Raw genomic sequence first — 70,522 nt, forward strand, 5'->3', positions numbered from 1 at the left:
AGAGGGGTGAAAGTGAGACTTAGTTTTATGCTGCCTTTCGCTTAGGCTTGCGGAAAACATATAAAACAATTGTGTGGCAAGCATTAATCTTCTTGTCGAGCTTGAAAGACAAAACTCTTTTAAAAAAATAAAAATAAAAAAAAACGATAAAATTTGAGTTAAGCTTGAATGTCGGATAAAACTAAAATAATTTTGTCCGCCTATAGTTTAACAGTAATTGAAAAGCATAAAGCTGCAAAGGAGCCAGAAATTTTGCGTATTTTTCAACAGACATATGAGTGTAACTTAAAAAACTTTTGATGTTTTGTGTGAATTTTTAGTGTATAGGGAGAGGAGAGCGAGGGGGCTGGACTACAGTAGCTCTATATACTCAGATATTTATGTTTATTAGATAAATTTAGTAATGTTTTTTTTTAAAATACAACACATTCAATTTGTTTTACAAGTGCTTTGATTTTTAATGACACATTTATTGGAGGATTTATAGCATTTCATGAAATTGAAACATGTAGGGCCGGTTTCCCACACTAGATGAGAAACTGACCATTAGTAGTTTTGTGGCTAGACTGCTGTTCTGTTTTTTCTTTTTTTTTAATTCCATTAATCCGTTGACATTCTAAGATATAATTAGTATACTTAGTTTTAAATTACTCTTTAATTACAAAAAAATTGATTTGATTCAATTATAATAGTATTGTAGTATTTCTCTTGTTTTTTTTTTTACTACGCTTTGACTTATGTAATTTTATATTCGTATATAAATATATGTATGTATATAAATACATATATATTTATATGCACATATATTTATATACATATATATATTTAAATATATATTTGTTAATTTATATATGCCTTACTTAAGTTCTTTTTGTATTGTTTTTTTGTTTTTAAGTTTATATTCAGTGCAAAAAGTTATGAAACTCTTTGCTAAACGGCGGCATTTTCGTAAGTGCGTTTTGTTTTTGTTTTTAAGTTTAAATTTCCAACAAACTTGTTTTTATCATTAGGTGTATGGCTGTTCGTAACAAAAACGAACGTTACATTTCTTATTTATAAATATATTATACATAGAAAATGGTTTGCAAATTATCAAATTATTCTCTCTGTCTGTCTGTTTTTCTTATCTTCTTTTTCTATTATTTTTTATATACATATACATTTGTTGTTGTTGTTGACTCCACTTGTCGATTGTTTACAACTAGATTTCCTGTTATTTACCTTATAAGACTTAAGCCTAGACACATTATAACAAAATAATAATAATAAGTATGTTTCTTTAACCAACCAGTATATACATATAGTATGTATACGTATTGTTAACAAAGTTAACTCTCATATCATAGCTCCAAATGCTACAAAATTAAAATAAAACTTTAATAAATAGTTTGCTTTCATTAGTGACGCTAATATTTTCCTTTACTCTCTTAGCGCTGTATATATTTAAGATTTTATTTTTATTCACAAATCAACTGTACAACTCCATGGATGTTGATCGACTTGTTATCAACTTTCGCATCACAAGCTCCACATGACATGACTTTCTTTCAAAAAAAAAAAAAAAAAAAAAAACAAATACATGCAAAATACAATACATTGTTTCTTCAACTTGCTGGACATTGTTTGATTTGAATATCGAAGTGTTGTGCTAATTAAGGAACCCTTGCAGGAGCGATATAATCATATGATTATCGTGTGTGTGTTTGTTTCAATTTATGTATATGTATGTATATATATATATGTATATTCAAATTTGTATTAAGCTCAGAAATGTATGTCATATGTGCCATGCGACATCACATCTTGCAACACTCACTTAAACGCTAGTTTCAGGGTTCATATATAAATTAATATTTAATAGTAATAGTACTTATTGTTTAATGTTGGTATTCCTTTATCTTTCTTGCTTTTTTTCTTTTCGTTTTTATTTTCCTTTCCTTCTTTTTTGTAACTAGCTAATTAGCTTACAAGCGTTTTGTTATAGCAAAATTAAATGGCCAGCACAAGTTGTTTGCATAGAGAAAAAATTCAAATAGAAATAATGATAGTAACTAAATCAAATAAAAATATATATAAATTGTTAAATGAATCGATGAATTTTGTTAAATAATAACACAGCATCTCCAAGCTGTTGGTGTGTGTGTGTGTGTGTGTATGATTGTGTGTAACGTGTGTTAATAATATAATGCTGCAAACAAACTCCGACGCTCTCAGGCTCAGCACAAAACGACGAGGATAGTGCTCAAATTTATTTCCATTACACAGTAGTAGAGTCCTATTATGTTCCTTGGACACGGACCTTAAGTTTGCTGATCCTGTTCGCTGTAAAACGTCACATACTTGCTCTGGATTATAGCATTCCATGCTGTGAACAGAGAGAGAGAGAGAGAGATTAATGACATATTTAGCAATCATTTGTCATTACTATTAGAAAATATTATCGAATAAGTCGGAGGAAAATTGCGAATATGACACCCATGTTTCAATGAAAAGTATGCCTCTACGCTTACAACTGTAATTGCTACGATAAAACGTTCTTTGGCGTGAATTTTCAATCATATTTACTTATTTTTAGATCCGAGAAGTATTTGAAAAGTGCTGTTGTGTTAATAAATATAAAACCAATCATAATCAAAAGACTTTGGGTTTATTTTTTTCGAAAATTTACTAATTTAATGGAATATTCTTTAAAAACCAAAGTGTACTCAAACTTTTTTTGTCCACTGTATCTATGACTGCATGTAAATGGGTAAAAATTTCAAGAATTACGGAAGCTTCATAGCTTCACTACACAAACTTGATCTGCCGAGAGTCTAGGGGAATAAGAATACGAGGTGGAGCCGGGTATGTGTCCAATACGAAGGCGCCCAAACGCATTCCATTTTCGGAAGATTACATTGGATGGATATCATCAAGCTCTGTAATCTCTGTAGATCCCCCAATCATGAGTATCAATAAGTAATCCTGGAATTAATACGAGAAGCAGCAAGAACTGTGGTTTGGCTTCCTGCATGTCTCAATATAATACTAAAAGAAATCACAATTGTTTTGTAGAATGCAAAACCCTTCTAAATTCTACGCCTATACGTATATATGGTACCCGTCAATGTAAAGTGCAATAATATACATATATAATTGTGAATCTAGAAATCTGGATGATTCAGTTATCAAAACAGGAATACTCACTGCTAGCTATGTACTCCACAATTAACTCCGTGTTAGACATCAATGATTGGCGCTGCAGGCTTGCTTCGGATTGTACATCGGACAAATAATCGCAGTCATTAGTTGCGTTGGCAATTTCTAATGGCTTGAGATCAACTATGGGGCCGTCAACAGCGGGTGTACTAATATTATTGTTATTGTTGTTATTATTGTTGTACATAAAGTATGAGTGCAAGGGCTTGAAATTTCGCTTTGATTGCTCCACAGAGCTGCTGCGGCTTCGGGTGCGTTCCACATTATTATTGTTGTTGCTGTGGAAATTAGCAGCTTTACTGTCATTTTCCTGATGTTGTCGTGGCTGTTGTTGTTGTTGTTGTTGTTGTTGTTGTTTCAGTTGCTGCTGCTGTAACTGCTCCTTTTCGGCTGCAGCTGCACGTGCGGCAGCAATAATGGCCATCTCAATATCGTTGCAAGTCTCGAGCTGTTGCTTAGCGACGGGTTCATCACATTCATTGGTGTTGTTGTTGTTGTTGCTGATTGTGCTGCTGCTGTTGGTGGTGGTTTTGGCCTGGTTAAGAAAACTGTTCACCTCCTCCTTAACGGCGTTGGGCGATGTGTTTACTGCACCACCATAGATGCCGCTATCACTGGACTGATTTGCCACATTCGCCACACTGCTACTTAAAGTAGACGAGGACGATGAGGTTGACGAGGATGCGGTTGAAGATAATGCCGCCGATTCGGTGGATGTTGATGCCGGATGCGAGGAGGAGCTGACGCATGTCACCAATCCATCTGTTATTAAGTGTGATGTCTCGGCTGTTAGTGACGGCTGACTAGCATCGATGGCTGATGTATTTGGCGAGGATTGGGCAACCTCGCCGCCAGAGATCAATAGCATGTCCATGCACGCTGAGCTATTTACCACATCCGATGCGGCACCGGAATCATTAAGTAGCATCTGTGAGTTGCCATCACTGACAGCATTATTGTTGCTGTTGACATCCGTCACACTACTGTTGTTCGCATCTTTGGCATCTTTTGTTGCCTTCTTGCTGTCCTCATCTTTGCCGGCTTCCTTCTCGGGCTGTATGGCCTCGTCATCAAACAATTTCAGCTCATCCTCGTTGAAGTCGCCGAATATGAATTCATTATTCAAGCTATCCAGCTCGGCATCACGATCATCATTGAGTATAATGACGGCTGGACGACCCGCCGCACTGCCACCGATGATGTTGGCACCGCCATTGCCGCTACCGCTTCCGCTGCCAGCGCTACCAGAAGCTAAGCTCTGCTTGCCTGGCAATTTGTGTATGCCACTGGTCATCTTTTTGCCATCGGTTTGGGTGGCTGTGGTGCTCTTAAGCGTAACCACTGAGGCAGTGCCTGTTGCCAAGGCAACCGTAAAGCTGACAACGCCTTCTGTTTGACTCTGCTTGCCCGATTTATCCTTATCCTTTTTACTGTTGTTACTGCTGCTTGTGGGCGATTGCTCTTTTGGTTTCGACTTGGTCTTGCCTGAGGTAGACGGTGTTGCTGTTGCTGTTGTTATTGAAGTTGCGGATGCGGATGTGGCTGTGGCTGCTGTTGTCGCTTCCGCTATTGTTGTTGCATTGCTGCTGGACAATTTATTGTCCGCTTGTTGCTGCAACTGCTGCTTGGCCGCAGCTGCAAAATTAAAGGGCAGCACAGTACTAGGAGAGGCGGTCGCTGTTGCTGCTGTTAGCGATACATTGTTGACACTATGCCGCTTCACCGTCTTCTCCAATGCCGGATATTGTTGGTCCAGGTTGCTACTATTAAAGCTATAGCTGGCATCGTGCTCCACGCTCTTGGACTTTTGCAAGGACGGCGGCGTTGAGGACGACGGCGAGACGGCTGCTGAGGCAAATGTTGGTGGTGTGACCACCGCTGTGGGTCCCTCTTCTGGCGACGATGTTAATGTACTTTCCAATGCATCACTCTGGCAACTGTTATTATTGTTGCTGTTGTTGTTATTGCTGCTAAAGGGTGGCGTTGAATTTAAGCTTTGCGAATAGCTAATGGCGGCCGTTGTGCCAGCATTTATTAACGTTGGTGCGCTGCTGCTGGTATTATTGTTGTTGCTGCTATTTCCATGAGCATAGCTGGGCATTAGCTCGGGGAAATCAGGTCGCAGTTTAGACTTGACCTTAGTTTTGGACAACATTGTGGTTTGTGTGCCTGCCGCCACCTGAGACTGTGGCTCGACCTGTGTAGCAATACTGGCCATTGTTGTTGCCCCTGTTGTCGTTGTTGCTGCCAATGTGGGGGCGTTTGTTTCGTTCGCTTCCGTTGCATCATCGTTGGTGCCTGTAGCAGCAGCGGCAGCTTCCTGTTTATTGCGCGCAATATCCGCATAGGAAATTGGCGCAGCAGGTGATGTGTTGTTGTTGTTGTTGCTGTGGTTCTTGCTGCTGACGCCGCTGCCTCCACTGCTGTTATTTCTGTGCTTGGCCTGACGCTGTGCCGCCCCTTGAGCGACACGCTGCTTATTGCCCTTCTTCTTGCCCGTCTGTATGGGTAGCGAGTGTACAGAGTCGAGATCACTGGATTCGGATTTCTCCGAGGGCGGCATCGACGATGTCGACTTGCGTCTGGAGCTATCCTGTGCTGTGGTGGTTGCAGAGGCGCCACCACCACCAGCACTACTATTCACTTGATGCTGCTGATGCTGTTGATGGTGTTGCTGATCTTGCTGGCGACTGCTGATGTTGCCTCCACCATGTGCTGCTGCATAGTGGTTGCCATAATTGTAGTTGGCGTAGTAATCGTTGTTGCCGCCATGCGTCAAACCGCGCATGCCACGATGCGACATCATATTGGAGGAGGCCGATTTGGTAATCTGTTGCATGCGTTGCAAATTGCCGCCAGTGTGGGCGGCAGCAGCCACCGCTGCATCATCCATGGTGACGGCACGCTGCTTCTTTGGTTTCTTCTTTTTGGTGACCACATGAAACTCGGCTGTTTCAGAGATCACCATGTTGATCTGCTCCGTTTCGGACATGCCCCGACTTATCAACTGATCCTCCTGTGACGGCGCTGACATCGCCGCTGTCGACTGCATTGGTGGTTGGAGCGTTGGGGTCGCTGTTGTGATACTGCTGCTGCTGTTACTGCTGCTCAGCAGCGCCTTTGGCGCTTGCTGCTGCTCGCCCAGGTATTGCAATTCCTCTGTGCCCCAGGAGCGGCGTTCTCCTTTGCGTGGTGGCTGCTGTTGTGGTTGTTGGTTTTGTTGTTGCTGCTCCTTGCAGTTTTTATTGATATCCGCCACAGAGGCCGAGCTGTGCTTGCTCTGAGCGCCCTTCTTTTGCCGCATCATTGCATCCGTAGTAGCCGCCTGATCCTTTAGCTCGTCCACCTCCATTTTGGCACAGCTACGCAGCTCCTCCAACGAATTGCATTTCTTCAATTTGTTTTGCTTCTTGCGCTCCTTCTTCTTCTGTTGCTGCGCAGCGTTCATTTTCTCATCGTTCTCGATATACTTGACGAGTTGCTCGACAGGATCCATGCCACGATAGCCGGCCACAGACTTTACATCGACGGTGGTGGTGTTGCGTTCCTGCTGTGATTTCTTCTTGGCCTTTATTTTAGCGGGTTGCGCCGAGGCGGTGCTACCGAGACTGCCCAAGCCAGCGGCAACTGCAGCAGCAGCCATTGCCGTTGTAGTGGTTGAGGTGCCTGTTGAGAGTATGGTGGAGACGCTGTTCTGACGCTGTGCCACCACAGCCGATGATGAGCTCTGTGTGGTGGCACCACCACCGCCGACTGTGGTTATGAGTGCGGTGAATTGATTGTTGCCGCCACCACCACCGCTGTTGTTATTACTGGTTGAGCTGCCATTTCCTGCACCAGCGTATCCATCACTTAATGCGTTCCCATTCTCATCCAGTTGGCGCTGAATCAAATGAAGAGAGAAAGAAGACAAATGGTTATTAATTTGAACTACAGTTAAATGGGGACAACAACTCCAAATCTTCCCAGGACCGGTTGAGTAATGTTTTTTGCCATCAAATTAATGATCTTGTAAAACACTCCTGTGGTAGAGTGGATTACCTGACCACAAAGGACATGCAATGAAACGCCCATCGAACATCACTGAACCTTTCAGTCAACAACTTATTTAAGGGGCCATAAATTGAGTTTAGGAAATGGCGGAGAAAATATACAAATAAACAAGCATAATACCACTACACCTTCTCAGGCACAAGTAAGAACTGTAACATGACATCTTGCAGTTTTCTGAATCCTTAAGAACGTAAGAAGATGAAGCTTTTCGTAACGAAATATTCATCGAAATCCTAATTATGTCTACGACTGCAGCAACAGTAGACAGAGACTTAAGATGATGATAATGAGAACACAATTTTTCGTAAATAAATATGTATGTATGTAGGGGTTCTCTTCTATTATTATTCAGCACTCACCGTAGTGGCCTTGGCACCTTGTGCCGATGTTGTTGTGCCCGATATGCGACTAAGCTTTAGGACTTCGGTGCCGCTGCTATTACCAGCAGTAGCCTGTTGACTGTTTGAAGATTTGTAGCTATCAATGGTTACATCGCCGCCGCTAGCACCGCTAGCAGAGCTACAGGCAGCGGCAGCACCCATTCCGCCACCACCATAGACCGAGGAACAGGCCGTGTAGCTGTCATTGAGCGAAACGTATCCGGTTTCCAGTTTCCGATTCGGCTCAATATTGAGGGCAGAGGCCAGAACAAATGGAACCGGAAGCATTTGATGTTGGGTCTTGGCAGCCCGCTCCAAGACAGAGAATTGGAGCGGGTCATCAATTAGGAACTTTTTAATAACGGGGCCACCATCTTTGTTTAGGCCTTGCGCTTGTTGTTGTTGCTGTTGCTGCTGATGTTGTTGTTGCTGTTGTTGTACAGGCTGCTGTTGATTGTGAAAACTATCAAATATTTTTGAGCACGGGTTTGAAGTTATATTTGTCGTGCGCAGCTCCTCCATTGGCTAAAAACAATGGAAATGGGAATAACAGGTTAATCACTATGGAAGAAGAAATAATTGATGATATCGTCATAATTGTGTTATTTAAATGGAGAATCTACCGACGATCCCTTATATTTTTCTTTTCTTTTTTTTTTTTTAGCCCACTAAAGAAGTCCAGAGTCTGATTTATATATGTATATACATGGAAAGTAACATAGTGCTATTAAATGTAAATGTAAAACTTAGAACCCATTAGGACCCGCTCTTACAAATCCAACTAATTTACCAATTCTCAAAATGACAAATCTATCGTTAACCATGAAGAGTGTTAGTGACAACGTTAACGTGTATTACCAAGACTTTAAAGGGCTATTTCTGCTAATATCTTTAGAGAGTACATTTTTGCGGTGTTCTACGAGAAGAGAATTTCAATATGATTTTCTATAAATGCGAGAATGGTTGGGAGTATTGAATATTGATGTAATGTGTTGTGTTTTGTGTAAATAGAAGAAATATTAAGCGGATATGTATAAATGAAATTATTCCTAAAGGTTCAACGGACTCTTTTTCCAAAACAAATCTTGCAATGAAATATTAAAAAAAAAAGTCATTTTTTAGGCTGGGGAGTAGTTGGTATGTAATTCATTAGTTGATCTTTTTTTTTTTTTTTGTCGACGCATAAATCATAAAATTGTTAATATTGTGTGTGTTTTTGTCTGTTTTGGGGGGATAGGATCTGTGGGCACGGGTGCCGATAGAATCAAGTTGTTTTCTTCATTTAAAACTTGAAGATATGCCGGCTTTGCCACTTGGGCGCCTTACCACCAAATCCCAGGGTTCATTATCCTTTGCTATCATCTCCAACGGTGTGTCGCACAAATTCAGTATCAGTGACCGCGATTGGCCATCGCTTACCTCCATCGCCGATTGATCCTGTTGGAATATAGTCAGGGCAACGCAAGCATCATCATCGTCCATATCGAATTGTGTGGCGCCCACCTCACTACTCAGCTGGCTGGGCAGACTGCTGCAGCTGCCGACGCTGCTGCGATTACTCTTCGCTCCACTTCCACCACCACCGGCAGTAGTTGAACCAGCCGGTGCCGTTGCCGCTGTTGATGTTGATGGCTGCTGATCGGTGAGGACAGCTTTCAGTTTAGCATCCGAAGCGGTAGATGCTTCAGAAGAGAAATTAACACTGGAGGGCAGACTGCCGCCCTCACGCTGTCGTGCCGATACTGATGAGTTCTTGATCTTTTTGCCGGTCATGCCGGCGTTTTGGTTGTGCTGTTGTTGCTGCTGGCGACGATTGCCTCGGACGTTGCTGCTCCCGGCGCCCAATTGATGATCCCAGTTTAAGTGTTGTCTTGCAGCCGCGGCTGCCGCCGAAGTTGTGGCGCGCTCGCTACGATGCACCGCCTCAACAAGATCCTGCAATGAGCCGCCCTGTTTGTGACGCTGCGAGGCTGCCGAGCGATGATTCATATGATAGGTGTTGCTGTTGCTAATGTGCGCTGTGATCGTGTTGCCAAAGTTACTGCTGCTGTTATGACTGTAGTAGCCACTGGACGTTGATGATATGGACGTGTTGCGTGTTAATGAGGTCTTAAGGGCACGATAAGAGTTCTCTTCGTCGTACTCAGCCTTTTCGAGCATTTGCTGTAATTATCAATGCATTTGTAAAGTTAGGATATATGTATATGCATATACAAGTATACTTGGAACTTACCAGAAACCGCGGGCTTTTGTTTTTTTTGTCACCAGGATTGCGATACCAATAGGCCTCCTCAAGTAGTTTTTTCAATGAAGCATCATCGAGATCATTAAAATCACTATCTTCCCAAGCATCGTACTTTGTCTGTAAGATTTATTAGGATGTTTGTTGCATGAAATGACTGCCGGACAAGTCGTCCACCAAAAAGAAATCCATGCAGACGTATACATATGTACATATAAGCGCACACATACTTACACACACCAACGATTCGTACTTAACCTCACAAATATATAACAAACAATATCGTCCGTCCCTACACGTCCTGCGTTTTTCTAAAAAAAATTCTTTATGCACCAATGAGTGTCTTGCGTTCGTTATGGCAGTGCCTTCTTTACTAAATGTTTAATTTAAAGAAAGTCTATACACAAGCATGTAAAAAAACAGTAGCCACCAAAAACAATAACAATACTGATAAACTACATAAATGCGGTTTGGTTTTTGCGGCAAGTAAACGAAAATAAAAGTGTAAAAAAAAGAAGCCCGAAAATGCTATTCAAAAAGCATGCGTTCAAAATTTAGCTGCTGATGCGTGCAGTACAAAGCTTCTATCGACTCCCACTAACTCTGCAAACTTTAGTTTAATTTTTCGATCCGTTAGTTTAGTTAATATTTCTGCACACTCTTTTTGTTGGTTTCACTTTCTGGGTCTCCAACATTTCTAGCGCGGCAGGCCTTTCTCAGAAAATATAAACTGCAATGACTCTGTGTTTGGCATCTTTTTTTTTGCAATAGCAATTTAACGGCACTTTTCCGGAGAGCCAATAGATCAGAGAGAGAAACAGGGAAGAGAGAATAACGATACGTAACGAATGGCACGCATATTTGTGTCGATGTCACAAAAGGCGTGAACAAGTACAGATGACACCCCTCCGACCGATAGACCCGCCACCGACACCTTCTCTACAGCTGACGAACAAAGCGATCAAGCTATTCGGCATTTATTGAAGCTGTTGTTGTTCTTTAGAGATGAGCAACAACAGCCTGAGGATTGCGATATTTGTGTCACGTTCTCAACAACTCTCCATATTTGCAATTCTTTTTTTCCACGCAACAAGCGCAATAAAAACCACAATCGTTCTAGAATATTTTAAATATTCAGAAAAAAATAATTGCGGTCGCAAGGCAATTGATAAGAATTACACGTGATATTATTTATATACATACTTACATATGTATGTATATTATGTTTTGTTGGATAATAATGCAGATAAGTAACAACGGCCTGATTTGCAATTATATGAAAAATTGACGCATACTTCATAAATTCATAAAGGTATCGACAGGCATAGAGCATGTTTTTATTATGAAACTATTTGATGAGTTAATATATAAAAGAAAAATAGAAATGCAAACATATCCGAGCAAAGTAAAAAAAATATCAACTAAAAACACTTTTTTTTTGTATTATATAAATACTAATACTAATCTTTCTTATAAAAATTATAGTATTTAAAGATTATTGAATATATTAAAAATTTTAAACCCTTTAAATCAGCGTTGCCAACTCTCGGAACATGAGTACTTTCCACTCCAGACAAAAGGGTGTACTAGAATGTTTGTAAATTAATAAGTACGTTGGTAAAACAATATAAAACAAAACTAAAGCGGGTTAAACTTTAAACTCTTGCCACCTCGACTCTTGTTAACCCTGTACCTTCCCTCCCCCCTCTCTCTATTCTCTATCACCAGTCGTTGAAGCAAAAACGTTGTTGCACGAATCGTTTTTATGGCTTATACATATATGGTTTATTGCACCGATTATGGTGCGGCACCATAGCAAACAAATAAATAAATTTTTTTGTTACGCTATCGTAATAGAGAAACAAGTTTTCCAACGATCGTTCCTATGTCAGCTATATATACTATACCACCGACATCAAGAAAACTTCATAAATATAAAAGTAATTATACTAAGATTAAAGTTGAACCCGATGGGTCCTATGGCACTATATAAAAAGATGAGGTTTGTAATAAACTTGGTTTGGGTATCGATATCCCTAGCAGTTAGGGTTTTCAAAAATTCTCGGTGTTTGTACGGTCGGACGACTGACGTCTATATCGATTCGTTTCGTCATGCTGATCATATAAATATGTACATGTACCTATATAAGATGGGGTCTGCCACGCCTTCTTCTGCCTATTATATAGACTTGGTGGCTCGACATTCTAGTATACATTTGCGCCCTTCTGGTACAGAGTATAATAAATAAACTTAAAAAACAGATTAGAGATCTACATACATATGTACATATGTATGTAGATAGAGATAGTCTTTGCAGTGAGTTTTCATCATTAAATGTCATAATCAGCTTTTATGGACTGGAATAGGTACATACATACATATGTCTATTTACATACATACATACATACATATGTATTTACATATGTACATATGTACAAATGTGCATGCACGTTTGTATGAATATGTCCATTTATTTTCATATAACTGCAACAAGCACATTATATGGAACAAATTCATACCCATATACATATGTATGTATGTAATTACAAGCAAACATACAGATGTATGTATATAAGTGCGTGCGTGAATGTGTGCGAGTATACAAACACCAAAGTCCTAATGCATGACTTGAAAGCGATAAGTTCGAACAGAAAGGAAAAATGTACAATAATTGTTCAAAACTACAACCTATATGCGTGGGTGTCCCTAAAAATATGTGCAAATATGTGCGTGTAAACATCTATATTGTGCATTATATGCATTATGTTTGATCAAAATATAATTACATATATACATACATATGTATGTATGTAATTATGTATAAATACTATAAGCTATTACATGTAAAACCAATAAAGCCCATTGTAAAAGAAAAATTAGGTGGAGATATGAATTAGAATGACAAAATGAACTACATTACAAGTAATCGGCATATGTACATGCTTATGTATAAGCGCATGCATAATCTAATAAGTGGCTAACCACAATTTGAAATCATTCGATGAAGGCCAGGTATTGTCTGAAAGGTATAGTCTCTAAAAGCTCAATAGTTGTCGTTTTTTTAGTTCTCATTATCGTAGGTTTTCGTCTGGATTTTCTCGTATAGGTTCAATAGTTGGGACATGCAATGGTCTTAGGTCGCTTCTACTCACCTTTTTCTTCTTCTGACGCTTGCCCACATTCTGGTCATCTTGGGTTTTACCTTTTGTGGTTGCACCTCGACACAGCGTCGTTGAGGAGGAAAAGGAGGGCGCTGGCACTTGTTTCTCCATCTCCATCGCTAACAATCTGATGTCATGATCTGTGAGGCTCGGCTTCGATGTGCATGTCGCGGTTGTAGTGGTGATGGAGGAGGAGGATGATGATGTAGTTGTTGGCTCAGACGAGCTCTTTGCGGCCAGCGCAACTGCCGATGTTGTGGGCTTGTCATCGTTCGAATGTCCAGCATTATTGCTATCAACTTTCGTATCACAAGCTACATGGTTTTGGTTAACACCTGATGCTGGGCAATTGGTCAGTTCAATGTTTATTGTTGTGTGCGTCGCAGTTGTTGTTGCCGTTGCCGCAGTCTCATCAGCTTGAGCTGAATTGGCGGCACTTGACATTATAGTCGTCGCGTTGGACTTGGCAGGTTCTGTTGTAGGTAGCTGCTGTTTTTGTTGCTGCTGTTGTTGCTGCTGCTTCTGTTGCCACTTCACCACATGCGACATTAAAGTGGTGCGCAGCTCCTGCGAATAGGGCGTCGGAGTGGTCTTGGTTGATGTTGTTGTGGTGGTGCTCTCGCTAAGAGTACCAGCAGCTATTGAAACTATGGGCGTATCGGGTATGATGGGTGGTATTTTTGTTGTTGTCAATATGCCAGAAGCGTTTAAGCTTGTCGATATAGCTTTTATGCGCTGTTGTTGTTGTTGCCCAGCCGTCGCGTCCCCAGCTGTTGGTGCTGCTGCTGCTGCTGCTGACGTCGATGCAGATGCAGTATTATTGCTGATGATGGTGGTTGCGGATGACAAAGATGGTGTATCAATCTGTTCATTGTTCATCTTTTGTGGCATGTAACAAACAACAACAATAATAAACAAATGCCATTCAAATTACACAAGCGTCGCTGGCCGGCGCGCGCTGATTGTGTAGCGATGACGATATTGTTGCTGACGATGATGCTGATGGTGATGCTAGTTGTTTCTTGATTCAGTTACAGTTGAAAACCTGTGAAAAATGTTCAAATGGCTATATTTAGGATGGGTTGTACGAACGAACAGACGCACGTGTCCCAATATGAATGAAGTGTTTATGCTCACCACACAATCAATAGCCAGCTCCCTATTGCCGTCCTCCTCGTCCTCGTCGTCGTCCTGGCCGCCGCCAGACGCACGAACGGCACCCACCTAGCTCTCGTGGAATTTGTGGATGTCGTGGATTTTCGTTGGGTAGTTACCGTTGATAGACTCCGTCCCCACAATTTGAAAGCTGGACGACGCGCTGCCAGGCAACAAACAAAAAATGTATTGCGTATTGCTTTGCCTTGCCCTCTTGTTGCGCCACTCCTTTTGATTTTTGCTTTCTTTACGGCGACCGCTCTTTTCGCCTTCACTCACTAACTGTTGTTTGGTCTGGCAGAATTTTACATATGTATATACATATATATGTTCATATATATATATAAAGGTAATGAATATCCATATATACCTTCTATACACTAACACAGAAGCGAGTTTACACGGGCAAACGGTTGCGGACACGGGCTTTGCTTTTTGTTTATTTTTGCGTTTTAGCTGCTTTCATATATAAATGAATAATTACTGTTGCCCGTATTGATGGCTGCATAAGATGCCTAATGCTGTCACCGCAATTAATGCCAACAAAAATGTGCGTGCTGCGAAAATTGTGTTGCCATTGCCCACATTTCTGTACGCGATAGTTTTAGTTGTTGCTTTTGCTGTTGGTGTCACTTCTGCTACACTTGTAGTTGTTGATTTTTCGCCAATGCACTTTTTCCATATACGATACGATCGTTTTAAATGCACAACTAAGTGATACGTTAGTTTCAGCTGCTAAATGGTTAGCACTTGTCTAGGCAGTTTAAGTTGTTAAATTGTTTTTTATGGCCGTTGTGCAAAGCACATCTTATTTCATTCTACGAAAGTATAATTTTTTTTTTGCTTTTACCATATCAAGTAGTGCTGCCACTGCACTGCAAATTGACTATGCTAAAGGCATAGCGTTGCCAGTTGGCGCCTTCATTTATATTGGTGTGATGTCATTTTAAAGTGCATCCAGTTGATGGCTGTATAGCCAAGGAAAATTGTGGCATTTTGGCAAATAGCACTAATAATGATTACAGCAGCTAGGTAATTAGCTAATTTCATTAGTGGCGCACGCACAACAAACAGACTTAAATTCACTAATTAATGCAGACGAGTTGGCACCGCTGCTATTAGTGGCAACTCTATAGCACACACGTCATTTCGCTATACTTTTCTTGTTGTAATTCTGTGATACACGGCATATATGCGCCAATACATGTATACGTATAAGCTTTTAGCTATACATATGTATGTAATAATAAAGCTTACTATGCAGTTTTCATTTGTTTTTCATTATGCCCGAGTTTAGCCATAGTCGCGTAGGTTCAACCAAACGTGCACTCACACACGTACATACATACATGTTCACGAATCGCGTACATATGTATGTATATATATGCGTACATACTATGTTGCTACATACATTTAAATTGTGTACATTTTTCTGACCTTCTCTTACACATTAAAATGAACACATACACTGACACATATGAGTGTATGCGCACATCACATTAGCACTAGCTTTTCCTGTTGTTTTAATCACTTAAATTAGTATATCGCTACCGCTGATATTATTAATGCATAAATGTTATTATTGCACTATAGTATTGTTTATTTAATTACGAATTCCGCAATGTACATATGAAAAATCCGAGTTATATACTTGCGGTGTCAATTAGGGATGTAAGAACAGCATGCCCCGATGTCCTGCACAATCGATTCTTAAAAGTCAAGTCCCAAATCGATATCAATGCAAGCCCTAAAAATTATCGATAAGACCAATGCATCCCTTGTGTTCACGTAAATTCTAAAAACTAGCCAAGTTACAATATAAACAAATGAAAATTAACCACAAATATGAGTTCGACGATGATGTTGCATCGATATGTGAATCAACAGTAAGTACGAATTTGATGCGCAATGTAAACAATAGCTGTTGGCGCCTCTTTCGGAGATATGGCACATTGAGGTACATGGAGCGCCAAAGCTGGCAGCACGTTGCCCATAGCGAGCCTCGTTTTAATACGAAGTTTTAGTTTAGCTTTTAGCAGCTCAAAGATTATGTACAGCTTTAAACTAACTTCAATTTTTCAGGGTGCATTGACCGAGGGATGCCGCTTGTCCGTGCGTATGCACAAGACCGATGACTGGCCACTAGCGGAGATTGTCAGCATCAAGGAATTGGATGGCAGGCGGCAGTTTTATGTGCACTATGTGGACTGTAAGTGGATGTGCTCCTTTCATGCCAATCCGTTGCAACTGAAATATCTTCTGTCTTACAGTTAACAAACGACTTGATGAATGGGTCAACGAGGAGGACCTGGACACACGCAAAGTACAATTCCCGCGCCGTGACGGTCCACAAACAGGCACCAGTACAGGCGTGACTACACCGAAGCGCCATCATTCGCTAGCCGGCAGTGTTTCTCGGCCAACGTCGCCTCAGCACACTGGAAGCGGTGGTGGCGGTGGCGGCTCCAACGCTGGTGGTAATAGCGTCGGTGGCGGTATTGTTGTTGGCGGTGAACTCGTAAACGGCAACAATGTGCTCGCTGCGGCGCTGCAAAAGCGCATCAATCGAAAACGCAAGGTTCATAACGCTTCCAATACTCATCATCTGCATCAGCAACAGCAGCCCCAGCAACAGCATCAGCAAGGAGCTACTGTGCACGTGACAGGTGATGGCATACTTACATCTGTAACTGCGAACGAGGATGGCTCCCAGGATGGTAAGATACCAACGCCACGGCAATCGGGCAGCATGGTCACACATCAGGATGATGTGGTGACTCGTATGAAGAATGTCGAGATGATCGAATTGGGCCGACACCGCATTAAGCCTTGGTACTTCTCACCGTATCCACAAGTAAGCAATCCGATATCCCTTCAAGCACACTGTATTAATCCACTTAATTACATTTTAGGAGCTATGCCAAATGCCTTGTATTTACATTTGTGAGTTCTGCCTCAAGTATCGTAAGAGTCGCAAGTGCCTGGAACGTCATTTGTCGAAATGTAATTTACGCCATCCGCCCGGCAATGAGATCTATCGCAAGCACACCATATCCTTCTTTGAAATTGACGGACGTAAGAACAAGGTGTATGCGCAGAACTTGTGCCTACTGGCTAAGTTATTTCTCGATCATAAGACGCTATATTATGACACAGATCCGTTTCTGTTCTACGTGATGACCGAATTTGATTCCCGTGGCTTTCACATTGTTGGTTACTTTTCAAAGGAGAAAGAAAGCACCGAGGACTACAATGTAGCCTGTATATTGACTATGCCGCCTTATCAGCGCAAGGGCTATGGCAAACTACTCATCGAGTTTAGCTATGAGTTGTCCAAGTTTGAGGGAAAGACGGGCTCGCCAGAGAAGCCATTATCTGATTTGGGCTTGCTTTCGTATCGCTCATATTGGGCACAAACCATACTCGAGATATTCATCAGTCAGAATCCCAACACTGATGGCGAGAAGCCCACCATAACCATCAAGTAAGTTGTGCTTACTTCCCAAGAATTCGACACAAAGTTAATTCTTGAGATGGTCTTATCTAATTATCTAAATTTAAATTTAACGCCCTTTGACATGAATTTTGCTTTATTTTTGCAGCGATATATGCGAATGCACGTCGATTAAGAAAGAGGATGTGATCTCAACATTGCAAAATCTAAACCTCATCAATTACTACAAAGGCCAATATATAGTCTGCATCAATCGTGATACTATCGAGCAGCATAGACGCGCCATGGATAAACGCAAGATTCGTATAGACTCCAAATGCTTGCATTGGACGCCAAAAGACTGGTCCAAACGCTCCAAGTGGTAATTTGTTGATGCTCCCGAAAATACGCCACCGATTTTTTTATATTTAATATTAATGCAAATTTGACTCAAATCTTTTTACTAATTTTAACATTTTTCTCTGGTCGTGTCCGTAGAACTTTTGAACCGCTGCGGCGCTGTTGCTAATTAACCATCAACGAATGCACAATAATCGAATGTGGCTAGGCGATGCCTCCAGCAAAGCAGCCACAGCTGGCTCCTAACACGCTTAGCCCGCTTTTACCACGTCCTGACCACAGCGCCAAAATGGAGGCGATCTTTAAGTTGCCGTTACCTGTTCACGTTCGAATCAAATAACCAATTTCCGCGCCTCCTAACTCTAATGTAAGATTTTTAGGATATCAATTATTAAGGATGTACATAACATATATTTTAGTTTAATTATAAGCCATTTAATAATGTTAAAAAATATTCTGTAACAATAAATATGCGATAGGGAACAAAGATCCATAATTTCTCCTTAAGCCTGATCGTGGTCCGGAGTTGCTGGCGGCTGGAACTCGCCAACAAACTGTTCTATGCCCTGCATTGTGGCAGTCTCCAGAACATTTTCGACGCTTTCCAATTTACCTTGCACACTCCTCAATGTCTCCCGGTTCTTGGACAAGTTACACTGCTCTTTGGTGAGCAAAGTGCGGGCTCTATGATCCAGCAACAACTGCTCTTTACAGTCCTCCAAAACCCGTTCGTCTAACATTGTTGGACATTTCTCAGTGGAGATCTTGCTACTTATCGCTTCTATGTGGGAGGAAGTACTCAACGCTTGTTCTGTATCAATGATGCCTTTGGCATCAAGGGCGCGACGAGTAGCGCAATGCTTTAGCAAAGAGCTGAGACGTGCATACTCTTTTTCGTACTCCATTTTTTTGTCAATCCATTTCTGTGCATGCTGCTGCACCTGACGCTGAACATTTTTTATTTCGTCCTGGTAGCGCACACGCGCCTCCAAGTACATCAGACGTTCTATATCATCCATATTATGGTTTGGTTCGGCCATCAGGCTTGGTATTGTTTTCTCCTTCAAAGATTTGAATGAGCTTTACGGAAATGGCGCGATTACAGTTGTCCCACAATCGACAACAATCGATTGATTTTCGTAAGTCGATGAATAATAAAAGACCATTAGTGCTACCATATTTCGTGAGTTGTTGGCCAGAGTTTGTGCAACACCTGGGTCTTTAATAAAGTACAAGACATTGGTGTTTGACACAATCGATGTATTGCCAAGCGCAATCGATGGTGTGCCGATATTTTGCGACAAAACATCGATTTTATCAAAGTACAAATTTTTTTGTATTTCTGAGAGTATGTTCAATACAATATACTTATTTGCAATAAGTAAAGAATACTTTTGCCATTTTTATATTTTGTATATTGATAAATTAAATTTCAAATTTTATAGTAAGGCCATCACCATTCAATTGCAGTCAGTTTACTTTTGAATTGCATTGAAAAATTAGAGATCATAAGCTTTCGATATTTTTGCCTGAGGATTGATAATTGCCGACGTTCATAGAAATCGATGTTTTTTACAGCCCTAGCAAACACGTGTTGCCGGCTGTTTTGTTGCGTCGCGCCGTTCTGTGAAGTAAAAAGGGTTTCAACATTATTCATATCCACTTTCCTCATAAGTGGGCGGCCAAATCATACCACAATACTCGACGGTATCGTCGTAACCGAAAGAAAAACACGTTTTCAACTTAACTTCCATAGCGCTTGCATATTACTTATTTAACACAATGGGTCGTGATAAGAAACAGAACCCCTTTGCAGCAAGGAAACGGCAGAAGCGTGCAAACGTAAGTGGCAACTGTTAGAGTTGTACATTGTTAATTTAATTAATTAATAATAAATGAATTCCTTTGCAGGGTGGCGGTGGTCCAGATCGCCGCGCCGAGCCCTATCAGGAGATTACGCGAGACAATGCAGCTTTTATTAAGTACTACAATATTCAGCAGATCTGTGCTACCGAGGAGGAATGGACGCAGTTCCTCTCTACAATAAGGGAGAATTTGCCGACCACATTTCGTGTCACGGGCTTTAAGGGTGAGGCTAAAGCCTTATTGAACATTATTAAGACGGAACTGTTCACTGAATACGTTCGTGCTGTGGCCGAATTGAATGGGCAGCCCGCGGAGCAGGTACAGCGTCCTTTGTGTCTGCCTTGGTATCCCAATGGCATGGCCTATCAGTTGCATCTGACACGCAAGGATATAAGACGGTCGGAGCCCCTGTGCCGTCTGCATAATTTTCTAATTGTGGAAACCACTGCCGGTAGCATTAGTCGCCAGGAGGCTGTATCCATGATACCGCCTATAGTGCTCGATGTAAAGCCAACGGACAAGGTACTGGATATGTGCGCTGCGCCCGGTTCGAAGACGGCACAACTTATTGAGGCACTCCACTCGGAGCCCGAGGTGCACAAAATACCGCCTGGTTTTGTGTTGGCTAACGATGTCGACAACAATCGCTGCTATATGCTTGTGCATCAGGCCAAGCGCCTCAACTCACCATGCTTTCTGGTTACAAATCACGACAGCACCTTCTTCCCCAATATGTTGCAAACCAATGCCGATGGCAGCAAATCCATTGTTAAGTTTGATAAAATACTGTGTGATGTGCCCTGCTCCGGCGATGGAACACTGCGCAAGAACCCAGACATATGGATGAAATGGAATTTGGCACAGGGATACAATTTGCACGGCTTGCAGTATCGCATTGCGTATCGTGGTGCCGAAATGCTGGAAGTGGGCGGTCGACTGGTCTACTCAACGTGCTCGCTGAATCCCATTGAGAACGAGGCGGTGCTGCAACGCATCATCAAGGATGCGGATGGTGCTTTGGAGCTTGTTGATGCAGCCCATATGGTGCCTGGACTAAAATTCAAACCCGGCATGACTCACTGGAAGTTGGCCACCAAGGAGGTGGACACCATTTACAATAATTTTGAAGAGGTGCCTGAAACGTATCACACAATCATTCGGCCAACGATGTTTCCACTACCGCCGGCGGAGATCGCACAAATCGGGCTGGAAAAGTGCATTCGAGTGTTGCCGCATTTGCAGGACAGTGGAGGCTTCTTTGTTGCCGTCATTGAGAAGCGACGCAAACTATCAACTGAGAAAGACAATGTGCGCGAACTGTTGGAAAAACCGACACAGGCGGAACCTAAGCTGGATGAGTCTGGTAAGCCTATTGAGGAGAAATCTGTACCTTGGGGGCCTCAGCGCAAACGGCGACGCCTTCACGGCTATAAAGAGGATCCATATGTGTTCTTCGCTGAAGGTGATGCCGACTACAAGAGCATGAAAGAGTTCTATGAGCTCGACGATTCACTCAATGAACGCTGTTTGCTCACACGTTGCGTAACAGAGAAGAAGAAAAACGTCTACTATTGCTCCGATGCCATACGCGATCTGGTACAGCTAAATGAGCATAACATCAAGATCATTAACACGGGAGTTAAGGCATTTGTACGTTGCGAGAATCGACATACAGTGCATCCATATCGCCTGGCCCAGGAGGGCTTACAAACAACAAATGCATTCATTGGCAATAGCCGACGCATTGAGGTGCAGCGCGATGATCTCATTCTGCTGCTCAATTGCACGGATCCAACGAAACCCCCCTCTACGCTCGAGCTGAAAGAGGCCACGCAGGAGCGCTGCAAGGAACTCGGTAAATGTATTTGTCCCTAACCCTTATATCACTAACTAACTTGAATGTGCATATGTATTTGCAGGCGTCGGCAGCTGTATTCTGAAGTATGTCGATCCAAACTTCACTTTATTTGTGGTGGGATGGCGTGGCACCTCCAGCCTGCGTGCCTATGTGGATAGCGACGAGACGGTGCACATTTTACGTTTGCTAGGCGCCGATTTACGCAAGTTCGGTAAGTATTGGGGCTGCAAAAAATCCACCTTATTGTCATGAAAGTAATCGGCTCAATCTATGCTATTCAATTTTTAAATTAGGGCTTCACATATTCAGTCTTATTAACATTATTGTAATTAACAAATTCTATATTATAGTATTGTTCGTTTAGGGTGTCAAAAAGTCATATTTAGAGATAAAAACTGCCTGGGAGTCGGACATATATATGCATATTTTCTTTGTTCGCAAACAAATCTATCTATGTAAGAAATACAACATGATAGGTATAGAGTATAGGTATATAAGGTATAGAATGAACAAAGACTAAATTCTAAATTATTTCTAATAACGAATCCGATTATTTGGCAGCCAGATATGCCCTGAATCATAGCAAAAAAAAAAAAAAAAAAAAATGAAATAAATTTTTTATTGTAACAAATAATTACGAATTTAAAAAAATCATGAACAAAATTTTAAGGAAACTTTGTTGGGGGAAGACCGACAGCCTTTTGAATATAGAAACTCCGACATTGAATAACAGGCCAATAAATGTCGATTCAAAGCACAAAAAAATTAGATACATTTTTAAATAACAATATTAACAAATATAAAGAATTATAAAAAAAAATTAAGAAACAAATTTTTTAAAAACCTGTTGGGGAAGGTCTCACAGACTTTTGAATATAGAAACTCGGGAATAAAGTAACAGGCCAATAAAGCTTTAACAATATGGTTATAAAAGGCGAAAAAATTATAGACTGAACCATAATTATAACAAGACATCTCTGTTTCCCAATACGATCATATCATATCATACGGAATCAAAAATCGTAAATGTGGTAAAATTTGAAAAAACTCATAGGTTATTCAGTTTTGTTGGAGCAAGTTTAAGCTGCTTTCTTTTTATGGAAACTGTAGTGTAAATGATCATTCTAGAAAACTAACGCTTTCACTCTTCATTTTCAGAGGTCAACAAATATGAAAAGGCCAAGGAAGCAGCAGCTGCTGCTGCAGCCGCGGCCGCAACCACAAGCTCAGCTTCTCCCGATGAAACAAATGTTGCGGATAAAACTAGCGAGCCGACACCAATGGATACTACCGATCCAGAGGAAGCGACGCCGACGACCAGCTAGTGCCACATTTTGTCGAAGAAGCCACAATATTAGCATTTTATTTTTATTTTATTGAAAGGCCAGAGAGAGTCCAAGGTATCAAATAGGACGACAATCTATCAACGTAATAATTTTGAACATCACTGGCATTATTTTAGTTATTCTGCTGTGAAATGACAAACAGAAAGAAGTTGTTGTCGTGAACAGGCAGGCGTATCTATTTTCATTTTGTGCAGCTCAGTTATAAGTATTTAAACATTTATAAACATTTGTAAGGACAACATGGTCTTTCGAGCCGGACATTAAAAACACTAATAGCATATACTCATATATATGTTTCACTTCCAGTTCTTAAGTCAGCCGCTGAAATGATATAATCTGATTAATAATATGCAATATATTTGATAAATATAATAATATGCAACAATAAATGAATCTATTTAATTTTAGTAAGTTTTTCAACACTCATCAGTCTTCGAAGAAAGAAAGAGTTTGTCAATATTCCAGAAAAATAATTTATTTGTTATTAGTTAGATATTTCAACTTTTTCCAAACTTGTAGTCTTCAAAGAAAGAGTCAGTCAATTTCGTAATTGGTTTTCTGGATCACACTTCGTTTATGGATTTACTTTAAAGCTTCGACTTAGAAAACGTGATTCCGTAGGTGATTAGTTGAGAATATTCATGTTATTTAAGAGTACATTTTGTGTGCTAGTTCTTAAATAATAAATTGTTCACTGTTTTTTACGCGTAGCCCTAAACAGCAAGTTTTACTTTTGCGATTAATCCGTTTGGCACACAGCATTTTCGCAAATCGAAAAACTTAATATATATTCTTGATCAGTATGGATGTACAAGAGCTAAAATAACCAAACTTGGGATCCAGGTTCCCCTAAGCCCTAGGCATATGAAGGTTTTTTTTTCATCTGATACACCCCCACTTCTCCGCTTTTAGGGATTTTCTGCAGCTCCCGTAATTCTTGGAATTTGGCAATCGAATTAAAGCTAATATTTTTTAGATATTTAAGTCTGTTTCGTTTCGAGTTGTGGAATAAATAGATAAACCATTCACATTACTGGTTTTCAGAAATTAATTACTTTACCAAAGCGAAGAAAAAACCGATTTATAGCTTCTACGCCTGCCCGTAAACTGAACTCAACTCAGCTTTGTTACGGACACCAAACTTAGCAGGTCGACTTGACTTATCCATATGCAGTCCACGTTTAATACAAACCATATATAGCCCTAATATTATTTATATTTGCTAAATGAATTATCAGTCTTATTAGCAACAACTTCGTTTATTTGGATGGCGTTACTAAAAGAGGTCATTTAACTTTTGAATAGGGTCTCACCGTGTTCTAAGGTTTCAAAAAAATCTGTGGTATTATATCTTAAAACTGTCGATTGGAGCCGATCTCATATTAGAATGTCTTTATTTTTAATTCGGTATCGCAAGTTAATTCTGTATCGATGGATTTTATATAAAATCTCATATTTTCTTAAGATTCATGTAAATCGGTCCACTATATACTCTGTTACAGTAGCGATCGATGCAAATCATAACCAACTGTTTATTTCCTTTTTTCAAACTTCAAAACATAACTGGGTGGTAAACAATTTCCGAATAATAGAGGTGGATAGCTATTTTAGGGAGCTTGACGTTTCTCGAGTAACAAAGCTTTTGAGCATCTCTTGAAGAGATGTCTTGTGTTAAAACAAGACTATGTAAGTAGAACAGTAGTGTAGAAGTGTCTAAAAGGGTTTAATGAAAGAAACAGCTCGCGAGTTTCAAGATTTCTTTCATGAGACTTTCCCCTAAATAATAATAAAGAAATATCGGTTTTATGTTCCGATACGATAACCGAGTTTTCTAACGAGTTTCATTTCAAATACCTATGATGATGATGGATACGATTCTCAGTACAGATTCCCGTTGTTTTGTGGGACTTTCTTTCTCTTCATTTATTTCATTTCGCGGTTTTGAAAAGGAAAACTTTTCTTTCTAAATATTAAATATATATCGTTCCCATGACAGTTAAAAGTTTATAACAATTCTCTCACTTTTGTGAGACTCTCCCTTATCTAGGTTGCGTAAAAGGTGTTTCAAAACAATTCTCAGTTTGGAGTGTTTTTGTTATAAAATGTTACATTTATGCTTTCAATTTATTTCCCAGTATAAATATATAATATATATAAAGCATATAAAAAAGGTTTTATTAAAAAATTACACATACATTTCTTCAATTATTTCGTTTCTTTTTGCGGAATTAATTCTCGTACATTGTTGATGTTTTTTTGTTGTCTTTTACAAAGTAATGTCTTTTTGTTTCTTAAGTAAATACATAAATGATTTCATATCTGTGTGTGTGTATGTATGTGTGTGGTGTGTGTGTGTGTGTGTATGTTTTTGTTATTGTATATATATATGCATATATGTCCAGAAATCGCATAATGCATTCAAAAAGTTGTATCATATTTTATTTTTATTTGCGTTGTAGGAATGAGTTTTTCTTCGTTTCTTTTTGTATTTTTTTGTTTTTGTTGCAAAAATGTTACACAATATAGAGAGAAAAATATATATATACTTGGCCCAGACAGACAAGACAGTTAGGCGGCTCAGCAACAGCAGCAACAACAAAGAGTCACGACATCGACAGGCGAGACAGATAGGCGAGAAGCGAACAAGGTTTGCAACTGTTGGCCGTTTTTGTTTTTATTTTTTAGTAATGGCCAACAAACTAACTAACTGACGAAGCTGACGAGCCAACTAAAATGTTGCACAGTTTGTTGTTGTTGTTGCAATTGTTATTGTTGTTGCTGCTGCCACTGCTGCTTGGTCTGTTGCTGCGCCTGTGGAACGTTTTTCTTCATCTTTCTGTTCGATGGATGGCTGCATTGGATGCGGCGTCTTATCATTATTTTCTTGTTACGAGAGAGAAGAACATAGTTTGTCTTTTTTTTTTTTTTTGTTTCCACCTATTACTTAAATGCTCGTTTTACGTGTTTTTTGTTTTGTTTTTTTTTTTGTTTGTTTAGCAATGAAATAAAAAAAATATATGTTTATATGTATATGGAGAGACAATTACGGCGACTTCGCTGCTCACAAACATCGACGCATTTCTTCAGTTATTATTGTTGTTGTTGGCCACTGCCACTGATTATTTAGGCCTTCTTCTCGGCCTCAATGACCTCCTTGGTTGGCAGCACGTTCTTCTCGTTAGTTTCGGTGTGCTTCAACTTTTTCGCATCGAAGTTCTCAATGCCCGCTATGAATTGATTCTTCTCCTTCTCCTTTTCAATAGCTGCAAAGAGTAGATACCAGTTTATAGAAGGGGGAGGGAGGGAGGCAGGAGAACATGATGAGAAAATATGTGGAGCGTATTAGTGACGAATGCCATTTAAGGTAACTTGCTTGCTAGACAAGGCAGCCAGCAACCAGCCAAGGCAGCCAGCAACCAGCCGGCACGTCAACAAGGCCAAGCAACTGCTTATGTACATAGCAATATATATATATATATATGGTACATAGTGTTAACTCGATAGCTTGGAATAACGCTGGAGTGCAAACAAATGCCAGGACGAATCATTTAGTGTCCCTAGCTAGTATGATCTAAAAGTTCATACAGTCGAACAAATTGACAGACGGGCCTTTTATTTACTATTCAAAGGCAACCATCAATATCTTACAGAATTCGCTTTTCCAGCTGCAAGTGCTTGGAATATTTGAAGTAATTTTAGAAGCAAGGCTTAAAATGGAACTCTTCAATGCATTTTTCTTAATTATGCGAATTTTTGCTATATTGAACTATCGAGGCTATACTGTATAAATAGATAGATATCTATCTAACTCTGTTGTCGGCTCTCACAACTCTCTCGAGTTATTAAATTAAATACACACCTTCCTTATCGGGCAATGGATTCTTCTCATTGGTCTCCGTGTGCTTCAAATTGGATGGATCGAAGGCAGTAATGCCATCGATAATCGACTTCTGAGTCTTTTCAGCGGCCACATCTGCAAATACAAGTAATATTTAACAATTTGATTTGATTATTAATATATGTATATTTTATTTGACTTACCCTCTGCTGTGGGCAAAATGATTTTCTCCTGAGTACTGGCATTCTTCAGATTGTCAGTATTGAAGGTCTCCAGCTGGCTCTTCAGGTTCTCAGCCACTTTGGGTAAATCTTTCAATGCTGGTGCTGCCATTTTTAAATTTATTTTTTGCTATAAGACAGAAAAAAGAGAGAGTGCAAAATAAAATTAAATCATTTCAACGATTCAAAAATTTGTGTAACATTCTTTGAAAAATGTAAAGTGAATGGCTTGCTAAGAGCTGATTTTTTGATTGTTTTTTTGCGTTTCTAGAATGCATTTCATCTATACATCTAAAAAGTAGAGAATATAGAAAAGAAAAAGTTTGGTGTCCCTAGCCATTACAGTTTAAATATTCTCGGTGCTCATACAGTCGAACAATTTGGCAGACGGACATGTTTTCATTCGCCCATTGGTTACTGTCTTCGATTACTTGTAGAATGTAAAACGATTCCAATTGCAACTTATTTTTAGTTTGTTGTTCACGTTGACGAATCGAGTTCCAAACGTTCTCTCGCTTTCGAAGCATTTTCAGTTGGATTCGATCATATTTTGATTCGAAATTATAAACAGCTGGCAATTTAAAAAAAAGTTTATTTGTAACTTCTACCTATTTGGAATTTGTTTGGTGTGCAATAATAATTAACGAACATATGGGTGGAGTTTCCAAAAAATACAGTCCTCATTAAAAATGTGAGGGACTTCAGCAAGCAACAACTTGCCTTTGATGGATATTTCTTATCTTAAACTTGTGCATACCTATGACATTACTGAAACAGCTCGCAAAGGCAAGTGAAACCACAAACCTACTTGTATAGCAATAAATATTATGAATAACCAATAATTTTGCAAATGGTTTGTTTGTAATTCTAAGTATTTATTATTATTTTCTTTATTGCTTTCTTTACAGTTTAAAAGAATGAGTTGAAATCTTCTGAGTATACAACTCATTAATATTTCCGATAAGCAATGTTTGACTTAATATATTTCCAGATTCTCGAAGGAGTGATGGATAATTGTGAAATTGATTAATATCTAGAAAGCTATCCTTGAACTCTGGCAGTCACTCCAAGTTTTACAGTTGGAATACAGCTGTTTACACACAGAACACACTTTAATTCCATAAAGACTTATTTTTATAAATACATATACATACATATATGAAAAAAAAAACCCTCAATTTCGAATTATATACTAAGTTATAACAGATAATGAATTGATTGCTTTTTTTTTTTAAATATTAAAATACTAATGATGAAGAGAATAGTCTGTTCCCATTTTTGAATCGGAACGAAAACATAATGATTAGGGATTTCAAATGTTGCAGCCAAAAAAGTTCGGGAAATGGGCTCGATTAAAACCGCCATAGCTTGAAAATAATATATCACACTTCCTCCAAACAGACCTGCTTGTCTTTCGACATTTCTAATCTAGATCAATTGACTCTTTTATTTGTGTATAGGCAGCTCTAATAGAGAAGATAGTTGAAAATATCTGTTTGGGAATCAGAAACATTTTTGTCTGATTAGATTGTGACAAATTAAAGTTAAAAATTAATAAAAGCTTTATTAGTCATGATCTGTTGACTACCTCAGACCGAAAGTATAGTAACTGGATTTTCCACGACTTCATGCTGTTTTTCGAAAGGGAAAACAAATCTAACTCAAAGCGGGAGCTATAATGTTCCGAGTCTTGAGGGAGAAGTCAACTTTCTATCAGAATTACTGATTACAGAATACGGTCTTTAAACTTGACTGAATTTTTAGCGGTTCTCTTATGTTGCAATCAATCTAATTATTTTGGGTTGCAAAAATCGTTAATCAGAAATTTCTAACGTTACTCTAGAGTTTGTGCAGAAATGTAAGGAAATCTTCACAATCATCTTCCTAAGTAAAGAACAATACTTTCAGATGTGATCATCTTCATAACTAAGGAACAATTCTTTCAGATATGATCATCTGCATAGCTAACGAACAATTCTTTCAGATATGATCATTTTCATAACTAAATAACAATTCTTGTGAGTTGTGATTTGTCAACGAGAGAGATATTGTAAATATGTCGAGTTTGTTCAAAATTGTAATCCAGCTTGTAAATCTTCACAATCATCTTCATAGCACAAGACCAATTCTTTGTGAAGATTTTGATTTATTTATATCATCAAGATTTTCCCTTCCTGGTGTTATATCAGTGCACTTCAGCTCATCATTGCGGAAACGGATATTGATAGCAATCTGTTATATCTTTAATTTGCCCTATTTTCAGGCTTATGATACATATTTCGCATGTATAGTATGTGTGTTTTCTTGATTGCTTTCTTTTTATTGTTTGCTGTTGAAGCGAAATCTCTTCTGCGATTAGCTGACGAAGTTTTGGGGTTCGGTGGCTTTGTTTTTCGACGCTGATTATCACACACACACACACACACACATAGCTGCAAATTAGTCAGTCAGCCTGACATTGACCAAGAAATAGGGGTGTAAGAAAGAAAGAAACACAAACAAACACTCATGAAAATGTTTGCTGTGCCGGTGACGCATCAACCTAACCATACAGCAGAAGGAGAACTAGAGGTAGGGGTATGGTTATGGTGTTGGCTGGCGGTTTTAGGGGTATGCGGGCCCAGGCGGTATGCGGAACAGAGTTCGCTATCAACAACAACAAAAGAAGGAGAGGAGTTCAGTGAACCCCCCGCACACAGATTATGTTTCGATTCCCATTTCCACTGCAATGCACTTTGCGTTTCAATCGCCGCCTAGCCTCTGCCGCTCTTATCAGCCCAAGACCCCCCCTTCCCCACCCCACCAGATGATGGGTTCGAGTTATTTGCGCTCTTTGTGCGTTTCAGTGACGCCGTCCGTTGTCACGTCGTCGTTTAAACAATAAACTGCATTTTATCACGTTTATTTTTAGTTGCGAAAAGCCAAATGAATTGTGTTTGGTTGGTCGGTCCGCTATATTTTGAAAGATATGTATGTATGTAAGCAATAATTTAGCAAGAACTTTTTGCCATTGTCAAGGGATTCAATTGAGTTCGATACGATTCGACACGACTTGACGACTGCCTTCCACAAAGGCATTCCCTTGTACCCAGTCCAGGTGCTTCATTAGCTAACATTTATCTATACATTCGCACATACGAGCACGAATTCATATATAAACTATATAAACTATATATATGTATGTATGGAGGTATGTGTGCCTGACATGAAAAGCTGAAATTCCATCCTCTATATCATTTATTGAATTCCAAATTATTGCCGCAACGGAATGCCTTTGCCAAGCATTTCTGCCAAAGGTTCATTAACAAGAAAAATACAAAACAAAGAAAAATAATAACAGCAGGCAAGTACGAGATATTTATACATATATACAGGTATATATATGTATATACATACATATGTGTGTATGTATGTGCTGAGTATGCACCAAATGGCTTTTGGGTTGTCTTTTAAATTCCCTGCCTTCAGAAACTAATGAGCTCTAGTTAGCTGTGGTCAGACACGCAAATAATTTGCAAACAAATTGTTGTTCTAACATTCAGAATACAGAATTCAGAAACTATTAAGCTCGAGTTAGCTGTGGTCAGACACGCAAATAATTTGCAAACAAATTGTTGTTCTTTTTCCACAAAAGTTCTAACATTCAGAATACAGAATTCTGATGTGTGGAAATTTGGCAAACTTGTGTGCAAATTATTTGCATAACTGACTTTTTATTCGAGCTACTTACGGACAGACATACAAAGAATTTGCACTATTTGGTGTTCATTACCAAATTGGCTATGGATAGTAAGTCTCATAATTATTATTGCTTAATTGAAGGAACTTCAAATCTAACTTTACCTTAGAACTACGTTCAGACTTGTAAATAATTTGCACACAAATTCGAATTTCTGGGAAGACTACTTATAGATTTGCTTGCCAAGAAACGTACATCCGGAATCTAGTGGCTAAAAATGCGATATTCGAGTAAGATATAGATCTAAGAATAATAATAACAATAATAGCTTATTCTACAATTAATTTAGTAAGTCCACTATTTGAAGAACGCCTCTTAATTAAAAGTTGAACAACTCTTTATGAGTGGAAAGGGCACGATAAGAATACATTAGAGAAGGAACTACTTTTGGATACAGTCTGAGGACATAATTGTAAATAAAGTAAGGTAGTATATGCCCGTCTATCTGTAATAGTAGTTTGCAAAAATATGTCTAATTAGGTTCAAACGAAAAAATAATTCTTGTTGAAATAGATGATATCGCGATACATATTCTTTTTGGGAATTCTACGTTCAACATTTTGCGGTATTTATTGTGTCCAAAAACTGTTGAACTTGTTCCTTTCTTTCCCTCCCCCCATTTCAATGAATTTCGATTAAAGTGAAGCGTACGATTAGTCTTTATCTTGAAATTTGAAATGGCGTTATCTAAGGAAACAATTTTTACCATAGAAACCACCTACGTATGTTTAGTAAACACATACTATATAGTATATGGGCTTCAATGTTTTAAATGCTTCATTTCCATATCAAGGTGAAAGTTTTTATTTTAATTTTTATTATTGCTGTTGCATTAAAATGCTCTTCAGATCATGCATATAGGTTGTAGAATTAGATATGAATGAAAATGTAAAAAAGTGCTATCTGTCTTTAAAAGATTAAAAAAAAAAAAATACTTTGAATCTATATTTGAAGTATTTGTTGGGCATATAATTAAACAAATATTTGAGAGAGATGTGTTTTTTAAACAGCAATACTATTTCAAGTGCTAAAATATATTCTCGATATACATATACTTTAAGAAAACGATGTTGCATTCATATCAATTGAGCAAGAAAATAAAGAAGTATTAAAGCATGGAACAAATTGTTTGGATGCTGTCCAAGTTAAAGCCGAAGTAATGGATTGGGTTAGACAATTTATCAGCAATTCTCTGGGTATTTAAAAGTTTCACAGCTAAATGGGTGACACTTTCCATCTCCCCCAATCAGATATCAAGCTTTGAATCGTTAGTAGCTTCGCGACTGTTCAAATGCATATTGAATTTGTTTAACAAATGCTCAAAACGTTACAAGGTCAGAGTTGTTAAGGCGAGTGCATCTAAAATATGACCATATATGGCATATAAGTTGAAAATTGTTGACGGCCTGCCGGATCCCCTCACCCGACATCTGACCAGCTTAGCTTACTGGCGCCTCAGGTTACTGTTAAACAACAACATTGCACAATTTGTTTTTGCTTTTTTCGTTTTGTTTTTTGTGCAATGCTCTCTTGCTCTTCTGCTCTCTTGCTTGCCTCTCCCCCCTCTCCTTAATATATACTTGTATTGCAAAAGCTACCACTTAGTATTAGTCATTGGCGTAACCGCAGCTCCTTTTTTAATGAAACAAAGGAGACGTGGCACATTGTGCATGTGTGTGTGTGTGTGTGTAGCACACATGTATGTATGTGTGTGTGTATATATGTATATGTTTGTATGCATGTAAATGTGTGTCTGGCTTGTTTGCCGTGAATCAGCTTCCAACTTCAAAATATGGTCGTTGTCGCCGTTGCCGTCTGTCGCTTTTTGTATAACTGTATGTATGTATGTACATATGTATACATATATGTAAGTATGTATGTATGTATGATGAATCATCAACATCAGCGTCGACGTCGTCGTCGCCGTCATCCGCCACAGCGTCCGTTGCTTTTACTCAGCCTCAGCCCACACTTAAGCCACTTACACAGCTGCTGGCTGGCAGCAACCGCCGCTGTTGCCACCGCCTAACCACTGCTGCCTTAGCACCACCGCCAACCACCGTCTGTTCCCGCTGCCCATGGTTTGCCCTTTCTCTTGGCCTTTTTTTGTTTTTGTTGTTTTTATTTTCTTAAAGCCTTACACACTCCACTTCACATAACGCTTTTGCTCACCACTTGCTGCCGCTGCCTGCTTTTTTTTTAATACATACTTGCACATACATACATATGTACATATGTGTGCATAATTTCTTTTGTTTCTCTTCTTGCTTATTATTTTTGTTAATTTCATTTATTGTCTGACTGAGTGACTGACTGACTCCAGGCCTCCAGGCGGGCGCCAGCTGTAAATTTGTTCTTTTCAATTTTTATAGCCTGTACTCGCAGACTGATAGGGAAGTGTATACTAGAAAGCTAGCCCCATCTTTTATGTCTGTATGATCGATACCATCTGTCCGTCTGTATGAACATCGAGAACTTTTAAACCATAATAGCTATGAACACCAAATTTGGATTGTAGACTTGTCTTAACCGTATGCGGAGCAAGTTTATAACAAACCATTTATAGCCCCATTATTTTATATAGCGACCATAGGAGAGATCGGCCAAAAGATTAGATTTAGTAGTACAACTATTTGTTTATAAAGATATCTTAACCCAATTTAGTATTTATGCCACACCATGATCCAAGGTTTCATAGGAACGATCGGTGCAACAGAGTTTATTTTCGTTTGAACACTGTGTCTGAGAGACAAAAGTCGGCCAGATGCGACCTTAACGTTTCAGCGCGTTTTGGGTTTTGTTTTAACATTCAAGTGCCGTCTGTTCAGCGATTGCAACAAAAACAACTAAAGAAGATGAAGAACAGCGTCTATTTTTTGTTAGCTCTGCAACGATTGTGGGGGCGCAGAGTTAATTTGTATGTACATATGTATGTATAGTACATACTAGTATATACATACATATTCAAATTTCCAATTTGTTTTTTTTTTTTTTTTTTTTTTTGGACGTCTGTCTGTTCGTTCAACACCCTCGAAGAAGCATTTGGCAAGCATATGCAGAACCAGGCTCCGGGTACGGGTACGGATACGCACACCCACACATACACTCGCATACGCACACACATGCAATGCACGTCTGCAGGCTGTCACATACATACATACATATACATGCATGCGTTTGTACATAAATTTCAATTTCTGTATATTTGATGGGCAGAGCGACATTCAATGAATTTTAAATATGCGCAGGCTGTTTAGTCATCGCCCGACACACACACGCACGCATACACATGCATATATGCACACACATGCAGATTTGTGCAATTCATTTCATTTTTTTTTTTTTTTTTTTTTTTTGAACAAAAGTTTAACTGCGCCTGTAAATTGATAAAAACTTTAAATACATACGAGTACATACATACATACGATATTGACCACATATGTATGTACAGAAAATGTGAAGTTAGCGGGCGACGGTTAAGTGGCCACGCCCAACAAAATATATATATATATATATGTGTGTGTGTGTGTGCAGGCTTTATGGGGAGGATATTCTCAGAGTCAACGTCAACGTCAGCGACAACCGCCCCGCCCAAGCCAAGCGCAAGCACACGCACACACATCATACATACAGCGTTCACAAAACAGACTCAAAAAAAAAAGCCGGCCGGCCGGCAAAACGAAAAATTAATTTTTTTTCATTAAAAATGATATTTTTGTAGGTGTGTTGTTAACAACTGTTGAGCAAATTGCTCTTATAATGTTAATATAACGGCAAACGCAATGTCTTTTTTCTTGTAATAAATAAAAAATATACAACGCTTTTTGCGACGCTGCTTTTTGCAATGTCTGTGGCGACACGGTGCCAAGGGAGGGGGCCTGCAGACAAACAAAAACCAGTTGGTTGGTTGGTTGGTCGTCGCCGCCACAGCAGCGGCAGCAGCAGCAGCAGCAGCTTTTGCTTGCCGTTGATTTCTTTTGCTCGCTTCTTTTCTTTATTTTTATTTTTTTTATTTTTTGCAACAATGGACGCCGCAATAAGAATTGAAAGAAAAAAGAACCGGTGCGCAAAAAATGCTGAAAACTGCTGCGCCAATAAGAAGTAAAACTTACCTTAGGTTGGTTTCTTTTTTTAAGTTAACTTTTTGGTGTATGTGGCGTTGGGTTGTCGGTTTTAGGGGCAAAAAAAATTTTTTGCACAATTCACAAAAAAATTGGAAATTCGGAGCGTTATTTGGTGGAGGATTTGCACTGTAAAATCAAGCTAACACTGGCTTTGATTGCTTTTGCTCCGTTAAGTCACGAAAACATACAAGCAGACAGGACGACTCAAAACTTAATACTGAACGAGGCGGCAAAGCAAAAGCAACGGCGAAGCCTAGAGATGTGTTTAATTCGTGTAACTTTGTCACGACTCGTGCAGTGTTGCACTTTAAAAGTTATTAAAGTAACGAGTTCGATTTCACCAAACGTAATTATTTTATATTATTGGACTAATTTACTTTCTAATAGGTAAAGCTGTAGCTTATACAAAGTCAATAGGCAAGAGAAAATTATATTTAAGAGATCCGTTTAGGTAGTGTAAGCGCTGCCAGATGCGTTTACAAATAAAGTGTGGCCTCCTTGCGTTATTTAACCGTAGATTCAAATATGTTTCTGTTCTCGATTCAAAAATTGTACCTTAATTATTCATGACTGCTTAGCACTTTCTTTTAAGTATAACAAAATCAATGTTCAAAAATTCACTTAACTTGTTTTTTGAGGTGTAGCACCACTATGTTGGTTTTAAACTTTCTAATTAGGCACCTGCTGCTAAATTTTACACAACCCTAAAAATGTTACACCCACTCAACTTAAGAGTAGAGAGAAAGAAGTAAATAGTAGCATCTAAAAAAATTCAATTGAATACTTTCTAGTTGAATATTATGCATAACTACAATTGTTCTAATTATAACTTTGGAAATGTATAATTCTGATTGTTGTGTTATTCTTATTAGTTTTTTACCCATATTATAAGAGGTAGTTAGTTAATTTAAGTGTAAAATTGTATTAAATTTATATCGTCACGCTATAGATAAAATCAAAATTGCATTTAATTTATTTGCACATTTTACAGTTTCTTTGTATTTCTGTTAGGTCATACATTTGTATATATATGTACATATTTTATTAATCTATAAATGTAAATTTTCTTGATACAGCTTCCAATGCCATAACTGAATTTTTTTCTTTCTATTTTCAATAACGAAATCAACTGAAGTACTTATTTGAATTTAATTATGTGTTAATGAAATTATTATTTGTTTCCTGTTATAGCCACAATATACTCCAATTTATTCACGTTTCAATATACATTGCCTTCTTTGTTTTTTAATTAATTTCAAGTGACTTGCATATACAATCAGTATTTTTATGAACGGTGGCAGCACAGACATTTGAATTAACGTTAAAAACGCAGCAGGTCTGGCAGGGCTAGATAACGGAATCGTATGGACCGCAATAAAAAAGTATATTTCCTAATGCACAATAAGTTAGCGAGGTAACGTAATCAATCAAGCATCATGAATAATTAGGTTTATCAATTATCCTGAATAAAATATTAAATCAACCATTTGCCGATAGTCCTTGAACAGTAAATAAGCAACCATAAACCATTTTGGAACAGTTTAATTGTATTTTGTAAACATAAATCAACGAGCTAATTAAAACTAATAAAAAAATATTTAATTTATACATATTCAAGTGTGTCTCATTCCTTGATTGATGCAAAAAGATTCGTGATTATTTTGCTGAGCTCCTTGGCGTGTGACAGCTTTCGAAAGTTTTCCGGACGTTGCGTCTCCAAGAAGTCAAGCTGTTCCTTGAGGCGGGCCAATTGTTTGGCCAATTTGGTGCTTCGCAGCATGGCCTTGTACTTGGCCCCGAAGCCGAACAGCTTCCACAAGCACAATGTGACCAAATGGTGCTCCTCGTACGAGTTAATCATACTAGCTTCTTCGTCACTGCCTCCCGCAATACGTATTTCCATGTCCCGCACCGGCTGAGCAACAATATCGCGCATGAGATTTATGTACTCATCCATGGCCACCAGTTGGGTGCGATTGCCGGTATAGAAGCACATGTTACGCAGGATACGTAAACAGAGCATGCGCTTTTCGCTTAGCGGTGGTGAGCGACGCACGCCATTTAGGAGGGCGTGCACGTGACACGCCTTGGCACCCACATCGTACCGGGAATAAACTTCCCAGAAGCTGAGCCAGGCCAGCAGCAGTTCTGGCCTCACTTTGAGAGCAGCCGACGAATTCCCACTGCCCGGAAATATGATGTCGAAAATGTCCAATACATGCAGCTTGACGAGACTAAGACGTCCTTCGCTACAGGCACAGCAGTTCTTCATGACACGAAGCACGGCTTCCACAAGGTACGCGCCGTTGGTGGTTGTACTGGGTGCCTCCTTCTTGGTCGTCTCATGGTCGGCCACACGCACCATCAACTGCAGCAGTGACTGGGAGTGATTGGATGGAATTAGGGACGCCTGCTTGCACATCTCAAAGGAGTGTTCAGTGAGGAAGACGCACAGACGTAAGCACAGCTGCTTAAGGTGTGCCGAGTGCGACAACCAGGGCCAGATGCGTAATAAAAGATGCATACAGCCCGTGGCCATGGCGGGTTCCGAGATGAGGGCATGATGGGAACTGTGCCAGTGAAGGAGCATGTTCAACAGCACGATTAGATTGCTTAGTATATCCTTGGCCTTGTGGGCGCCTACGCGTCGCATATAGACGCTGGCATTGCCAACGTTGGGATCGTTTAGGAAGTGATCCAATAGCTGCAGCACACGTTCAAGTAAGCGGAGAGGACGCGAGGCTTTCTGAGCACAGGGTGAAAGCTTCAACAGCACGCCCAGTGCCTCGCATACCTGGACATGCGTCACATCTGGCGGATGTCGAAAATTGTAACTCTTTGTGGGATACAATTGGTCGAAGAGACGATCTAGCTGCAGATAGAGTAGTATAGCCGCATTCCGGTCCGTTAATGGTGGCTCCTCCTTGGCCTCCTGTTGCTTGTGCTTCTGGCGCTTTCCTAAGTTCAGCTCGTCTAGCCTATTACTTAAGTCATTTACGTGCGAGTTCTCTTTGTCCGAATAGGAGTCGAGCTGCTGCATCACATCCTCACGCACTTCGACAGCATTCTCAGTGATCGGCGCATGCGCCTCCAGCAGTCGCACCAAATTTAGCTGCTCCTCCATATGCTGCGAGCGTACAAGCAGCAGTGTGAGCGCAGACAGCGTATACCGTTGTAGGGCCGTTCCCAGCTGTTTCAGACGGAGTCCCTTCAGCAGCAGCTGCAGCAACACCTTCGGACGCTCCTTGAACTGCTCACACAAACAGCCATAGGCATTCGTGTCCTTGCAGAAGACGAGCAGCAGCTTCAGCAGTGACAGCAGTTGGCCATCCGTTAGCTGCGGCTCCTCCAGCAGCGTCACAAAGGTGCGCAGAAAGATGGGGTCCCGGCAAATGCTGCGCTGCAAATACGCAAAATGCTCCTGCTGTCCATAGCAGAGGGCGTAGAGCTCGCAGATATGGTTGCAGAGCTGGTAGTAGGCGGCGCGACGAGCTCGGGGCGGCGGCGTCACCTTCAACAGATCTGGCAGACCAATAATGAATGCGTGCTCCATCAGCTTGCCACACCAGCTGGGCTGCAGGACGACGACACGTGCGCAGATGGCGACATAACAGCTCAGTATTTCGCACGAATGCAGAGGCCCTTTAAGTGGAAAGGAGCGTGGCAACTGCATATCCATTTGGAGGGCACTAAACGAAGCCAGCGCTTCGCGCATGAATGCATGTCGCTCCAGCAGCTCAATAGCTGCCTCGCCGCCCAGCGCAGGCATCAATAACAGCAGCACCCGTCCCGCCAATTGTCGCACCAACATTGTTTCGAAAACGTCCAGCAGCGTGGTGAGACAGCAAGCGGGCAGACCACCCGGCAAAAAGTCCAGCTGTGGCAGCAATTCCTCAATCTGGCCAACCGCAATTCTGGTAATGCAATTGGCCATGCATACCCAGGCTAGACCCCGCACCTCACCGTCGCTGTGTCCACAGAGTCCGAGCAGATAGCGCAGAAACTTGTAATTGGAAGTCGCACACGATTCTTGCCCTGAATTGGAATTGGCAGACGGTGCAGAGCATTGTAGTTGCAATTGGCAGATGATGTACAAACAGCCACGTTGCCATTGGGCGCCCGTTTGGGTGGAGGCGCGCAGCTCGCTAGAAAGGCGCACAAAGTGCTGGATATAATGCTGTGAAGAAGGTAGGAAAGACTGTGATTAGTTGGGCCACCAAAAAAAAGTGGAAAAGTTAATCCACAATATCACTATTAAACTTGGCATACGGCCTCATAATCACTAACTGGAGAGATTTTTCGAATTTCAATGAAAAATTCCAAGGAATACGGGAGTTATGGAAAATCAGTAGGGGAAAGGGGGGAGGGAGGGAAATCCCCCATAGGAGGGGAGTAATGTAAGGGAAATAAAAAAATAAATAAAACAATCTTGCACAGCATACACATAAGGCATCTTTGTGAAAAATTCTCTGTCTCTATCTCTTATAGTCTCTGAAGTCAAGGTGTTCATACGGACAGACAGGCGGACAGACAGACAGACAGTGCTAGATCGAATCGTCTTGTCTTGCTCTTATAGTCTCTGAGATCCAGGTGTTCATACGGACAGACAAACAGACAGACAGAGCTAAATTGATTCCTCCTCTCATACTGATCAAGAATACATATACTTTGTGGGGTCTGCTACGCCTCATTCTGTATGGTGCATTTTTCAGCTCACACAAACCTATTATACTATTGTACATTTCAAAAAATAAAATAAACTCGTATGGCCTAGGGATTAGGAACATCTACATTCCAAGTTTGGTTAATGTGCGCTCAGCCGTTTCCAAAATCTAGGCGTTCATACAGACGGACAGAAGCACGTCATGCTGATTAAGAATATATACACTTTATGGGGTCGGAGATGCTTCATTCTGCCCGTTACAGGTTTGTGCAAAGCTGCTATATACCCTACGCGTAAAGAGTTTAAAAACTTATACTATACTAATTAATACAAGGCAAGGTTAGTTTAAAAATCGTAAAGAATATACCTTTCAATCGAACAAGTCTGACGAAATATTGGCTTCGATATCTCGAAATGTGTAGCTATTTCCAGAATATTTGAAACTAGTACAGTCTTAGCTTCGAAATAGTAGATAATGGCCTTTAAAGCATACATTCTCTATAGCCGATTATACTTAGATCTGCAACAAGCCTATTCTAAGCCTATATAAAGAATTGAGACAATAAGCTAACCAATACGAATATTTGTAAAATAATCAGCCTATTTCGAAAAATGCTATCTTGATTTTAGAGTAAAGTGCTGGCTAAGTTTATAGATTTAGTTTCTCAGTTTAAAAAGACTTCGACGCAGCTTAATATTTTTCCCGCATTCAACGTCTCAAGCCATATAGTACGAGTACAAGGGTATTATAGAAAAAAACTCACCCGCATCGAGGTATCGCTGAGCTGCAAGGGATGCTGGGAGAGGCAGCGGAGAACGCCAAGAACACAGCGGGCATGTTGGAGTTGGCGGAGATCGAAGAGGGTGCGCAGAGCGGCACTCAGTTCGGTAAAAAGTTGGCCATGCCAGCTGAAAACTCTCTGATCCTCCTCCCTCTGCACCTTAAGGAGCTGTTCGAAGCACTCGCCGAGCAATTGATAGACATGAAGTGGCTCAGCACGATCCATGAGCATGACGAGAAAGCTATGATGCGGATCTGTTTCCAGCGCCTCATTCAATCCCTCCAGCACCGGCGTCCAGCCATGACGCAGACAGCTGAGACACAGCTCCATTAACACTCTGTGCAGTTGTCGATCGGCCAGATTTTTGGGAGTGAGTCGCAAATACTTGTGCAGAAGTTTCCACATTTGTTGGGCCTGTTCCGGCGCCACCGAACATCCCAGTTGAACGACAAAGATTTGGAACAAGGCAGCGAGCTGTTCCAGAGTCGTATGATTACTGGAATTGCAAGCCATCACCAGCTGCTGTTCCAGCTGCCGATTTACGCAGGTCGCCTTCACTAGAGCCAGCTCGATAGGCTGCAACCGGAGGTAGTCGGTTATGTCCAGTTTCTGCAGCGCTCCTAGACAAATTTCACCCGCCGGCTTGCTGATGCGATGCGCGATGAAGAGACGCCAATGTTGGGCAGCGCTGGCGGCGCGTCCAAAGAAGTGAGTGTCGACGAGACGGCGTTCCAGCGCCAAGCCCTCAGTGGCTGGCGAGGGCGGTGTACTCTCGTCCAAGTTGTGGGTAAGCGGCACATGCAGCGCCGGCAGAAGCGGTGCATTCAGCAGCAGCTGCTCCTCGGTGGTCAGCACGTGCTCATGATAGAGCAGCAGGAACAGACAAATGGCCACATCCGCGCATAGCTGCTCCGCCAGCGGCTGCAGGAAGAAAATGCGCAGCAGACAGACCAGCACCTCAAAGCATTCGTGCATTTGTCGACGCAGATCGGCGCTGTTGATTAGCAACTTCATCAGAATACCCACCGTGGGCTGTAATGTGTCGATGTCGCCATCATTGGACGAAGGATCAGCGCGCAACGGCATGTACAGTGCCTTCAGCAGCATTTCGTAGTCATTGAAGGTGCCAGCGAGACGCCAATCCTGCAGCAATACGTTCAGCTGCACAAGCGTCGATTTGTGTATGCAAGGCTTGAGATCGGGCGTGCTTAGCAGACGCAGCAAGGACTGTAAATCGAGCTGCTGCTGCTCCCAGGCTCTGGGTGTAGAGCTTTCCGAGTAAATGCTGTCATAGGGACGTGGAGGCTCCACCACGCAAAAGTTCTTTAGAAAAATATCGCTTGATAGCTTCGCCATATTTGGTTTAAATTTTCCCGCATAGTCCTCACATCGGAGCGTGTAGGCCACACGAGTGGTCGCCTCCTGACGCAATCCTGCATCCGCAACGAACATGAAACACACATTGCCGCGCAGCATATCGGGTGGGGTGAGAAACGAGGTGTCCGGTTCCAACAGCTGCCACACAACCGGCTGCAACTGCTCCTGCCCCACGCTACGTGCGATTATCAGCGGCAGTACGGGCAGGAATAGTTGCGCAAACGACTGAAAGTCCTGCTTGCCCACCAAGTTGCCCACCTTTAGCAGCATGGTGATGCAATCGAGGCAGCATTGCTGCACCTTTGAGGGTGTGGTCGTCGCCCTACTCGAATTCTCCCTCGGCCAACTGAGCTGTACGAGCTTTTGCAGGAGCTGCTTGTTCCACGGCACGCCCAGAATGTGACGACGCACTAGCTCCAGATTGTTGCAGCCGCTCATATATTGTGTGCGATTCATGAGCGCATGGAAATGCGCAATGACGGGACGGCCGAGTGTGCGGAAAACGCACAAAATCATGCGATCGTCGGGCAACTCGAACAGCGTGTTGAGCAGCGATTCCGCCTCCCGACGCAGTGACGCCCTTTGGGGCGTATAGAGAGGCGTGCATTTGACTATCGCATCGAGCAGCTCCTGCACGAGTCGCTCACTGCCCAACTGATTCAGCACCAGACACACCTGTCGCTGCATTTGGAGCAGCAGTGTTGGCTCCGACTTGGACTCTGGCTGCAATTGGCTGAGCGCCAAACTGTACGCCGTCTTCAGACGTATCAATTGCTGTTCCCGCTCGCCGGCTGCCAGCGATCCATCTTCGTCAGCGCTTCGCGACGAGCTCATTAAATTGCAGATGTGGCGCATGCGTTGTGGATTGCCGGCCAGATACGTGTTGTCGACAATAAGCGGCTCCAACAGCAGACGATATGATTGTCTATCGGCAGGCGACGGATCACAGGCTATATTCAGAGCAACGCCATCCAGCAGAAGGTCATTGAACAGCAGCGAGTGCAGGCGTGGCAACGTCAAGCGCGCCACCATGCGGGACATGCTGGTCGACTCATTATCAGTTCTACCATCCGACTTGAGCGTGTTGCAGGCATACAATAAATCATCTGCCAGCTTTCGCAGCATCTCCAAAACGGCTGCCGCGACGGGTTCCTGCAGCACTTCAAAGGTTCGCAGTGTTTCCACGGCGAGCTCGAAGAGATGCCATTGCTGAATGGCGTCATCCTTGAGCGTTTTATCCCGCACCAGTGGGGAGAGCATATGGAGGCAGTTACTCAGCAGCAATCTGAGGGCGCTCTGCACACGGATTTGTCCCTTGGCTTGGGATCGGCCTGACAGCTCCATGCTCTGGGCATAGTTTAGGGTTTGGCGGCGGGCCAGCAAACGACGTCGCAGCAATTGCACGAAAGTTAGCAGCGTCCTGTTCACCTTCTTAATAGTGAGCCAGCAGCGTTCGTCCTTGCGATGCTGCAGGCGCAGCAATTGCAAGAAAATGTATGGCGCCTGCAGAAAATGTTCGATAGGATAATCGGACATCCGTATGCGCAATTGTGTGAGCTGCAACAGCAGTTCCGATTTACACTGATCGTTGGCACTGATCGAGCTCATCAGCATCGTTAGACTGGCCAAATCATCGACGGTAGCTCGTGACCACGGCTGTTCGAAATCATTCTGCGGATCTAAAGCTTCCACAGAGAGCATAGCGCCATCCAGCAGGCTTAGATCTGATGTCATCGATGCTGCTGTTGTCTCATCCGTAATTGGACAATCCGCGCAGCTCTGCATTGCTGATAAGGGCGTACGGCTTGTAAATCCACTGCTGCTGCGGCTGCGACTGCTGTTATAGCGTTGCGAAAGCAGATCCTGCAGCTCATCTAAAATATCGCTGCTAGATCTGGATTCCAGACAACGCACAATTTTGCGCACCTTCTCCAGTTCGGTCTGCAAACGTTCCAGCGGCATTTTACGCATAATTACATCGGCATAATCGGATCGAAGTAAGTCCAGGAGCAGTGACAGGACACGGTCGGCCGCCAGAGGCGGCGTGTAGCCAAACCAACGTATTAACTGTTTCACTAAATATACTGGCTTGAAGTTAATAGTTTCGCCCTGTTGTAGAGCCCGCAACAGACGCGACTCGATTTGGTCAAAGGCGCGCATGCGAATCTCCGAATTGTCGTTGGTAAGTTTGGCCAATTGTTGTTCGCCCAATTGTAGGCTTAGCGACAAACTGCTCACTGACATGGTCGCAGCATCTGAAATATGTGTAAATTGTGATTGTATTTAGCATTTTGCAATGTTATTTTAACTCACTTATAGTTTTCTACATGCGCAGCTATACTTTTTGCAGAATTAAAAAATAATTTCAAGCCGACTTCCGTTTACGCGCCTATTTTTATTGTAGAACGTAATTTTTTTGAAGTAGCCGATAGTTCTTTTTTTCGTGACGGCGTTGCGCACTGCTTAACGTGTTTCCCAATACTTGTTTCTGTAATGGAAAGTATATCAGATATGGCAACGCTAGCACTCTCTGCATGGCCATGGTATAAAGAAGATCGAAGGTATGGCATTGTGCTAGTCGGTTATTCGCTGTTTACTTCGCGTGACGTCACAATAATGGCGACTTAAATGTTGCCTTGTATATTGCTGCGTGTAGGCAGTGTTTACAACTGTAAAGAATTTATTTAAGCACAAGTAAGGTGTTAATTAATAAAAACTTTAGCAGACCACTTACACACACATAAGACAGTGAACACGTTAGGCTTACTAGAAGACAAATTTTAAAGTTTCTCCGCAGTGAGAAAACGAAAGTTGCAGTGTTTTATGCCAACCTTCTCTCTTTTTACCATGCTGCATGATGGCTATAAACATACACACGACACACACTCACGCATGACATTGTAGCCGTGCAGCTGTGTTGTTGCTGCCACTGGTGCTGTCACTGCCAGCGTCACTGCCGACGTCGCAGTCGTCGTGTAAGTGAATCCATTTACACAAACAACAAACCTAGCAGTGGCTTTTGAGCTGTGAATTAAAACAAATCGTGAACGTTGCGCGTCCGCGTTAAAAAATTTTCGGAGCGTGTGCGTGCGCTATAGTTAATGTTTTTTTTGTTTGTTTTTGTTGACTTTATATGTGCAATTTATCTTGCTATACTACAACAAAACCAACAACCATCTGCAGGCTTCAGCAGAGAGAGCGCCGCGTTTTTCATTGCTTTCCAATAAGAAAAAATATAATTAATGTGTGTGAGGCCTGTCTACATTTTTATGCCTTCTGAGTGTGTGTGTCATGTTGCCCCCTCTTGCTATGCATTTTTGGTTGAAAATTATATTTTGGAAAATGGATTAAAATGGGGGAAAACGCGCCCAGTTTTTAATAGCGCTACGTGTGTGCGTCTGCTGCTGTTTATATGTATATGTGATTGTGGTTGAATGAGTCTCTGCGTGGATGTGTTGGTTGCGTTAATTTGATTTTTCTGTTGCAATGTGTGTGTGGGGTAAATAATGTGTGTGTGTATACCATACGTGTGAGCGGGTGAAACGGCGTTGCCATCTCGTTGCGTTTCCAAAAACGCTTACGAGAGAGACGCGTGAGAGCGCGTAAACAAATGTCTTGTAATTTTTGTTGACTCTCACACAACCAAACTACGAGTATATACATATATGTGTATATGCGTTCGTGTGTATATGTGTGCACATGTGTGTGTGTTTGTTGCACTCACCGCTAATTTTTATGACGACACACTTTGTTTATTTACATACATAGTACATATGTGTTATGTATGTATATTAAAAAAAAACACAAATATTTAAAATGTCACAGGCCCAGACCAAAAAGTGTGTTAACGCGTTAAAAACAAATAAGTGCCGCTAGAAAGTCACAAAAGTAATAACAAAAATCAATTCAGCAATAATAAAATAAGAAAAGAGCAAAAAAAGGACAATAATTCTACAAAAGCAAGCAGCAGCAGCAGTGGCTGGTCAGCAGTCCCAATGGAGCTGCCAATGCCAAGGACAGCCTTTGGCCTAAGCTGTTGGAATATGCGCAACTATTAGAGCGCAAAAAGGTAATAACAATTATTAATAATTATACAATAAAAAGCTATTATGCCCTTGCCCACGCGACTCAACGATCCTATAACTTTCCGATTAGGTTGTATGGCATAAAAATATATCTTATTATCAAATTAAGGTCAGCTCATATGGCAACTATAAGGTATAGGGATGAATAATGTTCGAATATATGGTGGTGTGATAAAAACTTATTAATTTAAATTTGTTCCCTTCTATGAGTGATTTTGTCACCGATAGGATTTATATAGCTATATAGTTATATAGTGCTCCGATATAAATGAAAATTTAGAATAAGAATAAGACATGGCTAAAAACTTTTCAAAATTCAGTTTGGTTCCGGTACTGTAGACTATCGAATAGTTTTTTTTTATAATAAGAGTGATTTCCACCGATCGTTCCTAAGGCAGCTATAAAATATAATACTCTGATTTCAATAAAATTGCAGACTATAGTTAAGAGTGATAAGAGCAAAGAGAGAATTTTTCTGCAAATCGATCCTATAGCAGCTATGTATATAAAATAATGGAGCTTACCATGTTTTGTGGTAAACTAAATCTGAGTATTCATAACCCAAGTCTACTTTTTGAAATTAATATATGCAATATACTTTTTAGCATACCCTTGTGGCTCTTTGTCATTATTGGTTTTTTAAAAATATTTTTGGGTCTGTATCTTCAGTTCTTTAGTTCGTTCGGATCAATTTTTCACTCACTGTCAAATAATTATATCTTAATCCATTTTAATAGGGCTAAAGAATTTTTAAATTCCACGAACAACAGAAGTTGGAAATATATGTATCTAAAGCACTGAAATACTTTGGGCTCAAATTATTTTCGAAATCCTTGCCCCGAGGCTATAGAGATATGTTTATAAGAGTATTATAGACGTTCTTATCAGCCCATTATGTTATTCTATCCTTTTCCTATTGGGCAACAATTTATTCCCCTACCTAATATTTGATTTGTACAACACTTTAAACATTTTTCACGCCTTTTTCGAACGGCGATAAGTGAGAACTATGCGATTTTTTTGGTAATCGCGTCTTCCGGTCGTCCGATTTTCATCAAAAACAAATGTACCACAACGTTTAAATTCGTAGAATCAATATCTCACCGTTGATATTGATTGTTAAGGGTCCCACATAGATCGCCTATGAATTCCTCCAAAATTTCATAATATAAATCAATTTATATTAAAGACCTATTGGTGGCTATAGTAAGACAAAAGTTGTTATATGATAATTGTCGTTTTAATTTCGATATCGAAAAAGAAAAAAAAATATTCTTCATGAAGATCGATCAAGTATTCGATTCGTTTGAATTTTCGAGGCACCTATTCTACTCAGAATAAAAAGAAGTAATTGGTTGCTAAGATACAAGGTATTAGAATACAGTACACAAATCTTGCAGCCTTCTTTTTTGTAATTTAAATTTTTAAAAGAATCATTCGAGTCGCCGTAGCTTTCGTTTTGGTCAACCCTTTTTGACATTTTTTTCCAATGGCGATAAATATTAAAGTTCAGCTTTAGTTGTTGCAAATATAATCCTGCTCTTAGGCTAGTTAGTTATACACAGCACAAGTTATTTAAAATGAATATATGTATATTAGCCATGAATGTTGCCGATTCCGTTAATTACAGGCCCTGTTAGAACCATTAATCAAGACATTTGTCAAATCTCTTTGCCTGAGTGGGAGCTGTTTTAACTATTCACCAATTCCCTGATGCCGCTGTAGCAATTATAATGAACAAACTGAAAAGCTCGGTGCCGATGTTGACTTTGGCCGCCGAACAAAAGTTAGTCAGCCACCGCCTTTCCGCCTTTCCGCCTTGCCTCCTGGCAAGTATATGACTAAAAAAGCCATTGTTGGTCACGCGCCAGCACTTAAACTAAAAAGGAAAGTGAAGTGGGCAGCAGCGATGCTGGGCCTCTAGAGTCTGGGCATCTGGGCGTCTGGGCCAGGGCGATCAAAAGTTGTACACTCTGAAACATAGTCAGCAACATTTTTCCCATTTCTCTTTCTTCTCTCTGCTCCACACTTACCTAGCAGAGCACCAGATGGGCTCGAAAAAGCGTCCCAGTGTGGCGGAGCGCCTTCAGCGCTCAACGACCACTGCAGCCACAGCGGCATCAGCGGCAGCAGCAGCAGCAGCTGCAGCGGCCGCCGCCGCTTCTGGAGCCACAACGTCGTCGTCCACGGTAAAAAAACGAACGGGCGCGTTCAGTGCAACGAGCACGGCACGCAAACAGACGACGACGACGACGACGGCGGCGGCTACAACGACGGCGACAACGACGACGGCAACAACAACAACGACATCCAGTGGCAGTAGCAAGCACCAAAAGTCGGCTGTCAAAAGTTCCGAGGAGGCAGGCAGCGAGGAGAAGAAAGCCAAACCCAAGAATCAAATGCAGCAGCCACACCAACAGTCGGGTCAGCCAAGAATGCCGCCGAAGAAGGAGGCGAGGGAGACGGTTACCACAACAGCTTCAGCTTCAGCTACCGTCTCCGCCACAAGCACAACAACAACCGCAGCAGGTAACACAACCGCTACAGCAGCAACAGTCACTGCCACGGATAATAGTGCCACGTCCAGTGCCTCAAAAGAAAAGGAAAAGTGCAAGCCAACGACGACATCGCATTCGCCGGCAGCCTCATCCGTAACATCCTCGAAATCAGCAGCCGACGAAAAGAATGAGGATGGGAAGGCGCGCGCTATCAATAAAATGCTAAAGAATCTCGATATAAAGATACACGGATTCGATAATCTGTTGCCCAGTGGTGAGGAGCGTATGTGTGAGGGCCTCAAGTCTTCCATATCGGAAAATGTCAAGACCAAGTCGCGTGCTGCTGCAGTCAAAGTTATAGCCAGTATGAATCCCACCAAGGCGCTGACTGTTAAGCGTCCGCGTGTTAGCAATGGCAATGAGCAGCAAGCAACTGAAAAGGCGACACAATCGGAGTCCTCTAAGGAGAAACCTAAAGAGATTAGGGAGCAAGAATCGACGACTGGCAAGACAGATCAAAAGAGTACTTACAGCGATAGCAAGGAATCTCATGGTGCAAAGACATCGCGACCTTCGGGAGCCAAGAGCGCCGTTGAAAAGGAGAAGAAGGGACAGACAAAGCGAGCCAAACTCGATACAGAAAGCCCCAAGGTCAAAGCGAATAAAAAGCATTTGTCGGCAAATACCAAGGAGCATGTGACCAAAAGCGTGCAAAAGGAAACGCCTAAGACCAGTAGTGAGACAATAGCACCACAAGTAACGCCAGCACCGGCATCAAACGCAGCTTCAACGTCCACCCCAACCTCACGAGCAATTCCACACTCAACCCCTATTCCAACGGCACTGCCGGAACAGAAAAAAGACATCGGAAGCAAACAGAAGACGATAAAGGCGAGCAATGTAAAGAAAGTGTCCTCCCCAGAGGTGACACTATCGAAGCCAAACTCCCAACAACAGACCAAAAATACGACAACAGGAGAAGCGAACCGACAACCAGACTCCAATACCGAGGTTGTGCAAATGGACATCGAAGAGATCGTGATACAGTCGAGCACACAAACAGATGGAACATCTGTCGCTTCCGTAGCGAAGCCAATCCCGACGGAGACAACCACAACGTCCATGGCAACAGCTTCAACTCCAACACCAGCAGTCACCCAAACACCCACGCCCCCTATTAAACAGCGCCCCAAAATTAAGTACACAAAGACTTCAGCGGCCAAGGCGCGACTACAGCAAGTATCTAAGCCCATATCCTTACCAACTTCAGGCACCAAGCTAGTGCATAAGGACATCTATGACTTCAAGTCTGGCTCGGAGGATGAGGAGCCCATCAAAATGGTGCTGCCCACACTAAAAGAGTTACGCGACTTCTCCGACGAAGACAATAAACCGTTGCGCAAAATGGAGAAGAAGAGTATTGCCGTAGCGGAACAGAAACTCGAATCGGAAGGCACAACAAAACAAGCAGAGTTGGAGCAAAAGCCGCTTCTCATAGACCCACCGCTTAGGCCTAAAGAAGAAGCCGTCAAAGAAGAGGCACAAGAGCAGTCCGAACAGCAAAAAGGCGTTAATAAAAAACAAGCCAAAGCAGCAACGCCAACTACTACCACACCCACAGGTGGTGGTAGTGGGGCGACAACATCTTTAGCAAAGCGTAAACCTGGCCCGTCCACAAACCAGTCCAGCGCCGGTAAGACGGGCAAGAAAAAGCCAAACGCCGGCAAGGCCAAGGAAAAGCCGCCACCGCAACCCATCAGCGACACCTCTGCGGACAGCAGCGACTCCGAAGATGAGAAGAAACTGAGCAGCTATGGTGCCAAGCGACATCGCATGGCCTCGCTCAATGCTCTGGCGAAGGTGCAGTGTCTCTACGAGAATGAATCGCGCACAGCCCACGAGCTGGGGCTGTCTAAGGCGACACAGCAGCCACCACGTATACGTACTCTGGATGGCAGTGATGATGACAATAAAGACTCCTCACCTAAAGGCATTGAAACCGATGTTGAGAAACCAGCGGTGGCCAAAATATCCCGTCGCCCCGCAGAAGATTCATATTCAGGAAAGACAGAGGAGCCCATTGCGGAGCTCGTGGTGGAGCATAAGAGGGAGTTACGAAATGTTCCGGGCGGTCGGGGTGTAGGCAAGCATTGGGAGTTCGATAGCGACAGCGAGACTGAAGAATTAGAGCGTTTACGGGCACTGGCTGCGACAAAGAAGAAGAAGTTGCAAAAGAAATCACCGGGAAAGAAGCAGCAGCAGCAGCAGCAACAGCACTTGGAGGTGGATGCTGAAGAACCGTCCAAGCTGAAAAAGTCCGAGGCTAAAGATAAGTCTAAGCGTAGCAAGCAGTGCGCCAAGCAGTCCAAAAAGTCTATTGAGGATAGCGATGAGAGCGCTTCGAATGACAGACCAACAGCATCGTCGTCTTCGAACGCTAACATGGAAAAGCCCAAAAATAAACCAGCACCCAAGCAGTTGCCCAAGAAACGCAAAACCGCCTTCACCGAGGAGCTAATTGGCGACTACAAAGGCATATTGGCGCGCAAGCGTATGGCCAGTCTGAACGCCAGCGCCATTGTGGCAGCCACCTACGAAGTGGAGCGGCACTTGGACAAGAATTTGGCCAGCGATTGCAGCAGTTTCGAGAGCTACGACGAGTGCGAAACAGCAGTGGTCGCGAGCAGTAGTAGTTCCGTGAAATGTACGTCCAACACAGGCAAGGCTGCGACGCTGACAACCACATCGACGACAACAGCCGCAGCCACAGGGGCTAAGGACTCAAATACTAAGATCATCAGTGAGGTCAACATTAAGAAGGAGCCTAAGGAGACTAAAGAGTCTGCGTCGGCAGCTGCATCTGTTGGGTCGGGTTGTCGACAGAGTGAACTAAATAAGCCGCAGAGCAACATGATTGAGGAGAGCAATGACTCCAAATATTCCAAGGAAACAAAGGAGACGAACACGGATACCACAATCACCACCGGTTTTCGAGATTCGAGTAGCGCCAAGGATGCCAAGGACTCCAGTCGGCCCACCTCATCCAGTGTGGTCATTGTGCAGGACACAGATGTCACCATCACTGGTGTCTATGTGAATGCCAGTGCGGGCGCTGGCCAGGAGGCCTACTGCAAGATGCAGTATCGCGTACAATCCAGCGTCACCGAGGAACGTGTGCTACGACCCAGCTCCGTGGAACCACCAAAATCCTATACGCCGCTCTCGGCGCTCTCCAGCATGTTGCCACCAGGCGCCAGCTCCAATTTGAGCGAAGGTTAGTCATCTAGACAGGGAATTCAAATTGATCTTTATTGCTCAATCACTTATCCTTATGTTATTCCTTCTTTGCGTTTTCACAGCCCACAGTTCGCCGCCACTGCCATTGCCCACCGCGGCGGCATTGCACCATCCGCCCAGCGAGCCGCTCAGCGCCGGCATGTACCATGCACCTGACCTGGGTCTACACACAGAGCATGGCCCACCCGACCACCATGGTCCGCCACCACCCTCGTATGCGGCTGCAGCAGCCGCGGCCGCTGCAGCTGCCGCCTATCATGCCCATCAGCTGGCGCCTGGTGCTGGCGGTGTCCTCCATATGCACCACCAACATCAGTATGCGGCCCATGCGGCACATGCACATCACTATCAGCAGGCGGCCGAATATCATGGACCACTGCCACCACCACCACATCATTACGGTGGTCCGCCACCGCCGCCACAGTCGCACTACGGGCCGCCACCGCCAGTTCCGCTTGCTGTGCCGCCTGAGCGCTGTGACGTGGGCTCACCACCGCCTTCGTATCGCGCCAGCGCCTATGCACCGCCAGGTGGCGGTGGACCGCCCACCCTTAGTCAACCACTGGCCACACTAGGCGGTGGCTCGAGCGCTTTTTGTGCGCCCAATCTGCATCACCACCAGCAGCAGGCACCGCCACCACATCACGATCCAAGCGGTAAGTCAACCATTTCATACTTTTCCTATTAAGTTTCATTCAAAGACCTTTCGATATACTATTTGATAGTACAATTAATGATCCAAGTGTCCAATAAAAAGTCTTTTAAATATACTACTTGTAGAATTACATTTCCTAAAACCAACTATTAGTTTATTGATCCACTTATCGATCATGTAGCCTTTTTAGGATTTGGGGAGATTAACGGCTCTTATCAGCATAAAAGGCGAAAAGTCCTATGCCTAATGAAAACCAAACACACACAGACACACACACACACACACACACAAGCCCGTGGAGTTTCGTTGGTTGTCAGAGGGACTAGAATAGGCCTCTTTGCGAATCAGCTCTTGTGGGCTTTTATTTGCTGAGTATGTGCAACAAAGCGCTGGGAAAAAAATCATTGCATACAGTAAGGCGCGCACACAATAACCGCGCGTTGCTCCCAACTTGCATATATTTACGGCCTTTTGTATGAGTGTGTACGTGTGTGTGTGTTTGTGTGTATATGTGTGTGTGTGTATTGCCCAAAGCCGGAAACTGTAAGCAGGCAAGCAGCAAACGGAAGCAAAGACCAAAATGCAAGCAAAAAGTAAACACAGAGCGCGATGCTGTCGTCCGTCTTCTGTCTTCCGCATTCCTTTTCACCCCCCTAACGTTCTCAGCGTAGTCGTGGCAGAGGCGGAGGTGCAGAAGGGGGCTGCCAGCCAACCTCCATTGATGTCATTTACCTTTTGCAGGCTGCCGTAGACAAACACACACACATAGTTGTGCATATATATGTATATATCTATATACATAGACGCCTTCTTTGCACACACACACATAAAGCAGCTTCAAGAAATGCATATTATATGCTAAATTTGCACTGCGCCTAAAAGTACGCTCACACACATGCAAGCCACACATACATATGTATACTCGTATATCCATAAATGTAATAAGAATGAGTCAAATCTAAAATGTATATACAAGTAGACTCGACCGTCTGTAAGCTACAAGTTTTAGTTCCATATACAACGACACTTTTCGACAATTAGGAAACTGACTCAGATCTACGCAACTTTAAATATGTACCCCTAATTTCTTGCAAAGTTCCTTTCAAGTTGGTTTAGGTGCGATTTTTTTTGCCACAAATCCATTGCAAGTGTCAACCGAAGAGACGGCACATTATCGGTCAGCAAGCGCCAATTTCCTTCATCATGATATGCAAGCCATTTACGGGGTATACGATGCATCTAAATCTGCACAACATCATCATAAAACAAATTAATCGTTTGACCACCTGGAGCACTTCTTTCTTTTCTAGTTTTGGCTCCCCTTTTTGCTTTGATTAGGCACTTTGTAGCTTGGCTTCAAAAATCTATAGAAAACATCATCAGACCCAATAATACTTATGGCAAACGGACTTTATATTGATATATAGTAATATCAAGTGATGTGTCCCTAGCTGTTATGGTTAAAAAGTTATCGCTGTTCATACAGACGGACAAATAAAGTGATATTTTTAAAATAATCATGTTGGACGAGGTTTTGATTTTTTTTTTTTTTTTTTTGTATTTGTAAGCTGGTGCTTTCCATCTGGTCCATTTTCTGACAATGACATCCATGAGAAAACCATATAAGTCAGTTTATTTTTATTTGGTTTATTTTTGTTATTAAAATTTTTGATTGTAGTATACGCTTACAAAGTAAGCTGGCTTCAGTCTTACTGAAATTTTAATATTCAGATTTGACTCAGACTCGAAGCAAAGATATATAGTATTTGATAATGCCACTTCGAAGTGTTTAAAAACGCGGTCTACTTAAATATTATTATATTTATTTATATTTATTTTTCAATAAAAGTATTTCTTAAGTCTTTGGACTATATTTTTGAAAGAAAGTAATATCTTATGTCTGCATACACACCATTTATTTATTGATTCATTTTGTGGGCGTACAATAATAGTACACTATTTGTGTTTCTATTATGATTCATTGGCATTCATGAATGCACTCGAATCTGCATTTATTTTTCAATAAATCTAAGCGCATACTCGTACATATTTATTCCCACAATTGCATTCATGGCATACTACGTTCAAACTGTCTCGTTGGCCTGGCCTATAATGTAGGCTAAAATGCAGTGTGTGTGTGTGGGTGTGTGTGTGCTTCGAATACACTTACATTTGTCCGCCCGTTCCATTGGCTCGGCTGTGTGTGCATCTGCACGTTCGCGCGACTGTTTGCACTTCCCGCTGCTGACAGTTGATAATTCATTAGCACATGTTCTATTTGACGTTCGTTCATCCATGTTGATGGCACACACACACACAAACACACACATACACATATATATCTACATATATATATATGTAGATATTGAAACATTCTCGGAGTCGGGCAAATCTTAATGCCGGCAAAAATAATAGCTCGGTGCAAAGAGAGCGACACAGCGTGCCACGCCACAAGTTCTGCTCCCGCAATGCTCTTCGGCCAGCTGCCAGCCAGAAGCCTTTGGCAGCTGTTCAGACAATAAAACTAATTCAGCGAGAGCAGGAGAAATTTTGCAAGCAAGAAAGAAATTTCAAACATTTAAATGTTAATAGGCGTCCTTTTTTTTTTTTGGCAAATATTGTGCAAAGTTGGGAAAATCAATCGAAATATTGCTAAAACAGCTTCGAAAACGTTGCATTTTAAAATTTGAAACTTATAAACTTTATTCTAGCGTTACATATTTACATATTATTTCTAATTTAATTGCTTTTAATTACAAATTTAATTGAGCTTTATGAATTATTTTTATTTGTTTAATATTTTCTTTAGCTTTAATTATTATTATTACTATAAATATTATGATTATAATTTTTGTATTTATTTTTCTTTTTTTCACATTTTATTTTATAATTTTTTAAGTTGACTCAACTTAACTTTAAAAGTTTCATTGAGTTTCAATGAGTTTTCAATCTTTGCAATGTCTATTAAACATTTGTCTTAGTAATTTAATTCTATCGTATATCAGCTGTGACTAAAGCTGGGCTTTAAAAATTTTAATTTTTGCAAACTTTTTACATATTTCATTTAACATCTCTTCACACAAAGTTCATAATTTGAAAATATGAAAATGTTTCAAAGTTGCGAAGAAAAGAAAAGACAAAGAAACTTTTATATCTGTGTACAAAATTCTTTGCTATCTAATTTTTTGTTTTTGATGCATTTTAGTTACAATTTCAAGGTCAATTCGATTTCCAAAATTAAAATTTAAAAAAAGTAATTTAATAAACTTTCATTTCAATTAGCTTGCGGCTGTAAAGCTGTTTGATGCAGGGAAGGCTAGTTTGTGAAATGTGTTTCAGCGTCTGAACGTCTCGCTGTCGTCTCTGTTTTCATCTTAGATTCGTACTGCCCCATGCCTGATAAGCAGTGGCTTATTGGTGTGGGGTAAATGATGAGAGCCAGAGAGCCGTCGCAGTCGCCGTCGTCGTCGTCGTTGCGCTGCTTTCGCTCATTTGGTGAAAAGGATTTTTGCCCGCATTCCTTTCGTTTGCTTTCGTTGCCCGCGGCTGCCTGTCGTGACTTTTATGCCACCATTTTGGCTTCAGCTTGTTGGGTAGGGTGTTGGTTATGAGGGGGGGTGTGTGGGGGGTGGGTGTGGGTGGGGTCTTACTTAACAGTAGCAGACTCCTGTCATGCACACTGGATTGCGTTTTTAGTGAGCATTTAGCCGTCGACGACAACGTACAAATCGGCGACGATGATGACACGTTGCTGACGCCGCTGTCGCTGTCGCAGCCGCAGCCGCTGCTAACGTAAACGTCAACTTCAGTGACGACGCCTGTAAAGCGCATTGCGTATACGTAACGTGAACGAACGCGTGTCGATGATAATATATATTATAGGTGTTGTTATTGTTGTTGTTGTTTTTATTACTACGACTGCTGCTGTTATTGTCGGCATTTTGAATGAGATGATGTTGTCGGCATTTGAAGCAACAACAATAACAACGACAAATGCCAATTATCGTCATGTTTATTGTTGTGTTGTTATAAAACAAATGGCGCGTGTATGTGTTTGCAATTTTTGTCTTTTTTTTGTTGGCGTTCTTGTTGCCTGTGTGTGAAATTTTGTTTAACAACTAAAAGAATGTGAAACACGTCCCAAACAAAAACTGACCGGCAGCGAAACGCCCCGCCCCAACCAGCGCCTCTTGCTGCCATTAAAAAAAAGTAACGACAAAAAAAAAAGAAGAAGGAAATGTGGAAATATGTACTCGCATGTACATTTGTGTACATATACGCATTAAAAGATAGAAACGTACTGCAATGCCGGCCGGTCATCGCCGCCATTGCCGCCATTGCCACCACCGTCACCACCAACGCCACCATGGCCAGCACTTGAGAAAAAATTGCAACTAAATCGTTTATATTTCGCACAGCACACAAGCAAAAGCATAAAGCCAGCAAACCACATCATACGCTCGCAACTTGGCCGACTGGCCGGCCGGCCCTCTTTGTCGTGCAACCACTTTAGAGCCCCGACCTGACCACAAATCTAATTAGCGTTGCATTTTCCAGTTAATTTTAATTGCAACTGATTTATGAACAACGCAATTTTTTAACTGCGTTGCGCTGTCGTTGCTTTTTTCTTTTTTTATTTTAAATTCATTATTGTTGTTGCTGCTGCTGCTGCTGCTGTATTTTGTTTTTGTTGTGCTGGGCATGGAGAAAAAGGCAGCAAAGCATCCGGCTGACGCTGCCACACACACAAACACACACACATACATACACACACTGATGGGCACGTACTTTGTAGAATACTCTGTACACCCAACGAAGTGTTCAGTAACTAGATGATGGAACAATTTATGACTATTATTGGTATGCGGAAAACAAAAGTAAAAAACTCTAAGCCGCCCACTAATATGATGAACAAAAATGGGGAAATCAATTTTAAAAGAAACCACAAATCAAACTTTAAAATTATTAATTGTGGATCTACAAGTATGCAGATTAGCTAGTCTATGAGTTCTTCTTTTACACATAATGCTGAAGCTACTATGTCAGTGCAAGTGCTACTATTTATTACTTTTGGGCATTATGTACGCGTATATGCATTTTTACAATATACATACAATAAATAAAAATACATATGTAGGGAATTACATATAATTAATAGTGTTTGATTGTAATGAATAAGGAAACTGACCTCCATTTTCAATGGAATTGAATTTGTCGAAATCGATATTAATTAATTTAACAATTTGCACAAAATAAAAACCCTTTCCCGAATTAGTTTCAGCACCATTATAAGAAAATATATTTCATCTCACAGAGGAACTGCATAATTCGATTGAAACCGAAACGAGACAGCTTAGTAAAGTTTTGAATATTATTTCTCCCATTTACCCATCAAATAAATTATTCTATTTCGAAATGAAAATATTATATTATTAATAATTATTTAAGAAATTCATCGAGTATGAAGCGTATTTGGTGACAAGAGCACATTTTTAGCACTCTGGGCTCAAATTTTTTGAAGATCGTAAGATAGTGACGCCCTGCCTTCGAGGCAAAACTGTTCAAACTGCAAAACTCAATTGTTTTTAGGAATTGACAATTTCGATTTAATAATATTGAAATTCGGAAACAAGATTAGGCAAAAAGTGACTTCTCTAAAAAATAACATTAGCCATCACACGTTTTAGATGTGCCGAACTAGTTCAAACAATCTGTTTTATGGCCTAATAATAATAATGCATTATCAAAATGAAATAAATTTGTTGAAACCGCAAAACTCAATTGTTTTTAGGGATTGACAATTTCGATTCAATAATATTGAAATTTGGAAAAAAGAACAGTCAAAAAGTGACTTCTCTAAAAAATAACATAAGCCATCACACGTTTTAGATGTGCCGAACTAGTTCAAACAATCTATTTTATGGCCTAATAATAATTATGCATTATCAAAATGAAATAAATTTTATTGCTTTTGCCGCCTGTTCTGCAAGAGTCTTTTTATGGCCGCTATTGCTGCTACTGCTGAGTGGAGGTTCTCTCTCTCTCTCTCTCTCTCTTCCTCTCTTTCACTGTAGCATGTGTGGCACTCTCTTTTGCTCTGTATCTAGTTTCTCTACTGGTCGCTCTTTGCGGTCGCAATGGCGAGAGCTTCAAAAGCTAACGGTGAAGTAGTCGTCGTCGTCGTCGTCTTCGCTTTATTTTTGTTTGCTTCACATTTCTTTTAAGAATTTTCTTGAACAATTTTCCTGCATGTGAACGCTGCTCTCTGTAGAACATTGTAGCGCAGTCGACGCAGACAGCGACGTTGAGTTTGCCGCTGCTGCTGCTGGTGTTGCTGTTGCTGTTGTTCCGGTTTTTATTAGAAGTCGTTGGCAGCAGCGGCACGGTAGCAATACAACTCGTCCGTCCGTCCGTTCGTCCGTCCGTTTATTTGTTTTTGTTGCAGCAGTTGCTGTAACTTTTGCAACTGTTTTTTTTGTTGTTGTTGTTCTTGTGCTTTGTCACCGTTTAACGGTGTTTTTTGTTACCATGCTGTGTATTGGTGCGAATGTTCTCTTTGTGTGCTTATGTTCGCTCCCCTCCTTTTTACTGTTTTTTGGATGCCCACTTATGCGCTTTAAAAGCGTTATCAGCTATCAGAGTCCACACACACATACATACATGCAGATTCATGTAAATATACGCACACATGCATACATGTACATGCAAACATACTTACATTTGTATGTATGTATGCGTATGTAAACAGGGGCAAGCAAAAAATGCAGATAAAAATGCAAGAGCAGAAACGGCAGCCGCAACAACAAAAAGAAACGGCTTGTGGCCAACGTGCCAATGTGCAACATTCATGTGGCATGTGTAGCATAAGCAACATACATATACATACATACATAAATGCAAGGGATATAAAAAGAGGTCCGTGACGTTGTTGTTCAATTGAATTGCAAAGCACGCAGCAAACAAGAGCAGAGCGACAGCGCGACCAAGAGAACTGGCCAACTGTGGCTACTAAGCAACAGACAGAGAGAGAGAGAGAGAGTTTGTGCGTGTGTGTGTGAGAGAGAGAGACATGAAAGTGCGAATTGTAAACAGATTCATTGAGGCGACTGTCATTGCACTGCACAACCGTTCTTCCCCCTCCCTACCTCCCTCCCTCCTTCTTGTTGTTCGCCTTATTCTTTTGCGCAAATTTAGGCCACAAAAATGCCGCCGCCACTGTCGTCGTCGTCGTCGTCGTCGTCGGCCAAATAAAGTAAAGCCAAAGCCAAAGAAAAAAAGAGGCGACACGACCAGAAGAATGCAAATGCATATCAAAAGCACTTGCACCCTCCCACCTGCACCCGCAGCCCCGCTCTCACCCCACGTCCGCCGTGCATCTTCCACTCACGCTTTCGCTACAAAATATGCTCGCAAAACGTTTTTGCGAGTAAATTCAAAAAATGCGCGTCGAAAATACCTTAAACTGACACAAAAAAAAACAAAAAAAAAAAAAAATTGTTGGCCCAGCATTATTTCATTGCATGGCAAAGATGTGGGCGCTTCAAACGATAGCTGGGGAAACAGTGATTGACCTGCTGGGATAAGAGACTTTTTATCCAAATAGGACGGCAAGAAATACTAAAATCTGGAGGAGGACCTTTGAAAATATATTGGCTTTCTGATTTCATCGAAAACTACAGTCCAATTTATTTACACATCACATTTTCTAAGCTATGTATGTGCGTCGTTTAAAACCTAGCCCCCAGAAGCCTCAAGTAAATACAAGTAATATACATATAATTCTGTCTTTTTAACACAGTTTTTTTTTACACGACTTTCTGGAACCAATCTACCGTGTAAAAACAGAATTAGGTACACATAGGTTGTTGTATTGATACCGCTTTAAATATACTTGTACTTTTATTTCAACGCAACCAATTTTAATTGAGAACTCGCAGCAGTACAAAATAAATTATATAGCGTTGCCATTCAAATTTAAAGTTTCTTTTTCAATCACTAACAAAACATAGATCACAGAGCAATGTTTCCAATAGTTATGTCGTTATGTTTTGGCAGCAATTACGTTTATGTGCAAAATGAAATCGACATGGAAAACAAATGAAATTAAAAGTAATACTGGGTCTTACAACGATATCTTAGTCCTCCTCATGGACATCATTTTTAAACCGAATCATCTTTTAGTTATGAAAACATTCTCAATTTGTATAATGGTTCCCATATCTTTAGAAATAAACGAAATTTTTGAAAAAAAAAATCAATTTCCAAATCATATCGTTTCAATGACAGCTATATGTTTAAATGGTCTGATCTGCTCGACATATCATCTGGGTTTGTTAAATAAAAGCCGCGGAGTACGATTAGGCCTACATAGAAGGAATCTTTATGTGGCTGAAATATTGTTAATGTCTAAGGACAGTTTTTAAATAGAAATTCCATGAGAAAATTCCAGCAGCCGCTAAAAGTAAAGCCGTTTTTCTGAAACGTTCTTTGAATTGAAATTCAGCTCTTAAATACAATTTATAATTCAAAAATATGTAGGCTTTTAGAAATCTAAGGGGTCGCCAATTTAATAAAATAAAAATTTTTTTTTTTGAAAATTCCAAAATTAGATCTTACTGGAATGCTTATACTATATTTGTTCAGTAAATACTAAAGTTCTGTAGCTAAGTATTGCGAGCAGTACAAACATATGTAGGCTTTTAGAAATCCCAGGAGCCACCAATTGTATGTTTTCCCCTAAAATAAAAAGCCTTTTTTAGAAATTTCAGGCTAAGATCTTAATGGAATGCTTAGAACTAGGTCTGTAGCTGAGTATTGCGAGCAGTACAAACCAATTGTATGTTTTGCCCAAAAATATTAAGCATGTTTTTTAAATTTCAGAATTAGATCTTATATTCTTATATTTGTTCAATAAATATTATAGGTGTGTAGTTTAGTATTGCAAGCAGTACAAACATATGTGGGCTTTAAGAAATCTCAGGAGCCATCCAAAAATATAAAACCTTTTTTAAAAATGTCAGAATTAGATCTTACTGGAATGCTTATATTTGTCCAGTAAATAGGTCTGTAGCTTAGTATTGCAAGCAATATAATACTTAGATGCTTATTCTATTTATAGACTATTGACGTGGTCATTTCTAGGTTGCGTGATCTTCACTCTCTATTTTGTGACCATAAAAAGGGCTAATTTATTGGCTTTAAAGCTGAAAGCAACAAAATAAATTAGCTTTTGCATTTTTCTGTTGTTGTTGTTTGTTGTTAAACAATTGCATTATAAATGTGTATGGAAAGCTTTTAAAGAAGCTTGCATGTCAAGCCCTCAATCGCCGCCCTCCACCGCCCTCCCCATCTTCCACATCTTCATCTGTCTATATTATTTTTGAGGAGCGACCAAATGCATGGATGGATGGCACTTAACTTTCTGGCAAAGGACGACAACGAAATCGAATTTGCGCTAGCGCCAATGCAATTCCAAGGTTGATGGGCTGTCCACCCCTGGCCACTGACTTCTCCACCCCCCTTGTGCGACAGGCAGGCAGTTGACCTTCTGATCCCAAACGCACAATTGAGCGCCCGCTCCACCACTCCCTACCCAGCCAGACAGACAGACAGACAGCCAGACAGGCAGACAGCCAGTCAGGCAGCTAGCCAGCCATGCATTATTATTGGGCAGCCCAAGGACGTTTTGTACGCAGCGAGCTACCAACTAACCATTAATTGGGTCACATGCAATCACCGGCTAAGGGATGCCAGCAGGGGGTGTGGGATGGGGGATGGGAAATGGAAAAGGATTGGGATCTGCGACGCGACGCAGCAGCATATTTCAATTTTCGGTTCTCGTTTCCGCACGGCTGCCGTGCCTTGCAGATGACGATGATGTGACATTGGATTTTGCGGTATCAGCAGAGACCAACAGAGGGGGGTAGCGAGTGAGGAGTAGGAGATGGGAAGTTAGGGGAGGGGGGGGGGGGGGGGTGGAAAGGGGGGTATTTACAGTGAGTCGAACGCAGCATTGCCTGCACCTGTTTGATTCAGACGATGACTATATTTTGCCGCAGGCTGAATTCGGTTGGTCGCTTGCTCACTCAGCTGTCTGCCATTGTTTCAACTGTTGTTGTTGTTGATGTTGTTGTTGATGTTGTTACTGTAGATAGTATAGCCACTGTTGCTGTTGCTGTTCCTGTTATGGTTGTTATTGCTTTGCCTGATTCAGATTTCTTGTCATGTATGCGAAATTTTGCGTATACTCATGCATCGTTTGGTCATTTCGGTTTGTTCGCTTGCTCATCGGTTTGTGGTTAATGCATCTGCGTGTGTGCCAGTGTGTGTGTGCTAGTGTGTGTGTGTGCTAGTGTGTGTGTGTGCTAGTGTGTGTGTGTGTGTGTGTGTATCTGTGTGTGTGTGTTTGTGCGCGACCGTGTGCTTTTGACGTTTTGCATATTGTTGCTTTTGCGGTTGCCACCGCTTTAGGTAAGCAATCGGTTTTCGTTGATCTTAAAGTGGCTTAGAACGGCCCAGCAGCGGACACTTACAATCTTTAAAATCCATCCAAGGCCCATTTCATCCAAGAAAATAGCTGTAAAACATACTTGTATTCATTTTCAATACTTCCTCGACTCTGGATTTTTAAAAATGTAGTGCCTTATTGAAATTTTAAAAGAAAACTTGTAGTAGCTTAAAAATTTCAATAACATTTGATAAAACGGATATTATTGAAGCAGTTTGCCTTTCAACATCAATTAGAATTTAATCCTTAATGGAAAAGAGATTCATTTTTATTACTTCTTCGATAATGCATTTTTTAAAATGTAGTCCTCCATTGAGTTCTTAGATATAAAGTTGTAGTTGCTAAAAAATTTCAATAACATTTAAAAAAAAGGATATTGTTAACACTTTTCACTATTAATAAGAATTTAGTTCTTTCTGTAAAAATAAAATATGTAGTCCCTCGTTGAATTTTTTCAATAACATATCATAAAACGGATATTGTTGAAGCAGTTTGTTTTTCAACATTTATAAGAATTTAGTTCTTAATGTAAAATATATTCAATTTTCGAAACTTTCCTGATACTGGTTGATACTTTCCTGTCGAAATACCGAAACTTAATAAAGATCTCTCTTGTTACTCTTCTCTCTGCATGGGGATGGGTAAATGTTATACATAATTCCCTCCTAATTGTAGAAGAATCTTTAAGAAAGTTTTCTTTTCTTTCTTTCTCGAACATAAAAACATATATTTATTATAAGAGAACTGTTTTCTTCAACACAAAACGGGAAATGCAATTAAAGGTGGGAGATTGGAATTCCCTATAAATAACAGAAGCGCCTTCGATGAAGTTCTTTTCTAACTTTTTAGTGTTATCGGAGTAATAAACAACAGCCATTCATTATCTCTATAAATAGAATCCATACTCGTAGAAGCTTCATTTCTACCAAACCCTCCCAACATACCTTAGTAAAGCCATTAGAGAAATAGTTATATAGAGCGCGGGTGCGGGTTATTTTGGTGGCAAAAAGTGTGATGATTTATTTATGTTTATTTCATTCCTGAACATAATGCGTTCATTTCCCGTCCACCCCTCTCGCGTAGCCCCTTCACCCAGAGTGCAGGTCTATTATTTTTCCAAATGCCTATGCGTGTAATACACTCTGAGCAATTAACAGACCGTTTACAAACATTATTTCTCTTGATAAAGATCGCATACAGTACCGAACCCAAAAGCCCAACCAACACCTTCACGCACACCCACACCCCGCTCTGCCCCCCAAGTTGTTAAATGCGTTAAAAACTGTTCCATCCAATAGTTGGCGGAACAGAACAAACGGTGCATACGAGAGAACGAGAGACCAAAACGGAGAGCGAGAGATCCAAAAAATAAATGTGCATGAGGGGGAAAAAATGAAAATCTCGCCTGACACGCAAAGCCACCAGAGAAGGCACAGAGGAGACCTTTTGGGTTGGGGGCGCGACGGCAGGGCAAGGGCCTTGCGGCGGTTTCGTTTGATTGGCATGCGAATGTGTGTGCCGATGTGTGTGTGTGTGTGTGTGACGGGGAGCATGTGCGTGCGAATGTATGTGTGTGTGTGTATCTGTGTGAAAAGATTTGTTAAGTGATTTGGCAGCAGATTAAGATTTAAGCGCTTCGCGGTTTGTTGCCCAAAGACACGCGTCAGAGACGAAGGAAGACTGGTTTTATGCCGGCCAGGAGCTATTTGGGCTTCAACTTTGTTGAACAAGATTATGGAAAGCACAATTTATGGCCGATAAGTGGGCTTGTTGATATTTTTCAAGCCAATATCAATATCCTAAATCAATTTGCCAACATAATTCATAATTTAAATTGTAAAATTAAAACATATCTATCTGTTCTATATTTTGTAAAGAATCTCCAAATCTCTTTGTTTGACATCCATTTCAATAAAATTTTAAAATTTTACAAAGATTAAAGATACTAAGTGGTGTATAAGAAGATTTTTGTGAAATGTGGTTTGGAGTCTTTCAATTAAATTAATGACTTACAGTATCAACATTTTCTGTTTTAATTCCACTGTTAAGTTAAGCTTTTCATTTTCGAATGAATTGCTGGGGTTCTTTCTCAATTGTTCCTTCAGTTTCAAGTGATTTCGTCATCCAACTTTAATTACTTAAATATTTCAAAATTGGCAATGCTTGGAAATGGAGCATTTGAGTATCGCTTCCGTTTCAATTCCACTGTTAAGTTAAGCTTTTCATTTTCGAATTAATTGCTGCGGTTCTTTCTCAATTGTCCCTGAAACTGATTCAAGTGATTTCGTTATCCAACTTTAATTACTTAAATATTTCAAAATTGACAATGTTTGGAAATGGAGCATTTGAGTATCGCTTCCGTTTCAATTCCACTGTTTAGTTAAGCTTTTCATTTTCGAATTAATTGCTGCGGTTCTTTCTCAATTGTTCCTGAAACTGATTCAAGTGATTTCGTCATCCAACTTTAATTACTTAAATATTTCAAAATTGACAATGTTTGGAAATGGAGCATTTGAGTATCGCTTCCGTTTTAGTTCCACTATAAACTGGTTAATGAAATGAATATAAGTTATAAATGTGTTTCGATTATCGGCATTGATCAAAAACTTTGGGACATTTGGGACATGTCCTTGTTGTTGTTGAGGGGGAAAAACGCCAAGTGTGTTGCCAGAGTTACCAACGCACACTGCATTGCCAAAGGACCTTGACATTTTTAAGCTCATTTGCATGTGTCGTCGTCGTCGTTGTCGTTGTCGCTATCGTTGTCGTTGCTGGCTGGCTGGCTGGCTGGCATTACATGGTTGTCTTTGTTGTTGCTATCCCCACTTTCGGCCGCGTTCGAGTTCGCGTCCTCGCCGTCGTCCTCGTCCTCGTCGCTTATTTGCGTTTCCTTTGAACCAACAACCGTGAAATATGCTTGCATTATGTCTCTCTGTTCCCCTGACTGTACGAGTACCAGTATGTATGCGCATTGGCTTTCTGCTTGACACCAGTCCCCCCCTTCCGCCGCCCCACTCGACAGCGTTGCTTGCTTTCATTACTGCTCATTGTCACATGCAGTGGCTCGATGCCCCGATCCCCATTCTCATTCTCATTTCCATTCCCATTCCAATTCCAATTCAAAGACCCCATATCTACAACAATACACAGAAAAGCATTAAAGCCGGCCCTTGCCGCCCTTTGTCGCCCTTTGCCGTTGATATAACGTTGACTATCTGGATATTCAGCAGCTCCTTGCAACCCCACTCCCCAGGTGGTGTCCTGTGTCTTTGCCGCTACACTCTTGATAACCTTCTTCCTGCTGGCTTGGGGCCAAACAACTTGACTGCTCGAGCTTTGGCCAAGAGCCAATGCAAACCTTTTGGCTTTGCACGGACATACGAGTATACGGTGACAATGTTTAGTTTAGTTGTTCACTGATGAGGAAGCACACCTCGTCAGGATTTCTTACGAGACATTGCAACTTGAGATACCACATCGAGAAAATTAACATGTCACAAACTGAAATCTGTCCGTTCTGTAAAATGGAAAGCGGGATAGAGAGTAGAGTAGTTACGTAGTAATGTAACCGGCACATTTAAATCACATTAGTGGGCATACTTATGAAGAATAATTAGCCCTAAAAAATGTCGGTTAAGCTCCAAAATTATAACAGCAAATACAAATATTTTGAGTTAAATAAGATTAAACGGGAAATTGAAGAAGAATTCCTATTCTTATGTAAGATTTAATGCAAAAATAATTTTTTTTTTTAAAATCTACTATTTACTTAATCTTTCTGATCTCTGTTAATGAGAATACAGCATAAACCTGCCTTGTCTGCCAGGCAAGTCTTAAAAATTCTCAGTCTCAAGATGTTGTGTTCATGCTGCTATTTAAGAGTCTAGAATTTTGAAATAATTTCCTGATCTCATGCTACTATAACTTAATAGATTTACGAAGACGTCTCTCTCTATGAGGTCTTTCTTTCGTCTTTCTCGTCACTAAATTTTTTTTTTTATGACGTAATTTAGCGGTTTTTTTTTTACCATACTCGTAGAGTATTAATTTTTCATAGAATAGAGACTGCTTTACATTTTATACAAACAAACTATATATTCAGTTGAGATCGTCTTTGTTCACTTTGTAGTCATCTTTTCATTGTAAAAATTTCTTTATTTTTTCCCAAAATTTGAAGTTTGTTAGCAGTTATTGGAAGAGCACTTAAATATAAGTTATATTTTCCCATCTTTTGTATATGTGTACATATATAGTTTTTTTAAAAGATGTTTCGAAAAGTTCTATTTTCTGCTCTTGCATTTTGTACGCTTTATGAGAATACCAATCAGCCGGATATAAGGTCTTGTCTCTGCAGCTCTGGAATGGTGTGGTTGTGGCTACGCTTTTGTTATCGTATAATGGTGATGAGGCATCTAGTGCTGGCGATTTTTTGGAACAATCTAAATAGAGTTTTGTGTCCGACCATGGACAGCCATATTGTGAATTACTGGTGTCTTACTCATCTATTTAGCTTGAAACGATCCCTGGCGGTTGCGCCCCCTCAGCAATCAAACACTCCACGCCCGATATGTTTATTTCAATCGGGCGGTACTTCCATGCACTCCGTTTTATGGAAGAGACGAGCGTTCCAGATATTTCCGACATAATCGTCAGACCCGGCTCGACATGTTGGCCAACTTCTCGGTCACCTTTTGACTGCAAAATATCGCACGTTCCAGTTCCCCGGGCATCGCAACTCTGTCTCGCATGTCACCAGGGGCTGTTGCAGTTGCAGTTGCTTTTATTACCTGTTGATTTATGATTTGCATAGCCCGAAGGTCGTGCGGCGAGTGGCGACCGATCGATCGATCGATCGATCAGCCCCCATTTACAACAAATCAAAATTACAATAAACAACAACACCATCAACTCATAAGAACAACAACAACACCAATTGGTTTCCATTCGTGCCTTGCACGATCACATAAATCATAATACTCTTTTCAACGAATTTCGGGCATTATCACTTGTCCATGATGTTTAAAACATACTCTCCAGCATGCCACGCGATTGACCAGACCTATCATCAAATTATGACTTACATAGAAGGGAATTCTTCTCTGGAGTCTAGATATATGCCTAATGAGTACAAAGAGATGACACGCTATAGAAATGCCTATTTGTACGTCTGAACCGCTTCATTTCAAAAATTTCTGTTTGTACTTCTGAATTGCTTTATTTCAAAAAGTTTCATGAAGCCTCATATACAGGTTCTCTCAATCTTATGATATAAGTTTATAATGTGTGCCATAAAAGCACAAAAAGTAAAAAAGGACTTCGTATGATTAATCATTGCCTTCTACATTCCTATGACCGTGCTCCTATTTGTTTAGGTTAGCAATACCGGATGAGAAACATCTTTATTTTAACTGATATAGATAACTTTGTTAGCTTTTACACTGATGTTAGTTATGAGTTAAGATTAGTTATTATAAAAACATTAAGTGTGAGAACATACTTTCCGTTATCATCTATCTTTTTCTCTTTCTTCGTACTTGAGTGACGGCTTAGTTCATAAGATTTGAACTCGCGACTCTTTGTCTTATCTTAAGGCTCTTATTTTCCTCAACAAACACTTATTCATAAATCTTTACTTAGATCTGAGCGTATGAAATGAAATCAAATGAATATTTTATCAACTATAGTCTTAAGTACTTTTGATTGTAGTTATGAGTTTTGGTAGATTTATCTTCCTTTTAAATTTCCGATTCCCACTGAGCCAACGCTTAACTCTAAAGCTACATAAGAGTATTTTAATTTGTTATCAAAAGGTAGTGGGTTTTTTACAGGTGTATGGGCAATTATGTATGCAATGAAAAAAAAACTATTCAATTAATCGGTTTAAGAAGTTTTTTCATTGATCTAGTATTCCGTTAGTGTTCTAAAAGCCACAATAGATCAATCATTAGTTTTAGTATTCAATCGAATTTGAAAACAGAAACAGAACTTTAAATTGTATGAATAAATAAAATAAGTAATTTCCCTTTCATTTTTTCTCATTCTGGAGGTTTAATTGTCCACAACTTTTTCAACGCTTTTTCTATTAAGCACTTTATTATACAAATTTTGCTTTTCTCACATTTCAATCGACTTGGAAACCAAGAACTAGATATAACTTTGAATTGAATGCCTAAATGAAATGAGTTTTTCCATTCTGGAGGTTTAATTTTCCACCACTTTTTGAATTCTTTGGATTAATATTGGATATTTCAATCTTGAATTTCTTAAACGGTTTTTGAATAGCAGTTTCAAGTTCTACCGTAAAACTGATGGAGCATCGATTTTGGACAACCATTTCGGGGACATGATGATTTGCCAAATAAGTACTACTACAAGTATTAACATCTGTTCAGTTATTTTGAGCATCTGTCTGAGATAACTTCTTTACTTCTTGGTATAATAGTTGCATCCAAAGGGTATATTAGAGTTGCATTGTTGAAAGTAATTTATCAATTTGCTTGTTGTTGTTGGCATTGTTGTCATTGTTGCTGCTGTTGAGCTGTTGAAATGGGCTGTTGTCGCAGTGCCACATGTGGCGCCCGGCTCTGTCTGCTCTGGACTATTCTATACAAGTCTACGCCACAATCTGGCTGTACGGTAGCGTCGCTGCCAACGCCCCCTGTTTTGGTTTGTTTCTTTGTTGGTGTTGTTGCCACTCGCTGACAAATGTCATGAATCATGGCCAGTGTGGACAGTGGCAGTGTTTGTGGTTGTAATGGCAGTTGTTGTTGTTGCCACAATAGGCGGCTGGCTCTGTACGTTTGTTTCGGTCTCATCGCTCCCGCCCTGAAATCAACTTACAAACGCTTACAACAAAACGGAATTGTCACGCAATGCGTTGCGTCGCGTCGGCCAGACCGACCGGGAGGTGCTGAGAAATATTTGTAGGTCTATCGCGCTGCTGCCCACCACATGCAATATCCGTCTCAATTATGCACATGCATACTCGTACATATGTAGTATGTGCATACATCATCATTATTCCCATAAACAGGGCAATTTTGTTGAGGAAAATTACGCATATTATGATTTGAATGCGTTGTCGTCTTCGTCTTCGTTCAATTCCTTTCACCGTTTCGCAAATTATTGTTTCTATCATCATCATAATGAGTGTCATTTACGTAACGCCCACTGCTCGTCCAGTTGCATTAGTTAACCTGGCACCTAACTCCAGTATCTTCATCAACATTCACATCATCATCTTCGTCAACCTTCACATAATCTTCATTAACATTCACAAAATCTTCATCAACATTCACATCATCTTCATCATCATCATCATCTTTGGCCCCTAGGCGTCGATAATTGTTCTATTAGGCAAATGAGTACAACTAACTGGCGTAGGTAGTAGCCCATAGCAAGCGTAGACGCCCATTTCCTCTCCTTCCCCCCAGTCAATCCTGACTGGGTCTACACGTTGCTGTCGGCACAATGCATGCCACAAATTTCGCATGTTGCATGTTGCAATTCTTTCAACACTCGATTTACTTCGTGGCCACCACCACCATCATCATCATCGTTAGTCGCTGCTAAAATTGCCAGTTCCTGCGCATTTATTAGCTACAAATTGTTCCAGTTGTAGTTGTTGTTCTTGTTCATTTTGCATGCACTATGGTGTCAAGGTTAAACATTGCCCGACGAGAC

The 70,522-nt window shown here is 40.9% G+C and overlaps 7 protein-coding genes across 11 annotated transcripts in view; 3 read left to right on the plus strand and 4 right to left on the minus strand.

Annotated features, from left to right (window-relative positions):
* Window positions 1-859: 859 nt before the first annotated feature.
* Window positions 860-15,728, minus strand: LOC115629757 (pneumococcal serine-rich repeat protein). 4 transcript variants are annotated; one of them, XM_030526300.1, is made up of 7 exons: window positions 14,173-15,728; window positions 13,027-14,101; window positions 9,865-9,993; window positions 9,051-9,794; window positions 7,611-8,156; window positions 3,187-7,081; window positions 860-2,365 (listed from the first exon to the last, which is right to left on the minus strand). In XM_030526300.1, exons 2-7 carry the CDS (start codon window positions 13,924-13,926, stop codon window positions 2,301-2,303), a joined length of 6,279 nt encoding a protein of 2,092 aa, XP_030382160.1. In that variant the 5' UTR covers window positions 13,927-14,101; window positions 14,173-15,728; the 3' UTR covers window positions 860-2,300. The 4 variants fall into 4 exon arrangements, with proteins under 4 accessions (XP_030382160.1, XP_030382159.1, XP_030382158.1 ...); XM_030526299.1 differs by having other exon boundaries at window positions 8,958-9,794; window positions 13,027-14,080; window positions 14,173-15,727; XM_030526298.1 differs by having other exon boundaries at window positions 8,958-9,794; window positions 14,173-15,727.
* A 235-nt stretch (window positions 15,729-15,963) lies between these two features.
* LOC115629730 (histone acetyltransferase Tip60) lies at window positions 15,964-18,464 on the plus strand. 2 transcript variants are annotated; one of them, XM_030526264.1, is made up of 6 exons: window positions 15,964-16,076; window positions 16,273-16,399; window positions 16,461-17,044; window positions 17,103-17,674; window positions 17,793-18,005; window positions 18,122-18,464. In XM_030526264.1, coding segments are annotated over exons 1-6 (1,557 nt in total). In that variant the 5' UTR covers window positions 15,964-16,016; the 3' UTR covers window positions 18,123-18,464. The 2 variants fall into 2 exon arrangements, with proteins under 2 accessions (XP_030382124.1, XP_030382123.1); XM_030526263.1 differs by lacking the exon at window positions 18,122-18,464 and having other exon boundaries at window positions 17,793-18,096.
* Window positions 18,390-19,059, minus strand: LOC115629731 (augmin complex subunit dgt4). The gene has a single exon (XM_030526265.1). It carries the CDS (start codon window positions 19,021-19,023, stop codon window positions 18,487-18,489), a length of 537 nt encoding a protein of 178 aa, XP_030382125.1. The 5' UTR covers window positions 19,024-19,059; the 3' UTR covers window positions 18,390-18,486.
* Window positions 19,060-19,591: 532 nt separating this feature from the next.
* On the plus strand, window positions 19,592-23,339 carry LOC115629722 (tRNA (cytosine(34)-C(5))-methyltransferase). The gene is made up of 4 exons (XM_030526246.1): window positions 19,592-19,825; window positions 19,895-21,704; window positions 21,769-21,918; window positions 22,866-23,339. Exons 1-4 carry the CDS (start codon window positions 19,766-19,768, stop codon window positions 23,030-23,032), a joined length of 2,187 nt encoding a protein of 728 aa, XP_030382106.1. The 5' UTR covers window positions 19,592-19,765; the 3' UTR covers window positions 23,033-23,339.
* Window positions 23,340-25,207: 1,868 nt separating this feature from the next.
* LOC115629721 (thymosin beta) lies at window positions 25,208-35,172 on the minus strand. The gene is made up of 4 exons (XM_030526245.1): window positions 34,964-35,172; window positions 27,095-27,242; window positions 26,913-27,026; window positions 25,208-26,316 (listed from the first exon to the last, which is right to left on the minus strand). Exons 2-4 carry the CDS (start codon window positions 27,222-27,224, stop codon window positions 26,177-26,179), a joined length of 384 nt encoding a protein of 127 aa, XP_030382105.1. The 5' UTR covers window positions 27,225-27,242; window positions 34,964-35,172; the 3' UTR covers window positions 25,208-26,176.
* A 1,380-nt stretch (window positions 35,173-36,552) lies between these two features.
* LOC115629744 lies at window positions 36,553-44,181 on the minus strand. Its single transcript, XM_030526278.1, has 3 exons — window positions 44,111-44,181; window positions 40,403-44,052; window positions 36,553-39,152 (listed from the first exon to the last, which is right to left on the minus strand). The coding sequence occupies exons 2-3, from the start codon at window positions 44,039-44,041 to the stop codon at window positions 36,600-36,602; spliced, it is 6,192 nt and encodes a 2,063-aa protein (XP_030382138.1). The 5' UTR covers window positions 44,042-44,052; window positions 44,111-44,181; the 3' UTR covers window positions 36,553-36,599.
* Window positions 44,182-47,930: 3,749 nt separating this feature from the next.
* LOC115629755 overlaps window positions 47,931-70,522 on the plus strand; it is a 68,642-nt gene continuing 46,050 nt past the window's right edge. The window contains exons 1-5 of the mRNA XM_030526297.1: window positions 47,931-48,091; window positions 48,197-50,644; window positions 50,726-51,072; window positions 51,145-51,654; window positions 51,740-52,333. Of these exons, the coding sequence (XP_030382157.1) occupies window positions 47,931-48,091; window positions 48,197-50,644; window positions 50,726-51,072; window positions 51,145-51,654; window positions 51,740-52,333 (4,060 nt within the window). The remainder of the gene's footprint in view (window positions 48,092-48,196; window positions 50,645-50,725; window positions 51,073-51,144; window positions 51,655-51,739; window positions 52,334-70,522) is intronic.

Source organism: Scaptodrosophila lebanonensis, unplaced genomic scaffold (assembly GCF_003285725.1).
Source record: "Scaptodrosophila lebanonensis strain 11010-0011.00,11010-0021.00 unplaced genomic scaffold, SlebRS2 tig00000163-arrow-arrow-pilon, whole genome shotgun sequence".
Classification (NCBI taxonomy): domain Eukaryota; kingdom Metazoa; phylum Arthropoda; class Insecta; order Diptera; family Drosophilidae; genus Scaptodrosophila; species Scaptodrosophila lebanonensis.

Excerpts from the sequence above, each read along its gene's own strand:
- LOC115629722 (XM_030526246.1), top strand. The coding sequence starts at position 19,766 with ATGGGTCGTGATAAGAAACAGAACCCCTTTGCAGCAAGGAAACGGCAG. Across the intron at positions 21,705-21,768 it reads GGAGCGCTGCAAGGAACTCG|GCGTCGGCAGCTGTATTCTG; the intron begins GTAAATGTATTT and ends ATGTATTTGCAG. Across the intron at positions 21,919-22,865 it reads CGCCGATTTACGCAAGTTCG|AGGTCAACAAATATGAAAAG; the intron begins GTAAGTATTGGG and ends CTTCATTTTCAG.
- LOC115629731 (XM_030526265.1), bottom strand. The coding sequence starts at position 19,023 with ATGGCCGAACCAAACCATAATATGGATGATATAGAACGTCTGATGTAC.
- LOC115629721 (XM_030526245.1), bottom strand. The coding sequence starts at position 27,224 with ATGGCAGCACCAGCATTGAAAGATTTACCCAAAGTGGCTGAGAACCTG. Across the intron at positions 27,027-27,094 it reads CATTTTGCCCACAGCAGAGG|ATGTGGCCGCTGAAAAGACT; the intron begins GTAAGTCAAATA and ends TTGTATTTGCAG. Across the intron at positions 26,317-26,912 it reads TCCATTGCCCGATAAGGAAG|CTATTGAAAAGGAGAAGGAG; the intron begins GTGTGTATTTAA and ends TACTCTTTGCAG.
- LOC115629744 (XM_030526278.1), bottom strand. The coding sequence starts at position 44,041 with ATGTCAGTGAGCAGTTTGTCGCTAAGCCTACAATTGGGCGAACAACAA. Across the intron at positions 39,153-40,402 it reads TCAGCGATACCTCGATGCGG|CATTATATCCAGCACTTTGT; the intron begins GTGAGTTTTTTT and ends CCTTCTTCACAG.
- LOC115629730 (XM_030526263.1), top strand. The coding sequence starts at position 16,017 with ATGAAAATTAACCACAAATATGAGTTCGACGATGATGTTGCATCGATA. Across the intron at positions 16,077-16,272 it reads CATCGATATGTGAATCAACA|GGTGCATTGACCGAGGGATG; the intron begins GTAAGTACGAAT and ends TCAATTTTTCAG. Across the intron at positions 17,045-17,102 it reads ACTTCTCACCGTATCCACAA|GAGCTATGCCAAATGCCTTG; the intron begins GTAAGCAATCCG and ends ATTACATTTTAG.
- LOC115629757 (XM_030526299.1), bottom strand. The coding sequence starts at position 13,926 with ATGCCACAAAAGATGAACAATGAACAGATTGATACACCATCTTTGTCA. Across the intron at positions 9,994-13,026 it reads AGCGTCAGAAGAAGAAAAAG|ACAAAGTACGATGCTTGGGA; the intron begins GTGAGTAGAAGC and ends TAAATCTTACAG. Across the intron at positions 8,157-8,957 it reads ATGAACCCTGGGATTTGGTG|CCAATGGAGGAGCTGCGCAC; the intron begins GTAAGGCGCCCA and ends CATTGTTTTTAG.